At 37.0% G+C, this 72089-nt stretch overlaps 1 protein-coding gene and 2 pseudogenes across 1 annotated transcript; 1 reads left to right on the top strand and 2 right to left on the bottom strand.

Annotated features, from left to right (window-relative positions):
* Positions 1–30597: 30597 nt before the first annotated feature.
* Positions 30598–69423, bottom strand: TMEM144 (transmembrane protein 144). Its single transcript, XM_032863100.1, has 12 exons — positions 69372–69423; positions 65359–65530; positions 63035–63157; positions 60782–60881; positions 59109–59189; positions 50471–50552; positions 48500–48576; positions 46305–46423; positions 43786–43905; positions 42434–42531; positions 38178–38231; positions 30598–31771 (listed from the first exon to the last, which is right to left on the bottom strand). Exons 2-12 carry the CDS (start codon positions 65465–65467, stop codon positions 31688–31690), a joined length of 1047 nt encoding a protein of 348 aa, XP_032718991.1. The 5' UTR covers positions 65468–65530; positions 69372–69423; the 3' UTR covers positions 30598–31687.
* On the top strand, positions 41021–41777 carry LOC116870920 (annotated as a pseudogene).
* LOC116870901 lies at positions 54393–55814 on the bottom strand (annotated as a pseudogene).
* Positions 69424–72089: the final 2666 nt, after the last annotated feature.

The following is a 72089-nucleotide window of genomic DNA, read 5'->3' as shown; positions in this document are numbered from 1 at the left end:
AGCAGGCAGAGAGAGAGAGAGAGAGAGGAAGGGAAGCAGGCTCCCTGCTGAGCAGAGAGCCTGATGTGGGGCTCAATCCCAGGACACCAGGATCATGACCTGAGCCGAAGGCAGAGGCTTTAACCCACTGAGCCACCCAGGTGCCCCTAATATGCCTTTCTTTATGTACTGTATCAATCAAAAGGGAAACTGATTAGTAATGGAATCTTAGGGGGGTGTCTTTGGTTCAAATGAGGATCCCAGGGTCCTGGGATCCAGGTGCATTGCGTTCTCTGCTGAGTAGGGAGCCTACTTCTCCCTCTCTTGCTTGTGCACACACATGGTCTCTGTCAAATAAATAAAAACCTTGAAAAACAAAAAAATGTGATGGAGACTTGGAGGAAAAACAAAAAGTGGAGGCCAATTTTGAGAACGCCCATCTATGAATGAATCAGGAGCCCTCTGAACTGGAATAGTATGACAACATGACAAATACAGCTGTAGGGGAGAAAAGACTTTTCCTAGACCCTCTTGGGTTCTATGTTTAATACTATCATTAAACTGACAAATGACAGACTAGTAGGAGAAAAGCATACCCATTTTATTTGATGTTAATATTTGTACATGTACACAGAGCTTTCATAGGTAAGAAATGAGGACTCAAAGAAGCAGATGGGCCTGAGAGCTTATATACCATTTTAACAGAGAGCAATATCTTGGGGAGATGTGGCAAGACAAAGAGAAAAGGTGTGTGCACTAGGGTGGTACTGTGGGAAAGTGCCTGGCAGGTATAGGGGAAGACTAAAGGAAGGTAAGTGTTACTTTAGTAGGCTTGTTCGTATAGATGTTCATCTTGGTGTTAACTCCTCCTCTCTGGTGATGAGAATTGATAAGAATATTCTCTTCTGGGAGAGGAAATACTTTCCACAGGAAATTTATGTCCCACTTTTTAGGTAGAAAGGAGAGATCAGAGAGCCTTTTCTACATCTGCTTTTCTTCAACTGCCTTAGGCTCAAAATAATATACCCAAGTGGCATTTTGGGGGTGGTATGTTGATCATAGACATATGGTGGAGAAAGATACGCAAGCTATGTTGTATGCCTAAATCAAACAATCCACTTTCCTCATTCTGATTCCTCATTCAGCAAGACCCTTTCTGTTCAGTTGGCTTTCCATGTAGCGTACTTCCAGGGATGGAATGCACCAGAGGGTTCACGTGGCAGAGGCTCTCATTAAAACTAAAGTACAACAATGTATACTTGTCTCTTCTGTGTAGGGAGGTTGACTCAGAATTGCTGAGGCCAGTCTGTCTAAGGTTCCTACGACTTTTAGTTTCTGTGCTTTCAGGACTGAAATCCAGACTCCAACTGTTATAGAATCGCTGAGACCAATGCCATTTGTGGACACCTACAAAGTGGGGCAACTCGCTAGCATTGACCCAATGACACCCTCTTTCTACTATTTCATTCATTCTTTGAACTTCTGTAGGGACGATATTCTCCATTTTACAAATGAAGAAGAAATTGAAACTTAAAAGCCATAGTATGATAAGATTTACCTAGGTGATAAGTGGTAAGACTGGGGTTTAACCCAGGTGTATAAAGTGTCAGAGCCTATTCTTATCAGCCATTATATCATGTACCCTTAAAAGCAGTCCTGAGTTATCTAGAAGTAATAAGCAACTAATTCATTACAAATTATTATTCCGTGTTCAACTTTGTCATACATGATTGTTGACCTTTCATATAGTAAAAAGAAAGCTCAGTTGCTATGTATTATGAAACAAACAAGTAAAAGTAAATATCCATCAGAGACATAAAAATCCTAAACAATATAAACACATGTGCATGATTTCATGTCTACTCCTGTTTCACATATGCAGCAAAGATACTCAGAATAACTATTAATTTGACTACTATTACATTTATATTTTCTAGGATAATGATGTACGCAAAGCCTGTCTCTTAAGTATAGTTGATTAGAACAGTATAGAACATAGTAGTATAGAACAGTATAGAACATAAAAATGAGCACTTACTGTTACAGTACATTAGTTTACACGAGAATGCTTCCCTTTGCTTTACTTCCCTTGTTCCTCCAAATAACCATGTGCTGGACAGGGCTGACTTTTATTAAAATTTTTATTTTATATTACAAAAACAACTCTAAGTTGTGAAATAAAAGGTTTATCTCTTGTTAGAGGCATTTCAGGCAATAGCATACTTGGTTTCATTCAGTATAATACATACTATGTTCCCCTGGTGATTATATACCCACAGGCAATATAAGGGAGTGGATGGATTAAAAGCAAGGATTTCAGAGCTAGACAAGCTGGGCTTGAATCCTGGCCCTGGCACTTAGTAGCTCTATGTTCCTAGGCCTGCTGACCTCTTTGTGACTCAGCTGTTTAACCTGTAAAATGGAGGAAAAATTGATAGTAGCTCTATTATAGGCTTATTTTGGGGATACGTGTTATTATATAAAAGCATTTGGCACACAGACTGGTACATGGGAAATATGCAAGGGTAACATGACCACTTGAATTGAAAAACCCAAGGCACATGCACCCCCATGTTTATAGCAGCATTATCAACAATGGAAATTGTGGAAAGAGCCCAAATGTCCATTGACTGATGAATGGATAAAGAAAAGGTGAGATTTTATATATATATATATATATACACACACACACACACACACATACATATACATATATTTATTTATTTATTTCTCAGCCATCAGAAAGAATGAAATCATGCCACCTGCAACAACATGGATGGAAACAGAAGTATAGTGAGTGCTAAGTGAAATAAGGTAGTCGGAAAGACAAATATCATACCACTTCACTCGCAAGTGGAATTTTAAAAGCAAAACTGATGAACATAGGGGAAGGGAAGGAAAAATAAAATAGGATAGAAACAGGATGGGAGACAAACCATAACAGACTTAACTATAGAGAATAAACTGAGAGCTCCTGGAGGGGAGGGGGTTGGGAGCCTTGGGCTAAATGGGTGATGGGCATTAAGGAGAGCACTTGATAAGACAGACATTGGGTGTTTTGTGTGGGTGATGAATCACTGGATTCTACTCTTGAAACCCATGCTGCACTATATATCAGCCAACTTGAATTTAAATAATTAAAAAAGAAAACACTGCAGAAATGTATTGAGCATATATACTGAGCTTGCCTCACACTATGCACTTTTCCCCTTGATCTTGCTTTTGTCCTATGTGCTTATGGATTTAGTAGGTCAAGTACGAACCCTAGGCTGACCCATTCCCTGAGATGAGTAAGTTGTTTAGACCTGTGATGTCAAATATGATCATCATCAGCCCCATATGGCTGTTAAAATTAAAATTTACATTAATTGAAATAAAATAAAATTGAAAAATTCTGTTCCTTAGTCACACTAAACCACATTTCAAAGGCTCTATATTCACATGTGGCTAGTGGTTACCATACTGGATGATGCAGATACAGAACATTTCTAACTTTGCAGAAAGTTCTATTGCATAGCACTGAGGGAGAGTTTGGTAGTGTGCTACCTTTCTTGTAGCTAATATAAATAGCTTCTAACTTACAAATGAGATACATTCCGAAAGTTCATTTGCAAATTGGTGGGGACTTTATATAAAACTCCCTGTGGACCAATTACATTAAGATTACAGAAACAGAAATCATATGAAGAGACAAATGGCTAAAAAACACAAGACAATGTTCAAGCATATTTGAAATGGAAATTGCAACAATGAGCTTAGTTTTGATTATCTGACTGGAAAGATTAAAATAAGGGTCAAGTACAATGCTGGTCAGTGTGCAGTAAGGCAAATGCACATATATATATATATATATATATTTTTTTTTTTTTAATTTAATTTTTTTTCAGCATAACAGTATTCCTTGTTTTTGAAACACACCCAGTGCTCCATGCAATCCGTGCCCTCTCTAATACCCACCACCTGGTTCCCCCAACCTCCCACCCCCCGCTGCTTCAAACCCCTCAGATTGTTTTTCAGAGTCCATAGTCTCTCATGGTTCACTTCCCCTTCCAATTTCCCCCAACTCCCTTCTCCTCTCTAACTCCCCTTGTCCTCTATGATATTTGTTAGGCTCCACAAATAAGTGAAACCATATGATAATTGACTCTCTCTGCTTGACTTATTTCACTCAGCATAATCTCTTCCAGTCCTGTCCATGTTGCTACAAAAGTTGGGTATTCATCCTTTCTGATGGAGGCATAATACTCCATAGTGTATATGGACCACATCTTCCTTATCCATTCGTCCATTGAAGGGCATCTTGGTTCTTTCCACAGTTTGGTGACTGTGGCCATTGCTGCTATAAACATTGGGGCACAGATGGCCCTTCTTTTCACTACATCTGTATCTTTGGGGTAAATACCCAGTAGTGCAATGGCAGGGTCATAGGGAAGCTCTATTTTTAATTTCTTGAGGAATCTCCACACTGTTCTCCAAAGTGGCTGCACCAACTTGCATTCCCACCAACAGTGTAAGAGGGTTCCCCTTTCTCCATATCCCCTCCAACACATGTTGTTTCATCTTGCTAATTTTGGCCATTCTAACTGGTGTAAGGTGGTATCTCAATGTGGTTTTAATTTGAATCTCCCTGATGGCTAGTGATGATGAACATTTTTTCATGTGTCTGATAGCCATTTGTATGTCTTCATTGGGGAAGTGTCTGTTCATATCTTCTGCCCATTTTTTGATATGATTGTCTGTTTTGTGTGTGTTGAGTTTGAGGGGTTCTTTATAGATCCTGGATATCAACCTTTTTTCTGTACTGTCATTTGCAAATATCTTCACCCATTCCAAGGGTTGCCTCTTTGTTTTGTTGACTGTTTCCTTTGCTGTGCAGAAGCTTTTGATTTTGATGAAGTCCCAAAAGTTTATTTTTGCTTTTGTTTCCTTTGCCTTTGGAGACATATCTTGAAAGAAGTTGCTGTGGCTGATATTGAAGAGATTACTGCCTATGTTCTCTTCTAGGATTCTGATGGATTCTTGTCTCACATTGAGGTCTTTTATCCATTTTGAGTTTATTTTTGTGTACGGTGTAAGAGAATGGTCGAGTTTCATTCTTCTACATATAGCTGTCCAGTTTTCCCACCACTGTTTATTGAAGAGACTGTCTTTTTTCCACTGTATATTTTTTCCTGCTTTGTCGAAGATTATTTGACCATAGAGTTGAGGGTCCATATCTGGGCTCTCTACTCTTTTCCACTGGTCTATGTGTCTGTTTTTATGCCAGTACCATACTGTCTTGGTGATCACAGCTTTGTAGTAAGGCTTGAAATCAGGTAACGTGATGCCCCCAGTTTTATTTTTGTTTTTCAACATTTCCTTAGCGATTCAGGGTCTCCTCTGGTTCCATACAAATTTCTGGATTATTTGCTCCAGCTCTTTGAAAAATACCGGTGGAATTTTGATCAGAATGGCATTAAAAGTATAGATGGCTCTAGGCAGTATAGACATTTTAACAATGTTTATTCTTCCGATCCAAGAGCATGGAATGGTCTTCCATCTTGTTGTGTCTTCTTCAATTTCTTTCATGAGTGTTCTGTAGTTCCTTGAGTACAGATCCTTTACCTCTTTGGTTAGGTTTATTCCCAGGTATCTTATGGTTCTTGGTGCTATAGTAAATGGAATCAATTCTCTAATTTCCCTTTCTGTATTTTCATTGTTAGTGTATAAGAAAGCCACTGATTTCTGTACATTGACTTTGTATCCTGCCACGTTACTGAATTGCTGTATGAGTTCTAATAGTTTGGGGGTGGAGTCTTTTGGATTTTCCATATAAAGAATCATGTCATATGTGAAGAGAGAGAGTTTGACTTCTTCATTGCCAATTTGGATACCTTTTATTTCTCTTTGTTGTCTGATTGCTATTGCGAGGACTTCTAATACTATGTTAAACAAGAGTGGTGAGGGTGGGCATCCTTGTCGTGTTCCTGATCTCAGCAGGAAGGCTGCGAGCTTTTTCCCATTGAGGATCATAAAATTATGAATGAAAAGGGAGAGATCACAACTAACACCAAGGAAGTAGAAACAATCATCAGAAGTTATTATCAACAGTTATATGCCAATAAGCTAAGCAACCTAGATGAAATGGATGCATTCCTGGAAAACTATAAAATCCCCAAATTGAACCAGGAAGAAATTGACAACCTGAATAGACCGATATCTAGTAACGAGATTGAAGCAGTGATCAAAAACCTCCCAAAAAACAAGAGCCCAGGACCTGACAGATTCCCTGGGGAATTCTACCAAACTTTCAAAGAAGAAATAACACCTATTCTCCTGAAGCTGTTTCAAAAAATTGAAGCAGAAGGAAAACTTCCAGACTCTTTCTATGAAGCCAGCATTACCTTGATCCCCAAACCAGGCAAAGACCCTACCAAAAAGGAGAATTTCAGACAAATATCACTGATGAATATGGATGCTAAGATTCTCAACAAGATCCTAGCAAACAGGATCCAACAGCATATTAAAAAGATTATCCACCATGACCAGGTGGGATTCATTCCTAGGTTACAAGTATGGTTCAACATTTGCAAATCAATCAATGTGATAGAACAAATTAATAAGAGAAGAGAGAAGAACCACATGGTCCTCTCAATTGATGCAGAAAAAGCATTTGACAAAATCCAGCATCCATTCTTGATTAAAACACTTCAAAGTATAGGGATAGAGGGAACATTCCTAAACCTCATAAAATCTATCTATGAAAGACCCACATAGGTATATTTTTGGTAAAACTTCTCTTTAAAACAATTTGGCAATACATATTAAAAGTCTTAAAATTGTTTATACTCTTTGGCTCTGTAATTTGTCTTCCAACACTTTAATACAAGAAAATAGAGATGCTTATATGATTCAGTACAAAGGTGCTAGTAACAGTATTAATTATAGTAATAAATGGAAACAACCAATTGGGAGAGTGTCAGCTCAGTTATGACTTTGACATGTTGGAACACTGTATATTAATTAAAATGTTTTTATGGCATATTTGACAATAAAGGAAATATTCTTGTAGAAATAAATGAGAAAATGATATTTAATATTGTATAGTATGATCAAATAATTAATATATCTTTGGGAAGCACTTGAAAATTAACTAAAATATTAACAGTAGTTAATCTAAGTTTTATGGGATGGTGTGTGAATTTTTATACTCTCTATTTTTGAGTTGTCTACAGCGTACATGTGTTCCTTCTTTTAGAAAAAACTGCAAGAGTACCTCAAAACTATTTAGGGTGAATTATTGGTAGTGAATCTAATAGTTCTATAAATACAACAATCAATTAAAATAGTCAATAATAACTGGACACATCATCTGTACTTTGTCCTGTGTAAGATGCTTAGGTTAAAAAACAGAACTGAGCAATGAATAAAATTAATGGAGCATGAATAATTAATCTGATTAGGGTTTTCAAGTGAGATGCAGACACATCCTCCTAGGTTATGCTGTGGAAACAAATGTACCCCAAATCATAGTTACTTACAACAAAGATTTATTTCTGTTCATGCTACACTTTCCTTTTAGGCTGGCTGTAGCTGTGATCCATGTCCTCTTCCCTTGAGGACTAAGGCTGAAGAAGGAGTCCCCATATGGAACATTGCTGATCTTCCTGGCATAGGGAAAAAAAGAGAAGGTGGAAGGACTAATGGCCTTGAAGCTTCTGCTCTGACAAGAGCTTCACTCCAATTACATTTCATTGGCCAATGCAGGTCACATGGTTAAACTACCTGTCAGTGGAGTAGGAAGTATAATGTTTCTACAGGAGGCACCAGAAGTGGAAATTATTGGATACTTTGATATTATCACATTCAGCCAGACTCACTCAGATATGGGGATTTAAATTCTATAGATAAGGCTCAGGAAGCTTTACTTTTAACAGTGCTCTTTAAAATTTTGATAAGTCCAGTGAGGGGACCCATGTGTGGGAATAAATAAATTAGAATATACAAAAATTATTTATTACAATCAATGGAAATCATGGGATAAAAGTAGAGTGATTATAAGTCCTGACTTGCTAAGGCTTATGAGTTGGTCCAATATACTTATCAAAAATTCCCCCTCTATACTCCAAAGTATCCCACTTTATGTGATACAACAATACGGCCATCCAAAGAATAGGCCATTCTTTCCTGAAATAGGGAAGACATATGTATAGCTTCTCCTTCTTCCTTTCACATTTGCCTAGCTCAGTATATTCACTGTTTCGCTAGACCAAGCACATAAGCAATATCTCTTTGGGTCCAATGGGTGGTATTTCAGAGAAACTCTCGCTATGATATCCCTTACAATTTACTGACACATGATTCCTAGGAGTCTTCAGAGATAGCTTATATCTCCTCAAAAAAACAGTTCTCTTGGTCCTTCTAATATTGTGGTCAATTGTATTACTGAGAAAATAATTTGCTGGCTTTCTCTACTGAACCACTTTCTATCTGGCTACTCTACCAGAGACTCAGCTGTCTCTGCTGAGTGAATATACTTTTTACCCTGTTGATACCGGGGTTGGCCAGGACACTGGCATTGGCCAGGGAAAGGTGAGTGTGAGTCGAAGTAATGGTGACACTTCAGAAGTTTTAGGTACCATCATGTCGTTCTGCTTTCTCCCTTTTCTCTCTTCCGGGAGAATGGAAGGCTCCAGATGGAAGTTGCTTCTTCAGCCTTGGTCCTGGAATGAAGACGATGTGTATCTCCACAGCTCAAAGCAAGACAGAAACCCTGCTGTATGAGCCACTGTAGTTCTGGGATTGTTTGGAAATGCAGCATGACTTAGTCTAAACTGAATGATACAGTTCTTGGAGCTTCCCACTTCCTTTTCTGTTCCGGCTCTCTCTCAGGGTCAGTTTCTGATGCCGTGAAGCCACATATGCTTCTGAAGAGCCATTGATATGTTGGATTAGTGGATGCTGCAACATTGGACATAGTGATCACAATACCAAAATATTTGCCTCATATCTTCTGGGCCAGAGGTACCGCTGTTATAAAAGCTGAGCTGTAGTGGATACATGCTATTTTTTTTGATGTGCCTCTTCCCTCCTGGTCTTTTTCTCTCTTCATTTATGTTCTATTAGGGGTGCCACTCACAGATTCCTTCCTCCTCACTTGGGAATAAACAGTCCACCCACTCATGGTAGTCCATGCCCCGAGTCTAGTGACTGCTCTAAGGGTAAGCATGTGCCTGATGTTCTCTTTTGGGACTCTCCATTTTCTAGCTGACATGGAAGGTGCTTTTCTTAAGAGATGTTAGAGCAAGAATGGCAGGTAGCTGGAGCTGCTTGTGAAGTCTCACTACTATGTAGGGATAGTCTATATAAGAATAAAGTAAGCAGAAGCAAGCAAGGATATGTGGGGCTGAATGAGAGTCCTAGAAAACGTAGGGGAGCAGAGGGACACAAGAACAAGATGGGATGAGGGACAGAGACTGAGCACCCTCCAATTCTCAAGTCATGCTTGAATATCATTAAACTTAGTCTCTATTTATATAAATGGATAAATTTCTATTTATCTCAAGCTGGTTTATGTTGGTTTTTTTCCCCCTTGAAATAAAAAGACTTAACACATGAGCTGTGCTAGATGAAGCCATGCAGAAGTTATCTTGTGGCTTCTGCTAAAATCCTTTATTAGAAAGACCAAGAAAATGAGAGTGAGGGTAGCCACAGGAAAAGTTGGAAATGCCTCTGTTAGGGCTTCTTCTTTGATGCAGAAGAGCAAGGAAAAGTGCAGAGGTGTCCTCTCTACTCTGTCAGATCTAGACTCTTAGCCCAGAGAAATAGGCTGCTGAACAACGTTGGTGGAATACAGATTAATAACCAAATGAACAGCTATGAGCTACATGCTTTCTCTTTGAGCCATGCCCAGCTGTTGCCAGGGGCATCTTCTTCTTCTGAACAGGAAGTAACAAAAGGTAAAAGGAGGTAACTCACTGGGACAGGAATACAGTAGACCTGAAAAATTCTGAAAGGAATTGCTGAAATTAAAGCTATAATTTTCTAGGTCCAGCCCCTTCCCCACAATATTCTTGAGCAAACTGCATATCTAAATATAACAGCCTCATTAAAACCATGATATTTAGAAAGGTCTAACACATGGCCTTTCCTTGGATAGTACAAAACAGCAGAAAAGTGTGGGAAGTAAATGACAAATGAAAAATACAGATAAGTAAAATGATTTCTCCAGTATGCAAGAGAATTAGACCATTCTTGGTTTCTAAATGTCATTTCCCAGTAAAAGGAACTAATATCATTGAAGAAAGGATTGATAATGGTTTGGGTGGGAGAAGTGCAGGGTGAATTAATGTACCAGAAAGCTAAGAAGTACACAAAGATTGATGGAGGGGGCACTGAGGGACCCTCCCTGCTGGCTGAACTGAACTATTAAAAACAATGACATTTACAATAGATTTTGACCCATTGAACAACATCAACAAGTTTTCAAGCCCATAGAAAAAGAGAGAAGGGAGGGAGAAGGAAAAGTTTATTTTCACAGATGAATACTGGGTAGAAAATGCACAATTAATGATAGAATTACAAAATCACCTTTTTGCAGTCACTGATATAATTTATTCAGGCAGGGATCATCACTGGGTGCTATAGCCAATGTGTGAAAGTTAGGCGGGGAACAGGATATTTACAAACTCTCAAAGTATTTTTTTAATAATGTGTAAGACTGATAGGAAACACTTTAATCAAATTATCAAACTCAGCACCTCTCTTGATATGATATAATGGGAAGTCTACCACATTAACTATTGTAGTCTGACAAAAATATCTACACTACAGCTATTCACAAGGAAATGATCAGACAAATCAAGATTATAGACTATTTTATAAGACAACAGGCTGAGATTCTTTAATAAAAAAGTCAGTATCATTAAAGATAAAAACAGCTAGAACAGGGAATTGGTATAAATAAAAAGGCAGTAAAGAAACATGATAACTAAATTCAGTATGTAAGTCTTGAATGGTTCTGGATCAAAAAAGTGATAAGAAGCTATAAGGGACATTATTTTAACAATCAGGGTAATTTAAATATAGACGAAGTGTCAAATAGCTATTGCTGTGTAACAAATTCAAATTCAGTGGCTTAAATAATTACTGTTTCTCAGGGATCTGTGGATGGCTTGGGAGGTTCTTCTGCTGATATTGTTAGCACTCAATCATGCAGTTGGAGGAACGACTGGATGTTTGGGATCCTCTCTTCACAGGCTCTCTTACTTTCGAAGAGGGCCAGACCAGTGTCCTCAGTGGCACTAGCAGCCTTCCATGAGGACAGGCCCTGGTCAGCGTATGCTTATCTAGTCTCTGCTTGCAATGGGTTCTTTTGTTAATGTCTCAGAGGTTCACAGTGCCCATCAACGTAACAATCAACCACATATTGATCATATTAGATAATCATATTAGATAATGGATTTGGATCAATAAAAAGCTTTTTGGCTGTGTCAATAATATTGTGATCATGAAGCACAATATTCTAGTCTTCAGTAATAAAGGCTGAAGTTGTTAAAAATAATGTGACATGATTTGTTACACGATTGGTGGAATCTATCTTTCGGAACTGAGGGAGGGCTGGAGAGAGGGAGGAGAGACAGAGCGACAGAGAGAGAGAGCACAAGTTAAGGGAGCAAAATGTTAACAATTATTAAAGTTGGATGAGGAGGATACAGGTATTTCCATTAGTATTCTTTCAAATTTTCAAACCTGAGTTTGTCACACAAATTTTCAGTATGTTTGATATGTTTGATATTTTGCAAAATAAGACTGGGTTGAGTTAAAAGAACCACAGTAAGCTTGTGAAGAGCACACAACTTTTCTCATCTCAGGAGCCCTGGGATCTGCCTGTGTGACAAGAACCGAGCTGACTCTGTTAGTCTCTGGTTCACGCTTTTAGAGACAGTACACCACACCAGAAAAGTGAAGAGGGGCCCACACACTTTGTAATTACAAGGACAGAGGGTCAGAAAATACAGATTAAACAGAAAAAGAAGGGGAAAGGGAAGTTACAAAAAATGAAAAAATAACATAAAATAAGATGGAAGAAAGGAAACCAGACAGGATTTGTAGGGATAATGATAAAGCATAAACTCTCTGGTCAGATAAAAAGACTCATATTGGGTCAAAAAGCAAAGCTCAGTTATATGCTGTTCACAAGCGGCTCATCTAAAGGTAGGTCAAAAAGTGCATTCAAAAGACACAGTGGAACTTTATAAAGATAAATTTTACCTTCTGTGATGAAGATCTAACTGGAATAAATTTTTCTGAACTAAATGGTATAACATCAGAATTCAAGAAGCAAACCTATAAGAAATAGAAAAGGAAATGAATAGGAAAACAATCCTTTTAGGAAACATCAATGGACAGATTAGATTTTAAAAATAATTATTTGGTTTAAAGGGTGCAAAAAAGACAATAAATGAGGTTGATTTGATTTGTTTATGCAGAATTTAAATGCTTGAGAACAGTCATGGCATCTTATTTTCAAGCTTCCATTAAGCATTTATAGAAATTGATCCTATCTTAGTGCACAAAAACTGCTTCAATGAATTTTATTAACTAGAAAGAATATGGATTACATTAACTTTATGAAGAATAAAAATTACAAAAATAAAAATTTAAAAACTTTAGCCACTTGGAAATTCTAAGGATTTATTTGTTTGCGGGAAAGAGAGAGAGAAAGAGGGGAAGAGCAGATAGATGGTGGGGAGTGAGAGAAAGAATCTTAAGCACACTCCCCACTGAGTGCAGAGCCGGGCACAAGGCTCCATCTCACCTGAGACCATGACCTGAACTGCAATCACGAGTCGGACACTTAATGGACTGAGCCACCCAGGTGCCCAACCATCTGGAAATTTTAAAATGCGATCTTAATTATTCTTGTGAAGAACAATATTTTAACTGATTGTACAGAATGTCTAGAAAATGAAGATAAAAATTAGATATATCACAATTTAGGTGAAATGTCGAAAGCTATATTCAGAGAAAAATTAATAGATGTAAATACTTATACTTTACTATAGGAGATAGAATAAAATATTGAATTAAAAACTTATCTCAGGGGCACCTGGGTGGCTCAGTGGGTTAAACCTCTGCCTTTGGCTTGGGTCATGATCTCAGGGTCCTGGGATGGAGCCCACATAGGCTCTCTGCTCAGTGGGGAGCCTGCTTCCCTCTCTCTCTCTGCCTGCCTCTCTGCCTACTTGTGATTTCTGTCTGTCAAATAAATAAATAAAACCTTAAAAAAAACCCAACTCAGATTAAAAAAAGAGGACTAAAATGATTACAACAGAAATATAAAAGACAAGTCATAGGACTGATAAATAAAATCAAGAACTGTTTTTCTTCCCCAAACTGGCATTTTAAACCAATAATATAAAATATAAAACCATGCGGTAGCACAACCAAAACACTAAAAAATTTGAAAGCTGTAAATCACCCCAGAATTAAATTTACAGATTTAGATGGTATCCAATCAAAATACCAATAGATGGGGGCCCATGGGTAGCTCAGTTGGTTAAGTGGCCAACTCTTGGGTTTGGCTCAGGTCGTGATCTCAAGGTTGTGAGATCAAGCACCACGCCCAGCTGGGCATGGAGCCTATTAAGATTCTCTTCCTCTCTGCTCCCTCCCTCCTCTAAAAAAACCTCCCAAACCACAAACAAACAAACAAACAAACAAACAGATGTATTGTTGCTGCTATTTGTTTGCTTAGAACAAGACAGACATATTCTAAATTTAGCTTGAAATGTAAACATATAAGAATAACCAGAAAATAACCTGAAAGGGAAGAGGAGTCCCAGTGAATAAGCTAACCAGCTTTAAGATGTACTATTAAGACACAGTAAGTACAACTCTTTGTCTAGCACAGAAAATGATTACATGATCTAGAGATTGACTCAAGTTCCTATAGGACTTAGCATACATTAAAAACATTTCAGAACATCGAAGAAAAGCATAATTATTAAACAAATGGTGCTGGGAAAACTTAAGGGTTTTTGGAAAAATTACTTAGGTAAATCTTCACCCTTAGCTCTAATATTAACTCCATATGAACTAACAATTTAAATATAAGACATGTAAATAAAAATGTTAGGAAAAAATTACAGAGATTGATAAAAATTATTTTGAGAGTGTGACCATAATCTGTTAAAAGGGAACACTTGATATGTTTTACCTTGTAAGAATTAAACGTAAGGGTGGTAATCAACAACAAAAGCAAAATGAAAAATAAGCTAAGAAAAGTATTTACCAAAAAGTACACCACAAGCAAAGAGTTTAATTCCCTTAATATACAAAAGAATCCTATGAATTATTTTAAGTCCCCAAACTTCCTAGAAAAAATTGTCAAGAGATAGGAACAAGAAGAAATTTCCAGAGAAATGTAATACAAGGAGTTAGTAATACATAGAAAGAAATGATCAATTCTGCTCACAAACTAATACACACCTAGACACACTTAGATGTTTAGATGCCATTTTTAATCAAATCATATTGGTAAATAATTGAGAAACTGATAAAAATCAGTTTGTGTATACAGAGAAATCTGTTAGCAGGGTTAAAATACAATTACAACTTTTGCAGAGTATTATGGCAATATCTATCAAAATTTAAAATGTGTATCTATCTTATGATATCATAATTCTACTAGGAATATGACTTATAAACATATATACAGAAATACACAAAATATACATGCAAGTATATTAATAACAGCATTTTGTTTTTTAGTAACAGATGTAAGAAATAGTCTCTAAGACCGAGTGTGTGCCTGTGTGTGTGCCTGTGTGTGTTTGTGTGTGTGTGTGTGAAAGATAGAAACTGAGAGATTGGGAAAGAATGATAGAATGAATCAAGATGCTATTTAATTTTGTTTTATACTTTTGTTTTTTTCATTGTTTTAAAATAAACTCCTTTTATTGGTAAACCAATTTAAAAAAAACCTATGTCCATTTCAGTGAGAATGTAGATGGGCATCATAAGTTATGATAAAAAAAAACCAAACAAGTTCTTGTTCTTTAAAGAAATTTTTTTTAGTGTAGTTTAAACTCCAGCTAATGTGAATAACAATTTATATTGATGTGCTTCTCTACCTCTTTCTCTTCCTTTCTCTTTCTCTCTCTCTCTTCCACAATTGAACTGCCTAAGGAAGGGCCATAAGAAAGCCCTGTTGGATTCTGTGAGACTTTTCTGAAAAGTTCGCCTGACTGAATAGTTAAGTCAAACAGCTGGGGCTACAGAACCTAGTAAAACCACACAAAAGCTGGGGGAAATTACGTTGTCTTCCTTTGATTTATAATTTTGAAACATCTTTTCAGGAGGAGAAATCAATTCCACAAAGCATTGAAGTTCAGAAATAATTAAGCATTTTGAATTTTTGCAACAGCCACAGAAAAGAGACCCGCATTTACATAAAATGGCGCAGCACGTAGAGAAAGCCCGGTTTCTGCAGAAAATCCCTCCTACAAGAAAACATTCAATTCCAAGTTGCCTTCCAGTTGGCTCCCCAGCCCCCACATAAAATGCACAAAAAAATCTCTTGGAATATGTTGTGAGATTTAGATTTTTATATATTTTCTTACCACTTATTTAAGAAATCTGTAACACTCCCATATTAAAATTGATGGCTTTATTACCAGGACAACACATATATGTGATTTTGAATTTCAGACCTGAGGTGTTCAATAAGAAGCATCACAATTAAGATGATACCAGTGAAGAGACAGTATTTGAAATGACTTTTGTTGTGTAAATGAAGAGAAGTGAAGAAGGTTCTGGAAAATATCTCAGCTCATGATTTGAGTATTTTAGACATGTCCAACTTTCCTATCTCCATGGAATTTGCTTCTTGGTAATTTTCCACTAGGCATTTCAGAGCTGAAACAAACAGGACCATTAGGTACCTGACTTCACCTCAGACGTTTACCTTAGTAAAACATCATTTTGTACCCAGGAAATGGGAACTGAGGACACCCCTTCCTCAAGCCACTCCACCCAGTGGTGGTAAGAAGCTGTAAGAATCCATATTCAGAATCCATCCAATTACAGCAAATGATTACTTAATAGCCTACTGGGAAAACATTTCCGCCTCTGGGTTGCAAAAAGGTCTTCAAAAATAGCAGGGCAAATAGTCCCAGGTCTTTGTGACCTAAAATGTCTAATGAAGCTGAAGAAGAGTTATTAGAGCATCATAGAGAAACCTGAAGCTATTCAGCCTAATGATTTAGTAATGATGTCTCTCTGTCATTAGGTCAGAGAATAATGTGACTGCTAGCTCAGTATTTAATCAGCCACATTCACCACTGCGGGTAGCACTGGCTTTGAGAATTTTCCTATGTCCTGAATGTTCTCAGGCAACACACTCTCCTGTTTACATAACTCTAAAAATGGATTTATTTTGTGATGTGTTCCACTGCTAGGAAATTAAATGATAAAGACTAAAGTCAAAAAGTAATAAAAACCCAAGACTGAAAATCAGATGTCATATTGACAATTCAACTGAATGTATGGTATGAGATAGAAAGTAGGGTTTCTCAGTTCAGATTTTAAAAAAATCCATAAATGACAAAATATAGGCATTTCAGAGGAGAGATGCAGGGGGAAAAAAAGAGAAAGAAGTCCAAACTTTTTTTTAAAAACATAAAGACTATCACAATTAAACCTACACTGTCCTCTGGTGGTCAAAATTGAAAATGTATTTTTACAGAGAAATTAAATGAATGATTATTTAATACACATTAATAACTAAAGGTGAGGCAACCAGATGCTTCATTGAGTGAATATTTCATTAACCAACTCACTTGACTACAACATTTCTCCTAATTATTAAAGTTGAATGGCTCCTCTTCAGAGAGGTCATAATTATTCTAAACTTTCCCCTGTAATGCAGGGGCTATAAGTAGTAAGTTGTATTAGATGACACAGCCTATATACTTGGAATTTAGGTATTCATGTACATTACAATTTATGTAGAAATAAATAGGAATGTTTTTCTAGATTTCTTAGGCTACTTCATTTTAGGGAAGCAGGCTGTGACTTATTTAATGGCTTATTTTATCATGAACATTAAAATGAAAATTTTTGGAACACAGATACATCCATGATTGTCAAAGAATATCAGGATATAGAATCTCACCCAGCAACCAAACCTAGTGCTTTTTGGCTACTGTATACAAACCTTAGACATATCTTAGAGTATGGATCCTTAAGCAAAATAGATAAATAGATACATTATTTGGAATATTAATTTTTCTACCTAGAGAAAATTAAAGCCTGCATTTTCTTGACTGTTTAGTTTTAACATCATCTTGTATAATTTCATATGAGAGCCAACAAAATTTTTTACTGCTGTATTACTTGAGCCTCAAAAAAATCCCCCCCATCCCTAAAATGTATAAATAATTTTATTTGGTTCCTCTTTTTATTCTAATCATAAGACATGTTTTTAACTAAGGAAGATAGGACAGAATCTATGTTTTACTTTTGTTCTTTCAGATAATTAGAGGATTTAAAATGGTTTCCTGTTAACTTTGTATATTTTATCTACTGTATTAACTGGATGTGAGCTCTTATTAAAAAAGTCACACAGTGAAATTATAAATGGTCTTGAACTTTAGATCTCAAACTTTCTCTTTCTCAAATAAACGTCTTTATTTTTTTTCTTTTTTTGGGGGGGGTTCTTTTTTATAAATTTAATTTTTTTCCAGTGTTCCAAGATTCATTGTTTATGCACCACACCCAGTGCTCCATGCAATACTTGCACTCCTTAATACCCACCACCAGGCTCACCCAACATCTTTCAATATAAAGCCTAAATATGTGATAGAAGATAATTTTAGCACCAAACAAGGCCTTTGGGATTTGGCTTATTTTAATTCATTCAATAAATATTCATGGTGTACCTTTTTAAAAAAAATATTGTGTTGGCTACCTAATTCAGTGAGGGAGAACTACAAAGATAAATCAGAAACCTATCTTGAGATTAAGATGCCTGGAGCTTTGCGAAGAGGCACGAAGGGTCTAAGGAAAGTGAGACTGTAAAGAGAAGGTGAAGACATGCACTTGTATCACAGAAATGACCAGGAGTGTGCTTAAGCTGAAATAAAACTCCTTGAGGAGATGGGCAGATGGTAAACTAGAAGGAGGAGCATTTTTTTCTTTTTAATGTGGAAAGCATGCAAATCCAGAAGAAAACATTAGTATTTTAATAGATCAAAGGATTGCGGCACAAAATGTCAATTCATCGAAGAGAAAACTTTGACAGAAAAATGTTAAAACAAGTAATGAAAGGCAAATTAAGTAAATGACAGGCTATTTTTAGTCTACTGGATATTAACTTTAAAAAATGTTTTTAACTTTTTAATAGGGAAAATTTCAAACATACACAAATGTGCAAAACGATAACCTAACACCACCCCAAGAACCCATCAACCACTTTCTGCGAATTTCAGTGAACATCCAGCTTTGTTATTAAAAGACCAACCCACTTAACCCCAGCCCTGTAGTCTTTTGTTAACAAATCCCAGACCTCATTTGCTTTCACTCAGAAGTAATTCTCTTTGAATTTCTAAAAAAAGACACTTTTAAAAAGTAACCAAAATACCATTATCAAACCTAAACGTACTTCAAGGTAATTTAGACAGTTTTCAAATTTTCAATTGCTTTATTCTTGAAATAAGGATTGAAATAAAGTCCACATACTTTTTGATTCACATGTCTATGAAGTTGTTTTAAATCTATAGATCCTTTTCTCTTTCTCTCTCTGAATGTACACCTCCACACACATGCATACATATAAAGAGCTGAATATATATTATATAGATGTACAGAAATACGAATGTACACACACATGCGTATTTGTTGAAGGAATCAAGTCATCATCTGTCCCGTACAGTTTCCCACACTTGGTATTTCGCTGCTTTGATTCCTGTGGTGTCTTTAACTTCTTCCTTCTTTCCCTATTTTGTGTATATTGGTAATTACAATTAGGGTTGAGACTCTGTTAGGTGGTTTTGGAGAGGGTTTAATAAAGTGGATCTTTGCTCTGGATTGGATGTTGTCAGGAAGTGGATAATTCTATGACTGGTTGTCTTTATAAATCTTGTCTAGGATGGGGGAAGACTAGAGAGAGGCCAAAGCTGTCCATTGGTAAAGCAGCCAGACACTCATCTCAACCAGAAGGGGTGTTTTGTGGCTTGGACAATATTTATGTTTTGTCTGTGTTCAGACATGATTGTGAGTTTTTTTTCTTGATCCATTTGGTTACAGAGAGGCCTTGACTGATACTGTTCTGTGAAGTTGCTTCCGTTCAACAGAAACCGAAGGCCTGAGAGTACTGGACCCAGTTCCTGGCTATCAGGGCCGTTTTTCTCAGCGTTCACTCACCTCCACCCAGCAGCTTGTCTCCTCAGTACCTGTCTAAAGGAAATGCCTGCATATATCCATAGAAAGTCTAGTGCAGGAGTGTTCGTAGTCTATGAACGGAAGAGTGGATAAACAAACTGTGGCATGTTCATAAAATACGATGGGTTACTACTCATTAACAAAGACAAACAACAAAATATCTGAGCCTCAAAAACATTATGCAGAGGGAAAATAACCAAACACTAAGGATACATTTTATGGTTTCACTATATATATTATACGGACAAGCAAAATTTATAGTGGTGGAAGAACAGCTATTGTATAGAATGATGTGTGTGGGGAGGGTAGAAGGCCTAGGCCTGGGGAATTGACCACAAAGTGTCATGAGGGAAATTTCTTGGGTGATAGAAGCAAGACTATAACTTGATTTGTGTCATGGCAGGTCAAATGTTTAACTTTTTAAAAAGTGATCAGGGTGAGCATTTATTGTATATAAATTGTGCCTCAATCAAGTAAATGTCATATTCAATTACAATTTTTCTATTTGTTGGACTATTATTGTCTCTTCAACTCTTCTTATCCATGTTCTATCAACATGCAAGTTTCATAAATTGCCTCACTGAAACTAATTCTCAAAGTTCCCCCAAAACCTCTTTGTCTTACTATATCATATTTTGAACCAAATATAGACATTGTTTTTGAAAATAGTCTTAACAGGTTTTTAACCTCAAAATTTATAGAATTTTATATATAATAAAACATTTTAGGTATTTTTAAAACTTATCATGAATGAATTGACCACCAAACTCATAATGCTGTGTCCAGTCAAGTAAATGACAACTTACTTTACTTTGTCTTTCAAGAGCAATATGTCATGTTTCAATTGAGAAATACATTATGTATGTGGAGAGGCTATATCGTTTCCTTCTTCAGACTGTGTGTAATTTTTTAAAAAGTTCTCACCATATTTTTTATTAGGTTCCTTACTTTCCTGCTTCCAACACCTTTGATTAATTTGATTTCAATATAAGCAAGTAAAATTCTAATTACTGTCAGATCAGGTATAACCCAGAGGAGAACTTCCCAAGAATTCCATGTTCTTCTCTGTGTTTATAATAAACATGTTTTTATAGTCTCAGACACATTATAAAACAATCTTCACAGAATAGTAATACCAAGCAGTGTACTTAAGGTTTAAACTTAAATTCTTATTATGGTTAAAGAGCTAATTACCACAAAATGTGTTACCACACTTGTGATAGTTAACTGTATGTGTCAACTTGACTGGGCCGCAGGGTGTCCAGGTGTTTGGTTAAACATTATTGCTGGTGTGTGTATGAGTGTGTTTCTGGAAGAGATTAACATTTGAATTGGTGTACCAAGTGGAACAGATTGCCCTTCCCATGTCAGAGGCCTCATCCAATTCATTAAAGGCTGGATAAGAGTGAATTCACTGCCAGCCTGAATGTCTTTAAGCTGGAATGTGGGTTTTCTCATACCTTTGGAGGACCTGGGCTCAAGAGTAGAATTTAGAGCATTGGCTACCCTGGTTCTTAGGCCTTCAAATGTAGACAGCAGTTTCCACCATCAATGCTTTTCTTTCTCAGGTTTTTGACTTGGACTGTAACTATAGGAGCTCTCCCAGGTCTCCAGATTGCCAACTGCAGATCTTAAGATTTCTCAACCTCCATAATCATGTGAGTCAAGTATATAAAGATTACAGTAGCATCACTGTAAACAAGTGATAAGTTACAACACATATTAAAATCCTCTGTTCAATTTTATTTTTCATTTTCCTCAGGATGCTTAAAAAGATAGGAGTTTAACTGTTGTTTTCAACAAAAAGTGAGATACATTCCCTCATGAAGACTTCAGTAGCTAAAAAACAACAGAGTTAGCTTTGGTGTCCTTTGTCTGCAAGAAGAATCTTCCTGTCAGTATCAAGAAACTTAAAAAAAAGTTCCTATTCCTTTTATCTAATTCTTGTCACAGCTTTTTCGATACCGAGATGTGTGCCAAAAACACTTTATGCAATATTCCAGGTCATTTGGTTCTTTTCTTTCTTAAAAATAAACAAACAAAAATCATCTGACATATTCTTTTTTTTTTTAAATTAAATTTTTAAATTTTTTTATAAACATATAATGTATTTTTATCCCCAGGGGTACAGGTCTGTGAATTGCCAGGTTTACACACTTCACAGCACTGACCATAGCACATACCCTCCCCAATGTCCATAACCACACCCCCCTCTCCTGGTCCCTCTCCCCTCAGCAACCTCAGTTTGTTTTGTGAGATTAAAAGTCACTTATGGTTTGTCTCCCTCCCAATCCCATCTTGTTTCATTTATTCTTTCCCTACCCCCCAAACCCCCCACATTGCATCTCCACTTCCTCATATCAGGGAGATCATATGATAGTTGTCTTTCTCCAATTGACTTATTTCGCTAAGCATAATACCCTCTAGTTCCATCCACGTTGTCGCAAGTGGCAAGATTTCATTTCTTTTGATGGCTGCATAGTATTCCATTGTGTATATATACCACTTCTTCTTTATCCATTCATCTGTTGATGGACATCTAGGTTCTTTCCATAGTTTGGCTATGTGGACATTGCTGTTATAAACATTCGGGTGCACGTGCCCCTTCGGACCACTACGTTTGTATCTTTAGGGTAAATACCCAGTAGTGCAATTGCTGGGTCATAGGGTAGCTCTATTTTCAACTTTTGGAGGAACCTCCATGCTGTTTTCCAGAGTGGTTGCACCAGCTTGCATTCCCACCAACAGCGTAGGAGGGTTCCCCTTTCTCTGCATCCTCGCCAGCATCTGTCATTTCCTGACATGTTAATTTTAGCCATTCTGACTGGTGTGAGGTGGTATCTCATTGTGGTTTTGATTTGTATTTCCCTGATGCTGAGTGATGTGGAGCACTTTTTCATGTGTCTGTTGGCCATCTGGATGTCTTCTTTGCAGAAATGTCTGTTCATGTCCTCTGCGCATTTCTTGATTGGATTCTTTGTTCTTTGGGTGTTGAGTTTGCTAAGCTCTTTATAGATTTTGGATACTAGCCCTTTATCTGATATGTCATTTGCAAATATCTTCTCCCATTCTGTCAGTTGTCTTTTGGTTTTGTTAACTATTTCCTTTGCTGTGCAAAAGTTTTGATCTTGATGAAATCCCAATAATTCATTTTTGCCCTTGCTTCCCTTGCCTTTGGCGATGTTCCCAGGAAGTTGCTGTGGCTGAGGTCAAACACATTGCTGCCTGTGTTCTCCTCAAGGATTTTGATGGATTCCTTTCTCACATTGAGGTCCTTCATCCATTTTGAGTCTATTTTCGTGTGTTGTGTAAGGAAATGGTCCAATTTCATTTTTCTGCATGTGGCTGTCCAATTTTCCCAACACCATTTGTTGAAGAGGCTGTCTTTTTTCCATTGGACATTCTTTCCTTTGTCGAAGATGAGTTGACCGTAGAGTTGAGGGTCTATTTCTGGGCTCTCTATTCTGTTCCATTGATCTATGTGTCTGTTTTTGTGCCAGTACCATGCTGGCTTGATGATGACAGCTTTGTAATAGAGCTTGAAGTCCGGAATTGTGATGCCACCGACTTTGGCTATCTTTTTCAATATTCCTTTGGCTATTCAAGGTCTTTTCTGGTTCCATATAAACTTTAGGATTATTTGTTCCATTTCTTTAAAAAAAATGGATGGTACTTTGATAGAATTGCATCAAATGTGTAGATTGCTTTAGGTAGCATAGACATTTTCACAATATTTGTTCTTCCAATCCAGAAGCAGGGAACATTTTTCCATTTCTTTGTGTCTTCCTCAACTTCTTTCATGAGTACTTTATAGTTTTCTGTGTATAGATTCTTAGTCTCTTTGGTTAGGTTTATTCCTAGGTATCTTATAGTTTTGGGTGCAATTGTAAATGGGATTGACTCCTTAATTTCTCTTCTGTCTTGTTGTTGGTGTAGAGAAATGCAACTGATTTCTGTGCATTGATTTTATATCCTGACACTTTACTGAATTCCTGTACAAGTTCTAGCAGTTTTGGAGTGGAGTCTTTTGGGTTTTCCACATATAGTATCATATCATCTGTGAAGAGTGATAGTTTGACTTCTTCTTTGCCAATTTGGATGCCTTTAATTTCCTTTTGTTGTCTGATTGCTGAGGCTAGGACTTCTAATACTATGTTGAATAGCAGTGGTGATAATGGACATCCCTGCCATGTTCCTGACCTTAGCAGAAAAGCTTTCAGTTTTTCTCCATTGAGAATGATGTTTGCTGTGGGTTTTTCATAGATGGCTTTGATAATATTGAGGTATGTGCCCTCTATCCCTACACTTTGAAGAGTTTTGATCAGGAAGGGATGCTGTACTTTGTCAAATGCTTTTCAGCATCTATGGAGAGTATCATATGGTTCTTGTTCTTTCTTTTATTAATGTGTTGTATCACATTGATTGATTTGCGGATGTTGAACCAACCTTGCAGCCCTGGAATAAATCCCACTTGGTCGTGGTGAATAATCCTTTTAATGTACTGTTGAATCCTATTGGCTAGTATTTTGGTGAGAATTTTCGCATCTGTGTTCATCAAAGATATTCGTTTTTAGTTCTCTTTTTTGATGGGATCCTTGTCCGGTTTTGGGATCAAGGTGATCCTGGCCTCATAAAATGAGTTTGGAAGTTTTCCTTCGATTTCTATTTTTTGGAACAGTTTCAGGAGAATAGGAATTAGTTCTTCTTTAAATGTTTGGTAGAATTCCCCCGGGAAGACGTCTGGCCCTGGGCTTTTGTTTGTTTGGAGATTTTTGATGACTGTTTCAATCTCCTTACTGGTTATGGGTCTGTTCAGGCTTTCTATTTCTTGCTGGTTCAGTTGTGGTAGTTTATATGTCTCCAGGAATGCATCCATTTCTTCCAGATTGTCAAATTTGTTGGCGTAGAGTTGCTCATAGTATGTTCTTATAATTATCTGTATTTCTTTGGTGTTAGTTGTGATCTCTCCTCTTTCACTCATGATTTTGTTTATTTGGGTCCTTTCTCTTTTCTTTTTGATAAGTCTGGCCAGGGGTTTATCAGTCTTGTTAATTCTTTCAAAGAACCAGGTCCTAGCTTCGTTGATTTGTTCTATTGTTTTTTTGGTTTCTATTTCATTGATTTCTGCTCTGATCTTTATGATTTCTCTTCTCCTGCTGGGTTTAGGGTTTCTTTCTTGTTCTTTCTCCAGCTCCTTTAGGTGTAGGATTAGATTGTGTACCTGAGACCTTTCTTGTTTCTTGAGAAAGGCTTGTACCACTATATATTTTCCTCTCAGGTCTGCCTTTGTTGTGTCCCACAGGTTTTGAACCGTTGTGTTTTCATTATCATTTGTTTCCATGAATTTTTTCAATTCTTCTTTAATTTCCTGGTTGAATCATTAATTCTTTAGAAGGATGCTGTTTAGTCTCCATATATTTGGGTTCTTTCCAAATTTCCTCTTGTGATTGAGTTCTAGCTTCAGAGCATTGTGGTCTGAAAATATGCAGGGAATGATCCCAATCTTTTGATACTGGTTGAGACCTGATTTAGGACCGAGGATGTGATCTATTCTGGAGAATGTTCCATGTGCGCTAGAGAAGAATGTGTATTCTGTTTCTTTGGTGTAAAATGTTCTGAATATATCTGTGATTTCCATCTGGTCCAGTGTGTCATTTAAGGCCTTTATTTCCTTGTTGATCTTTTGCTTGGATGATCTGTCCATTTCAGTGAGGGGAGTGTTAAAGTCCCCTACTATTATTGTATTCTTGTTGATGTGTTTCTTTGATTTTGTTATTAATTGGTTTATACAGTTGGCCGCTCCCACATTAGGGGCATAGATATTTAAAATTGTTAGATCTTCTTGTTGGACAGATCCTTTGAGTCTGATATAGTGTCCTTCCTCATCTCTTATTATAGTCTTTGGCTTAAAATCGAATTGATCTGATATAAGGATTGCTGCTCCTTCTTTCTTCTGTTGTCCATTAGCATGGTAAATTATTTTCCACCCCCTCACTTTAAATCTGGAGGTGTCTTCAGGTTTAAAATGAGTCTCTTGTAGGCAACATATAGATGGGTTTTGTTTTTTTATCCATTCTGATACCCTGTGTCTTTTGATTGGGGCATTTAGCCCATTAACATTCAGGGTAACTATTGAGAGATATGAATTTAGTGCCATTGTATTGCCTGTAAGGTGACTGTTATTGTATATTGTCTCTGTTCCTTTCTGATCTACTACTTTTAGGGTCTCTCTTTGCTTAGAGGACCCCTTTCAATATTTCCTGTAGAGCTGGTTTGGTGTTTTCAAATTCTTTCAGTTTTTGTTTGTCCTGGAAGCTTTTAATCTCTCCTTCTATTTTCAATGATAGCCTAGCTGGATTTAGTATTCTCGGGCACATTTTTTTCTTGTTTAGTGCCCTGAATATATCATGCCAGCTCTTTCTGGCCTGCCAGGTCTCTATGGATAAGTCTGCTGCCAATCTAATATTTTTACCATTGTATGTTACAGACTTCTTTTCCCAGGCTGCTTTCAGGATTTTCTCTTTGTCGCTAAGACTTGTAAATTTTACTATTAGGTGACGCAGTGTGGACCTATTCTTATTGATTTTGAGGGGGGTTCTCTGCACCTCCTGGATTTTGATGCTTATTCCCTTTGCCATATTAGGGAAATTCTCTCCAATAATTCTCTCCAATATACCTTCTGCTCCCCTCTCTCTTTCTTCTTCTGGAATCCCAATTTTCTAATGTTGTTTTGTCTTATGGTGTCACTTATCTCTCGAATTCTCCCCTCGTGGTCCAGTATTTGTTTGTCCCTCTTTTGCTCAGCTTCTTTATTCTCTGTCATTTGGTCTTCTATATCACTAATTCTTTCTTCTGCCTCATTTAACCTAGCAGTGAGAGCCTCCATTTTTGATTGCATCTCATTAATAGCTTTTTTGATTTCAACTTGGTTAGATTTTAGTTCTTTTATTTCTCCAGAAAGGGCTTTTATCTCTCCCGAGAGGGTTTCTCTAATATCTTCCATGGCTTTTTTGAGCCCGGCTAGAACTTTGAGAATCATCATTCTGAACCCTAGATCTGACATATTACCAATGTCCGTATTGATTAGGTCCCTAGCCTTTGGTATTGCCTCTTGTTATTTTTTTTGGGGTGAGTTTTTCTGCATCTGACATATTCTATTGCATTTTATAGAGGAAGAGAGGTATGCCCCATCCTGTATTATCCAAAGATAAATTACTTAACTCTGTTAAGACAAAAAGCCACTTTTCGAGATCTTTACAACATGTAATTTTCCTACTTATTCTGTGTTTGCTTTGCAGCTTGGCCAACATCTTTATCTGGATAGTAGTATTGCCAGTATTAAAGGTTATAGGTTGCATTTGTGTGTCTTATTTTGTAAGATCATTGGATTAGTTTCCTAGGGATGAGACAATAAATTATCACAAACTTGAATGCTTAAAACAACAGAAATTTATTTTCTCACAGTTAGTGGCTAAAAGTCTGGGACGGTTGGTTCCTTCAGGAGATCTGAAGGAGAACCACTTTCCAAGCCTGCCTCCTAGCTCAGTGTCTTCCCACAATCCTTCACCTTCCTTGGGTTGTAGTTACATCACTCCAATCTCTGCCTCCATCTTCATGTGGCTTTCTTCTCATGTTCTGTATCAAATAATCTCTTTCTTTTCTCTTATAAGGATACTAGTCATTGGATTTTGAGTCCATCTTAAATCCAAGATGATCACATCTTGAGATCCTTAATTTAATTACATCTGCAAAGACCCTATTTCCAAATAAGGTCATACTCACAACTATTAGAAATTAGGACTTAGACATATTTTGGGGGGAGACATATCCAACCAACTAGAATGCCTAATTATTCTTTGATGTTGCTATTCATGAAAATGTGATGGAGGAGAAGTTGAAATTAAAATATAACAAAATGCTAATCAGAGAATTTCTAATTCTTGTAAAGATGGAGTAATAGGAACCATGTTAATCTTTATACACTGAAGAAACAGCAAAATGGGCAAAACGTATGAAACATTGGACCAAACGCTGGACATGACCATGATCCTTGTCAGAAGGGGAATTGAATAAGCTGAGCACTGTAATTTTTCAATTTTACTGCCTACATAGAGTTTACAGGCTGCAGTGTTGTAAGGAGGAACACAGAGCCCAAAAGGCTTCCCGAGTTAAGTAGATAGAAATTAGAATTTGGGAAGATCAAGGAAGGTAGAATATATGTATGTATAATTGGAGATACAGAAAAAGAGGAGGGGGGGTGGAGAATAAGAGCAAGTTAAAAACTTACAAGAAACAGAATAAATAATAGAGAACACAAATCAATGAAATTGAAGAGAAAAAAAGGGTAGAGAAAACTCAAGTAAATCTACAGCTAATTTATTGAATGGATGAATAAAATTCATAAACTTTCAGCTAGAATGTTCATAGAAAGAGAAGGAACAAATTATCAATATCAAGAATGAGAAAGTAGACAATTGGGGCACCTGGGTGGCTCAGTGGGTTAAAGCCTCTGCCTTCGGCTCAGGTCATGATCCCAGGGTCCTGGGATCGAGCCCCACATTGGGCTCTCTGCTCAGCAGGGAGCCTGCTTCCTCCTCTCTCTCTCTGCCTGCCTCTCTGCCTACTTGTGATCTCTGTCTGTCAAGTAAATAAATAAAATCTTAAAAAAAAAAGAAAGTGGATATTACTACAGATCCTATAGATATGAAAAGGAGAATGAAGAAGTATTATAAACAATACTATACTAATAATCTTAATGTATATGAAATGAGTAAATTCCTTGAAAGAAAAAAATTAAGAAAATTCAATCAAGAAATAGATGATGTGAATCAACCTATATATGAAGAAAATGAGCCTTAGATAGATTTACTTTTGAATTCTACCAGACATTTAAGGAAGAATAGTACCAATCCTTTGCAAACTTTTTAAAGCCATTACCCTGATATTACAGAACAATATCCATCATGAACAGAAAAGCAAATTAAATCCAGCAATATATAGAAAGGCCTAAAACACATCATGACTAAGTAGTGTTTACAAGAGGAATCCAAAATTGGTTTAATATTTGAAAAGTAATAAATGTAATTTGCTATATTGACAGAGTAAAAAGAAAAAACATGATTATCTCAAAAGAGGCAAAAATTTTTTTCATAAAATATAGTATCCTTTCTTGCAGTAGGATGTATTGTTCCTGATTATGTAGCCTCCAACATCAATTCCATGGTCCTGCTGGATATTCTGTGACCTACCTAAAACACTTGTTTCAGAAATTTGGCCTCATTAAAACACACACACACACACACACACACACACACACACACACACAAAGATAGCCTATTTTAATAAACTTTTAATCAACTTTAATGAGGTATATTTTGCATCCAATAAAATTCTCCCACTCAGGTGGAGACTATTATGAGCAAATATACACACTCATGTAGTCACCACTAGAATCTAGATACAGGACACTTCCAGCAACCCGTAAGTTTCCCTTATACTCTTCGTAGTTAACCCTCATGTCCCAGGCTACCATAATTTGTTTTCTGTCATTCTAGATTACTTTGTCTATTTGGAGGCTATATAATCATGAATGACACATCCTACTGTAAGGGAGGCTAGGAAAGTGAGTTTCTAGATTCTATCCTTAGAAGGTGGGACTTTTAAGTTGGAAAATTTCCCAACTTTGCCTTGATCTCTTTTATTTGTCTGTGCATGTGCATGCTTGCTTTGAAATTAAAAAGTACTAAAAAAAATGAGGAAAAAAACATACACCCATATTTTCCTTACTTAGTGTTAATTACTTCAACATTTAGACATGTGTTTGGAGTTCTTTTGCTATTGACTCTTTAACAGATATTAAAGAAAAAAATATGAATTCATTGCCATAAAAATTAGAGTATTACAGATAATGCTCAAGTTCACATTGACCCCAGTGTTGCCATTATCTCTTTTATCCTCATAGAGGCAAACATTATTATGACCTTTGTATATGTATTTTTCTGATTTTCTATTTATAGAAATCATATTTATAGAATCATATTTATAGAAAAATATAAACTATTTTGATTCTTAAAATTTTACCTAAATGGTATCATATTTGCACATGGTTCTACAATTTGCCTTTTTAACTCAAATATGTTTTTCAGCTCACAAATACTGATACATATACGTAGTACAAATAAATGAATACAAGAGGAATGGAGATTTGTTAACTCTGGGGAAATGTTGTACTATTAATTCCATAAAACCCATTAGGAATTTTGAGAAGTTAGGAGTTTTTATTCTGATAATAAACAATTCCCATAATCTGGATGCTGGCCTCATTGGCCTGCCACTCCCCTACTTAAGGTAGTGCCTTCTCTGTACACAGAGACAGAAAGCGAAGCAAGAAAAAGTTAAAACACAAGAATCTGACCATACTAGACAAGGAAAAACAAAGCCTCAAAAGTTCTGGAGAGATAGGTGTTAATTTCTTAAATTTAGCAAAGAAAGTAGAAATTTGGTAATCACTTATTTAGACTAATCTCTACATAGCAAGTTTTCTACATGGTAACCATTTTGAAAAGCTTGTCCCTGCCCCCAACCTCACTACCCTTACCTCTTAACACTCTTAACACTAACAGCATTTTGTGGTAGCAGAAACTGTATAGTGGTAATAAGATTTTTTCCTCATTTTTCTTCTGTAATTGTTTTACTTCACATTTAAAATTTTGTGTATAAATTGGCATTCTCAACTACAGAATAATTAAATGCTTAATTAAATAATTAAATTAAATCAATATGAAATTTGAAAATATATTCAAGTAAGCAAAATAGCTTTTCTGTCATGTCAATTTATTTAAAGTTATCAACATAATTTAGTGGTACCTCCGGTTAAAATTCAAATGAGTTTTGGTAAGGTGTTACAATCAAAGAATTCAATAATGAAATAGAGATTCCAGTATCATTATTTAAATTGTACTCATATAGAGGAATGAATAATAATTAGTTGTTTGGATGGGTTGGTGGTGAGACCAGTAGCTCTTACAAAATATCTTCCAATCCATAGACACATCTTCTTTCTTAAACAATAGATAATAATTATAGCTAAGACTTATACAATGTTTGCCAAGTGCCAGATACTCATGAACATGTTATGGATTTTAACTAATTTCAGCCTTACAATAACCATTATTATTATCATTATTATTTATAGATGAGGAATCTGATACACGGGGCTCAGGAACTTCTTCAAAGTCATACAATGAAGATGAAACCCACCTGGGTTAGTACCAGAGTACAAACACATAAGCAGAATGCTATTCTGTCTCTTTTGATATATATATAAAAATAACATGTCCATTAATTTTTTTTCCCTAATGGAAACCACCAGTTAAAACAGGAAGAAAACTTCCAGTTTAAAAAGAGATTTTAGAAAGGTATAGTTCAGAAAAATAATAATAAATTTTACATTCAAAGTGTTTGACCCCTGCAAATTCTTACTCTAATAAGCTGGACCCTCACTATAGCAACTCTAGAATTCCCCCCAAGTTTAGAATCATACAGACATATACATGTGTGTATTTACGTGTGTCTACCTGCATATGTCTGTATGTGTATTAGACACATATTCTCAATGGTTGGAAATTTTTGTGCTCTGAAGATGGATTTTATCTGGAGATAATCAAAAGCATTTTGAGCTAAGATGAGGGGATGACGTAGAGTTGAGCAATATTAACTTGAAGTAAAATTAAGTTTGGGCAAAAAATGAAATGGCCTTTTTCATATTCAATTACTAACACTGACATTTACTTTTTCTGGCAAAGGATATAGATAGCTTTGGAGTCTAATTCTATTTTAAGGTAGGTATTCTCCCCATTTCTCTCCCCAACATTTTTCTGCCTCTTCATTAACGAGGGTAATACGTTGGAAACTTGGACATGTATAAAATTCTTTGTGTATATGAACTTCACCCTGTTTTGCTGATTATGCAACACCGAGTGTGTATTGTGGTAAAAGGAGCACTCTTGGCTATAATGCTGTAAAAGGCCGACATTTTAGTCACCCAGTAAAGTCCTACCATCATAAATAGTTCATTAGAAGAATTTTCCATTTTTTTACTAGATTGAAACTTAGTTCTCCTTTATTCTCACGTTTGTGGAAAAAAAAAAAAATCATTTACCCAGTCCAAGACGGGTTGAGATCCCTTTGCTGGAAGAAAATGAACTCTCTTCTCAGCATAATCACTCAAGTCCTGTAGCAGGGTTCTCTTACTCACTGCTGCCATCTGCTGGTCTTGTGATTGTTAGATTTTGGAGAAAGCGGTGCATAATGCTCCAGTCAAGATGATGAAAAATGCAAATATCATCAATAGGTAGTTTTGTAGACCCTGAATAATAAAAAAAAGTAAGTGTAATTAAGGAAACATGAATAAAACATGCAGAAAACACAGAATGTCAAGATTTCTAGGGACCTTACTAACCATCTGCTCTATCCACCAGTATGCCTTTTGCTATCCCGCCAAATAATCATCCAGCGTCTCTCTCAAAAACCCATTAGAACCTTCCTAATTCATCCACTCAGTAAATACATGTGGGCACCCACTTTGCAGCAACATATGCAGGGGTTAAAATGCTGAGGAAATGTGCCCTGATGGGAGATAGAAGTTAATCATCACAGAAAGAATGCTACGAAGCGAGAGGGGTGTTAATAAGTAAATGACCATGATTGTTTCTGAGGGGGGCTACAAAGAAACCTTGGTGAGGCTGGTCTGGAGGGTGAGGAATTAAGCTTCTAACCATAAGTACCAATTAATCGGGCAGGGAAACAAGTAGGGGTTCCAGGTAGAAGGAATTTTATGTGCAAATCTCTGTTGTAAGATTAAGTGTGATACTTGCCAGGGATTGAAAGGAAGGCAGTGTGCCCACAGATTATGAGAGTCAAACAGCAAAACCAGGTTGGAAAGCTATGGTCAGAGCTTCTGGGGATCTCACAGTCCACGTACACTTTGGGGTTTTATTTTTCCAAGTAATGGGAAGACATTAAAGAAACAGGCAGCTGGATGTGGTGAAAAGATGGGATTCACATTTCATAAAGTCCACCCTTTTTTTGCAGATGGTGAACAGATTGGAGGGGTCCAGAATAGGTGTAAGGAGATGATGAAGGAGGCAACGACAACCTTCCTGGGCAAAGGTGCTGAGGTGCAGATGGAGAGACAGAGATGGATCTGAAGGGTGAGGAAGAAACAGAGACTAAGTTTGCTTTGCCCAGCTAGGGGTACGTGCACTGGTATTAAAGACAGGAAACACTGACAACTACTTCCCAATGTAGCCAGTCCACCTTTTATTAACAAAGAAGTATCTAAATTTTTAAAAACAATTTATTTATTTATTTATTTTAGAGAGAGGGAAGGGGCAGAGGGAGAGAGAGAATCTCAAAAAGATTCCCCACTGAGTTCAGTGTTTGACCACCAGGCTCTATCTCATTGTCCTGAGACCATGACCTGAGCTGAAATCAAGATTTGGATGCTTAACTGACAGTCCACTCCAGTGTCCCTAACAAAGAAGTATCTTTCTGTGTTAAGTAGAGATATTTTATTTACTTTAAGTTCTCCTTTTCAAAAATTTATTTTTTTATTTGAGAAAGAGGGAGGGAGCATGAACGTTGTAGAGAGGCGGGGGGAGAGGGAAAAGCAGGCTCCCCGCTGAAAGCCCAACATGGAACTCCAACCCAGAGCCCTGAGATCATGACCTGAGCCAAAGGCAGATGCTTAACCAACTGAGACACCCAGGTGTTCCTATTCACTGTAAGTTCTATCTATCTCCAGAGGTACAGATAGACCAATTTTAATCTCTATCCCAAAAGATAAACCCTCAAATATTAAAAAAAATAACTGTCTTATGCTCTTAAAGCTTATATTTTCTGGATCATTATTTTAGCTTCTTTGACCATGTTTCATATGAAATAGTTTCAGGCTCCTTGGCTGTTTCCATCTTAATGGTTGTCACACTATGTCCCTCTTTAATTGTAAGTCCTGATGCTCTAAAGCAAGGTTTGAACATTACAAAGTAAAACAGGACCAGTACCTCCCTAACTTCAGATAAAATTCTAAAACAGCACCGAGATCTCTTGACTGTCAAATCATATAATATTATTTTTATCTCTTACTAACATTAATATCAATTAATACATAGCCAAAATTCCAAAAGCTCATATCTTTTTTCTTCAACTTCATAAAGAATTGGGAAAATGGATGAAATGATCTGTATTTGATGACAGGGAGAGGTCTTTTAAGTTGGGCTGGGGCCAACTGAAGTTTCTGATTCACTGTGAGTATGAGTACTACCAGAAGTCACTCTAATGCAAGTTCCACAAATGAAAGCACCACAAAGCCTTGCCAAGTACAGAGCAGCTTATTTACGTGCTTGGGCGTGCTCGTGTGTGCACGCGCACGTGCGCACACGCACACACATGCACACACACACTCTCAAACTCTCTCTCTCTCTCTTTCTGAGCTTTAAGTTTCCCTGACATCTTGTCAGTTTTAAAGACTGCAACTTTACCTAGATATCAGCACTGATGGAGAGTAGGCACTCAAATATATGCTGAGAGAAGGAATACAATCAGGCGATTCCCAAATCTCCTTTGTGAATTAGACAATTGATACAATGACTTAAATAAGAAAAATAGGGGTGCCTGGGTGGCTCAGTCATTAAGCATCTGCCTTTGGCTCAGGTCATGATCCCAGGGTCCTGGGATCAAGCTCTGCACTGGGCTCCCTGCTCAGCAGGAGGCCTGCTTCTCCCTCTCCCACTTCCCTTGCTTGTGTTCCCTCTCTTGCTGTCTCTCTCTCTGTCAAATAAATAAAACCTTTAAAAAAATAAGAAAAACAATTATCAGCACTTTATACAACCTAATTATGTGAATACTTTGTTGGGCTCTCTCCTTTATTGTCTACGTAGTCAGAAGAATGATGTTCTCAGAGATTAAAATATTTTTCCCTTTTAAGGTTAAGAATCTATCTAAACTGCCCAGTCTCCTAAAGACAAAGACCGATTATATTTGGGCGATAGCAATATTTTCCCTTTGTGAAAAGTGAATCTTAACACTTAGAAAGATCATGCTAACATTCTCCCCAAAGCAAAAAGTTTTAAACTTGGATCTCTGAAACAGCTACTAAGATAACAGATAATCCCATTCTTTATCTGGGAGTAGCTATTGACCTATAAACTGTTGTGGTAGTAATTCCCCGCATTGTTACTTCTGTAGACATTGTGTCTGAAGTTTGTTTCTAAAGATAATAATGTACATCTAGCTTAAAATAGCTAAAAGTAAAATTCTAAAACAAACTTCTCAAAGATGAACAAATACCAGATATAAAAGAGCATTGTGGAAAGTGGAAAAGCCTCCAGCTGGTGCCTGGATGGCATTAAGACTAACTAAAATCATTAAAACTCTTTAGCACAAAAAGTGCTTGGATCTCAGATTAAGTTCTTACTGCTGTAGGTTGTAGACTTTCAAATATGTGTCTTCAAGTACTGCTTCAAGACATAACTAATAGGACCTAAAAGGAAAGATACATGTTTTGCTTTTGTTTTCCTCTAGGGTCTTATCTTGTTTCTAAGAAAAATAATTCAAAAAATTCTGATAGGGGGCGCCTGGGTGGCTCAGTTGGTTAAATGTCTGCCTTCAGCTCAGGTCATGATCCCAGGGTTCTGGGTTGGAGTTCCATATTGGGCTTTCAGTGGCGAGCCTACTTCTCCCTCTGCCTGCTGCTCCCCCTGCTCCTGCCTTCTCTCTCACTCTCTCAAATAAGTAAAATCTTAAAAAAAAATTCCAATAGGATTTTGGTTTCAGTGTTTAGTTCCTAGCTCTTTCTTAAAGGAGTTGGCAGGTAGAGTATTTAAAACTTGGCTTTAAACTACCTGTTAAAAGGCAATTAGGTACCTTCACTTTATTACAAGTCTCACTGGATATTTCTTAAATTTTGAATTTTGTTTGTAGACAGATTTATAAGTAGGTTTTTTTTTTCTTTTTTTTTCTTTTTCTTTTTTTTTTTTAAATCCAGAAGTCAATAAAAGTCATTCTTTGCTTCCAGCTTGGTCTTCTTTCTCTTTACATTTACATCCAAACTTGGCCAAAGTTTAGAACACACTTTCAAAATTCCAGATAGAACTCCGTTGGAATTTTGTTGGAATCACACGGAATGTAATTGGAAACAACTGCCTACTAACAATTGTGAGTTGCTCCGTCAGGAATGTGGTAAGCTTCCCCATTTGTTCTGATATTTTCTTATGTTCTATAGGAAACTTCTGTGGTGAAGTGATTGATTTTCTAAATCTAACAATTCCTTGTTGATTATTTTCTTATATTTTTATAATTTTTGTAATTTTTAATAGCATTTATTTTCATTTTCTAAGAAAATATTTATTTACTTATTTGAGAGAGAAAGAGAGAACTAGTGGGGGAAAGTACAGAGGGAGAGGGAGACAGAGAATCCTCAAGCAGACCCCCTGCCACTAAGCGCAGAGCCCTACGTGGAGCCCAATCCCAGGACCACCGAGATCATGACCTGAGCTGAAGTCAAGAGCCAGACGCTTAACCTACTTAACCATCCAGTTTCCCTTATTTTCCTTTTTAAAATTGGTTATTGGTGGCATATTAAAAAGTTTTTGATTTTATATTTATCCTATTTCAGAACTTACCAAATGATCTTAATAGATCTCGAGATTTTCAGCTGATTCACTTAGCTTTCTAAAGCAGATAATGTTACATGCAAATGACAGTTTTCTCATTTTTCTTTCCTACATCTATTTCTCTTCTTTTTCAATTTTATTTTTTTAATTTTATTTTACCATACTGGCTAGGATCTCCAGAAAATACTGAATAATATGGATAAATCTTTGACTTTCAACTTACAGCGAACTTTTTTCCTCAGCTTTACTGAGGTATAATTGGGAGAGAACTTTTAGGTGTTATCTAACTATGTTGTTTTTGATAGACAGATTTCTCCTATTTGTAGCACTTCTAAGAGGTTTTCTCTTAATTAAAAACTGGTTTTTAATTTCAGCCTATGTCTTTTGAATATATATTATCACATAGTTTTTCTGTTTACCTAATATTATAATACTCTGATTAATTTGCATATTATAAACTTTCCTGGCACTCCTGAATTAAGCCCTACTTGGTCATGGCTTATCATTTTAAGAAAATTCTTCTCTATTCGATCTGAGCTGTCTTTTTATAGGTGTCTTTAAAAAAAACTTTTTTTAAAATGACTTTTAGCATCATTTTAGAGGAGTCAGGAATTACCATTAGGCTGAATGGCTAGAGGTTCTTTCTCTCTCTCAAGTTCTTATAACTACGGAAGTGGGTTTTTTAAGTTTGTATAATTAATACAGTAGTAGGGACTAGAAGAATTTTCAAATACTTTATATTAAATCTATTCTTTGTTTGTGCTTCTTTCTATCTGTAACTGCAAATAAGCTATGCTCACTTGTGGTTTTCTAAGGCTTCAGGATGTTATACTGGTTAATAAAAACCCAATTCTTAAATAGCAGTAATTATCCTTTGGGAGGCAGAAGAAATATTTGCAAAGAGATTATGTTTTGGACATAAAATTATTTTTTGTGGAAAACAACCCTAACTAAAACAAATGAGAAATGTGGATGGAAGCAATTTATGGATCTATAAATGTTTTAAGTTGTCTTTTGTATTTTAAAAAGTACAAAAATTAAGATCTTGGTGCATATATCCTAAGCAAATTTATTATTTTTTAAGTCTGAGAATCCTGTGCTATCAAATTATGGCTTTCTAAATCAAAACATTTCACTTGGGATAAATGAAATGATATTTTAAATCTAAAATTGAATAATCATTTTAAGAATTATCCAGGTACACAGGTTGCTTTTTGGTTCCCAGAGATTAGAAACATCAGATCTTTTTAGAAGCAGGAATTATTTGTTATTACAGCTGCATATGAAGACAGAAAATATATCTATGCTACCTTGACAGACTGTCTTTGATTTATATATATTTATAATAAAAACTATTTCAAAATACTATTCACATATATTCCTCAAATAAAGGCTAATGGGAAAAATTCTAAAACAATTAAAAATATTTAAAAAATATTTTGTTTTTAAGCAATCTCTACACCCAATCTACAACCTGAAGATCAAGAGTCCTATGCTCCACTAGCTGAGCCAGCCAAGCGTCCCTAACAACAATTTTTAGTGAAAATACACACACACATCCTAGAGCTATTTAATAAATGAATTTTTAAATCATTATCATTTGCACTTGAAAGAGAAGGGGTAGTAGTCACCTGCTACCATACTATTTTCCTATAAAATTGCTGGTTTAATATGGAGGCCTTTGGGAGGCATGAGAACCAACAGAAGAATTTATTCCAAATTCCATTTACCTCAAGGATATTTTAATCTTTAGGATTAAAAAAAACTTTCATTTTGTTTATCGATCATAGTTTACATTAAATAAAATTTCCCTTTATCATATTTATTGGATTATGTAACCAAAATCTCTTATGGGAAATAAAAAGTAACTAAATCATTTTCTCACTGGCTACAGGAGTGGAGAGAAACATGTTTCATAATACTTATCATATCTTTAGTATTTTCTTTCCTTGTTAGGGATGATAACATTTTGAACATCTGAGGCAGAAGTGCTTAGGGGTCACATACAGTTTTCAGAAAATGACACAAACATGGTATGAAATACCTTTCTTACCTGGCTCTACACCTGTTTTCTTAATCTGTCCCCTTTCTTATACATACCTGTATTTCCTTAAACATGAAGACACCCCACATTGCAGCTATAAATCCTGGACCCTTGAATAAAAAGAAAAACTGTAATTTAATTGGTTACTTTTTCTGTGACCTGTACTCTACATAAATATAGTATATTGTAGAGCTGACCTAATACTTCCATTGAATAACTTTCTACTGTAAAAACAGTATAACAGTATTGTCAGGAAAAACTATTCATAATCTCAACACTAACTCAACATTAAACTAAGGTAGCAGTCAGTAAAAAAAAAAAGATTTTTCTTGTTTCTTTATAGTTTTCATATTTATTACATTGATGATGTCATATTATTATTTGATTTACATAAATAAATGTGATCTATTTATAGTAAATTTTAATAAGCAAATGATTTATTTTTTTTTCTAGTGAGCTTAGGACACTAGAAATGGGATTAATAGGAGAAAGTGTAGGAATAATTTATCTTAAAGATTTTATTTATTTTTATTTGAGAGAGAGAGACAGGGAGAGAGAGAGAGAGCATGGAGAGGGAGAAGCAGACTCCCTACCAAACAGGGAACCTGGAGTGGGACTCGATCCCAGGACCCTGGGATCATGACCTGAACTGAAGGCAGACATTTAACCGACTGAGCCACCTAGGTGCCCCCAAAGTGTGGGAATAATTTATAACTTTATTTGCCATATAGCAATCTCATAACTGAAGAAACTGTAGTATGTTCTTTTGGACCTGTCAAATACTGCACTTTTAAAAAAATTCTTAAACTGGTACTATTGCATTGTGGTGAACTATGTCTGACATTAAACTCCAATGGATGCTAAAGACAGTATTATAGGATGATAGAAAAGCCATGTAAGGAAAAATAAACAAAAGATTTATTCAGACAGGAATGAAATAATCTAGGAAAGGTAAGTGAGAAGAAACGAGGTGGAAAGAAAGAATGATTCTGCAGTTTGAAACTTAAAGCTATTCAAGTTTATTAACTGTTTTTAGCTGAGAAGGAAAAAAAAATGGTATTTGGATTAATCATGGTCTTTGTGGAGAAAGTGTATCGTATCAGCATTTTTATGATTCCTTTTCCAGCCCTGCACAAACTCTGGAAGGGTTTCTCATAAACAATTCCAACAGATTTTTTTGCCCTCCACTACTCCAATTGTCTACATGACTGGGTCAACAAAGTTTGACTCCACTCCAGGGATGTAAGTGAAGCAATAAAAATACATTACTCTCTGTTTATCAGTGTCTGGAAAATTCAACATCAAAAGCGCCAGAGAAATAGGTCAAAGGAACTGTCTTTTATCAATGATGTAAGATGTTAAGCCTCAAAATCCAAACCAAACAAGAAGCATCTGTGTCCTTTAGGCAATTCCATACTGACTTTGGACAGGATGGAAGGAAACAATAGAAAAGGAAATATAATACTAATGTTATCAGGCCAATCGCTCAAGAATTTTATCCTCTCTAATCTGGAAATTTATTTCTCTTCAGAGAACATGATAGAAGACAATGCCAAAAGGTATCACTGACCTTTGAGGCTTTTTGGCTGATCACTTCCTAAATATTACTTTAGACATGGTCTAAGGGTTATTGCGAGGAGTAATGTGGTTATAAAAAGTGGTGCTTTGCTAAAAGTAAAACAAGCACAGGTCAAAGTATGTACATACTCTTTGATTCGGGCAAAAGAGAGCCAAATAGGAAGCACATCTTAGATAAGAGACATAGCTGTTTTGGCAATTAGGATTGCATATTTTCCTTTCGTAAAATGAATATAAATTACATATTTGTAAATGAGCCTTTGAAAACAAGGTGAGCTTGAGCTACCTTGAGAAGCTGAACTTCTGGATAAACTGAGACAGCTTTCAGATTTGTCAGCAAAGACTTGGAGCAGAGATATCAAGCCCTTGTTGCTGCTACATCGTTTCTTCTGTTTTCTTTCTTTCTTTTCCCTCCCCACCTCTTCCCTCTTCCCCTCCCATTTCCCTCCCATTCCATTTCCTCCTCTCCTTCCTTCCTCCCTCCCTCCCTTTCCCGCCCTTCCTTCCTTCCTTTCTCTCTCTCCTTTTTAATTAAATGTTATTTGTAATAAACTATAGATGCTACCTTCAAGAAATTCACAATCTAGCTACCAATGGCTATATAACAGTGGAAATACATGTACCTGGGAAGAACAGTGCTGCTAGAATAACAAAAAATGTGCTCTTTTGATAAAATAAAGTTGATCATATTTATCATTGTTGAAGCTGGATGATGGGCATGTTTAATATTTTCCACTAAAAAAAAATGATGTTAAAAAAAATCCAGTTCTCTCAAGAAATAAAGAAGAATATAAGTTCCTTAAAGAAAAGACTGGATCTTTTCTGTATGTGGAAAATATTGTTCTTGACTAGAATAACAAAAATGAAACCAAGCAAGAACCTAATAGCAATTTTTCCCAATTCCCTCAAGTCCCAGAAACACCTGTTATTCACAGGTAATAATCCCCAAGCACCAAAAGAAGCTAAACCTGGTGGGTGAGAAGACTGTTTATATCACAGTGGCTGGAGAATAGTTCCTCTGACAGGCAAGTCTCCAAGAGCCACGGTGATTACTCCCATCAACTCTCTGCCCATACTGCACCTACCTCAGCAATTTATTTCCACGGAATTAGGCATTAATGTTTTATCCTAAATCTTTACCATAATTTAATACAAGAAACAGTGACAGAAAAACCAAATCTTGTCCATTATAAGTTTTTTTTTTTTTAAAGAAATAGTATTTATTGTTATTTAGTGTCCCCTGTAAAAGGCCCTATATGGTACATTCTATTAAGAATTTAGTGCTAGATGATTCCGGAAGAAACAACAGCACGACGTGAAGATGGGGAAGCAAAAGAAAGCAAGGAAGTATGTGATTATGAAGCGAATGCTTAGTCTCCGAGATCAGAGGCTTAAAGAAAAGGATAGATTAAAACCTAAAAAAAAAAGAAAAGAAAGATCCCAGTGCACTCAAGGAAAGAGAAGTCCCCCAACATCCTTCCTGCTTATTCTTCCAATATAACACACGACTGGGCCCACCTTACCACATCCTGGTTGATACCAACTTTATCAACTTTTCCATTAAAGCCAAATTTGACTTAGTGCAGTCAATGATGGACTGTCTTTATGCCAAGTGTATCCCTTGTATAACTGACTGTGTAATGGCTGAAATTGAGAAACTGGGACAGAAGTATAGAGTGGCTCTAAGGATTGCCAAGGATCCAAGATTTGAACGATTACCATGCACACACAAAGGAACCTATGCAGATGACTGCTTAGTGCAGAGAGTAACTCAGCACAAGTGTTACATCGTGGCCACAGTTGACCGAGACCTTAAATGAAGGATCCGGAAGATTCCTGGAGTTCCCATCATGTACATTTCTAACCATAGGTACAACATTGAGCGGATGCCAGATGATTACGGGGCCCCTCGGTTCTAATTCTTAAAAGATAGAGTTCCTCTGCCTTCCTTTACCAACTTTTTCTATTGCCGGTTCATATTAGCAACATGCTATAGCATGAATTATTCTTCTTACCCTTTTCCTGTTATGAGCTGAGTATGGTTAAATACACTCACTTTTTGGTATTGTTTTGAAATTGATAATTTGTATCATTTTAAATATTGTTGCATTTTTTTTATAAATCAGATGATTGCTCATATTAAAAAAAAAGAATTTAGTGCTAGAAAATAAATAATATCTTCTGAAGAAATAATGTTACCAGTTAAGAATTACTATCCCATTGTATTTACTCCTTGTTGTAAACACAAAGCAAAACTTAATGTTTAATCACATGACTCATCCAAAGACAATAGTTTGCTTTAGAACTTTCTGAAAGCCTTTTAAAATACCGAAGGACCATATGAGGAGTCTGAAGTCCTTTCTGTCTCACAAGGTTGTCAGGAGATTTAGAATATACACAAAAGCATTTTTAATTTGTAAATATTACATAGAGATAAGTATTGTTATTAATAGAAAATTACAATGTATCCAAAATGACAGTAAGTAAAATGACCAGACAAAAACTGCAAGGATATCAAGGATGAACAAACCTGCTAAAATGAGGTTAGCGATGTTTCCTGAGCAATTAGGGACATGAGATGAGAGGGTGTTGGTGAATCTACATGAATCTGTCATACAAACTGTACTCCTAAAAAATTGAACTCCATGATAGTCCCTAGTGATTCACTAAGAATGCTTCAGAGAAATCAGATTTACATTTGAAAAACAACTTGGAAAAACATTCAGCTACTTACAGCAGTGATTATCGGAAAACTGACCACAGCACTGAGAGCATGGTTAGCTATGAACCAACAGCAGGTGGCTATTGCCCAAAGAACTCCTGACAGGAATCCTGAAACACACGTAAACAGTGCACACTTACAAGCCATGTTCCTCTCCTGAAAAGTCCACACTCTAGATACAGTGGGAATATTAAAGTGCTCCTATCAACGCATTCTTTTTTTTTTTTTTTAAAGATTTATTTATTTGACAGAGAGAGAGAGATCACAAGTAGGCAGAGAGGCAGGCAGAGAGAGGGGGTAAGCAGGCTCCCCTCTAAGCAGAGAGCCCGATGTGGGGCTCCATCCCAGGACCTTCAGATCATGACATGAGCTGAAGGCAGAGGCTTAACCCACTGAGCCACCCAGGCACCCCCTATCAAAGCATTCTTATCGACATATTTGGCCAACATGGTTTTAGGATCCATTTGGAAACTGAGTCATTTTTTTTTCTTCTTGATGGCTGTGGGTATAATTATCAACCTTTTCAGTTTATTGACATTAAATAAAATACCCAAAGTTGTAGTTGAGATAAAGATTTGGTAGTGGAGAGGGATCTAGGGAAGATAATGGATCTGGGCATGCTCTGAGAACACCATTTAAGGGGGAAAAAAAAAGCTCCTAGAATTCGAATGGAAATACCAGATAAAATTTTCAGGTTACTTATCTAGGTGTTCAATAAATACTCTATCACTTTTTATAATGGTATACGGGCATACTTTGACCTAAACAAATCAGGTATTCAAAATGAATCTCTGACATATGCTTTATTTTGTTCTTAAAATTTTTTCCTTGTGGACTTATATTCCATATTGCTTTATGGCAAACTCCTAAAAAATAAGAAACTATATATATATATTTTTTTACCACCAGTGCCAAATGGATTAAGTCCAAAGCATGTGCATTTATCATATATCCTTTTCAAACTCTAAAACGGATTTCTCCTTCCTTTTCAGAGAAAATGTTTGTTTACCTAAGTGACTACAAAGTTCTATTGACTCTGACTTTTAATAAACATCCTTAGATAATGAAGAAGAAATAATAGAGTCTGATTGTCAATACACAAGGTATTTTGGCATAGGAAATCACCTTAGATTCATTTTTCAAGTTTCAGGTTCTATAATAACTGGCATTTCATATCAAGTTTCATGGTTTTTAAATCTTTTCCATTTACTGGTGAGTTGGGCCAGAGCAACTAGGTAATGAACATATATACACAGACAAAGACACACAGGGTGGCTTGGTTTCCAGGAGATGATTATTCAAGCTAAGTGAGTAGAGAATACTTTCACAGAGTAAGAAGATTTTGTTGTAGTAAATATTATTACCTGGCAAGACTGCTTCAGGATATAGCTTAAGGTTATTTTTCATGGCTATACAGTAGGCCAGAAAGTAGACTGTGCTTGTAAAAAAGATGCCACTGAAGTGTGCAAAAACGTAGTCTAAATCTGAAAATACAGACCATAAGACTCTCAAATGTATCCTTTTATTCATTTCAAATATACTTAGGGTTCCAAAAATAAAACAAACTCACCAAAATTAACCTTAAAAGTAAGGGAACTATTAATTATATTTTATGATCTTAGGTTTCTACATGCTGTTTATAAAGAATTTTAATTAACATATCTAAAACTTAGAAATATTAAGTAGTAAATTAGTTACTATAATCAGATCTAGAAGGCTAATTTTTATGGTTATCTTGGAAAGATAAATAAGAAACTATAAATATTATGTGAAAACCATCTTCTTTTTAAAAATAGATTGCAGGCTTAATTTTACTAATGCCAATGTAGCAAATCTCCAAGTAGACAGTAGTGGGGGTGATGTGAAAAATACGGGAGAGTGCTAATTTTATATGGTGACCAATCTGGAGACGAGCATCTCTGTTGCAGATGACAACTATATGAGAGGATATTCAGGAAGTTATCTCAAAAAGGGTTTTATTTAGTTGTTTACTATAGGCCTCATTACATGGGGGAGTTAATGACACATGATGGTGGTATAATATCTGAGAAACCCCAACTGCACCGACTGTTTGAGCAGACTGTCCTTTAGTCATACAGATGTGTATATGATAGGTTCTTGGCTGGGAAGGTCATACTAGACTCAATGTTTCTCTCAAAGGAAATTCTGGCAAAGGCGAGGGGTCATGCTTAAGGAGAAAAGCTTGAAGGTCAATCAGTGTGTCTGTTCTTCTAAAATCTTAAACCCTACTTCTGGATCATATAAGAACAACATGTGTATGAACTACCACAAGGGACAGCATAACATCGTTAATAAAAGCACATACCACATGAGTGGGATCTGCAATCTACTACTTGCTAATTTTGAGAATTGGGCAAATTACCTAATCTCTCACAGTCTAAATTTTCTCAACTGTAAAACAAGGATAATAATGGTACCTAACTAATAAGGTTGTTATGAGGGTCAACTGAGTTATTATTGTAATGTGCTTAGAAGAGTGCTAGCACAGTGCATATAATACTTATGTTTGTTAAATAAATGAAATAAAAAATTGCACCTCCCTAGAATTATGTTTTAATAAAGTGGAATAAAGTGTGTTCCTATTAGATGGCATTAAAGTTGTCGTAAGAAAGGTCCCTAAGGATTGATTGTACTATTTATGTAAAGAGATTGTTGAAATTATTTATTATGGCCCAGGACCAAGAACAACCGTACTCCTGGATGATTAGTTCTTTTTATCTTGTGTTCACTGAATTGTGGGACAGATTTGATTTCCTTTGTGTCTATAAGAAATCTTAGAGCCAAATTTATGGCTCATTTCTAGCAAGTGTAAAAATATGTTACAGTTTTTAGACTCATTCCTGATTCTGTTTTACTTTTTTCACTCTTGTTTTTCCTTCTCTTTTAATTTATCTTATGTTATTCTATTTTTATTGGTTCTTATCCTTTACAGATGAAAATACTAAAAACCCAAAAAGTATTTGTAGAATACCTTAAAAAAAAGACAAGTTCATAAAAGATTTGAATGTTATTTGGACTGAATATAAACAAGAACGAAGAAACAATGGTGTCTACACAGTCTAGCCCCTCAGTTAAAGTCTTTCAAATCCCAGTTTTGTCATCAGTCTCTCCTTCATGACTTTTGCCTGCCAAATTTCTCCCTTATCTGAATGTAGATCACATTAATTTTCTGTTCCATCCAATTTAGAACTTTATTACCTATGATCTCATTCCTTTATGAGTTCATGGGTGGAAGCCATGTTTCAACAAAATGATAGGACCCCTGAAGTAGACCTTCTTTCATCTCCTGATGAGCCTGTACAAGGGCTATTGCACGTGGTGTTGAGTTTATATCTGACAGACTCAATCTATCCCTAGAAACTGAGATAATCTGGGGGCATTATGTTGGGCTTTTCAATATACTACTCTATGCTTTAAAAACAATATCCTCTGACTAGGCTATACTTTGACCTTTAGGCAGGTTATACTTTGGCCTTTACTTGATTTTAAAGTGGTATGTACTGCACTTTAGCTTTTTTTAAAAGAGCAGAAGAATACATATTTTCTCAGAGATTACCTAACTGGAAAATAATCTCCAAATTTTACTGTAAATCCAGGAACTGTGTGTTAAGATCTAAGTAGCCTATATCAACCCTGACTAGAATAAAGTTGATTATATTTGTATTTTGACGATCATATGAAAAGACTCAAACAGTCCTTTATTACTTTTAGTCTTCAGTGGTTTTATAATCTACCACTTACAATGAAAAAGCAAGTCGAATCTATGTACCAGGATTTACTATGATCACGTTCTTTTTATATGCTTAAGTAGCAAAAAAGGTATTGAGTTCATTTATAAAGGAAAATAATGTTTTACTCTTACCATACTGGCTTGCCCCTGCGTATATACTGTCATTTCTTTTGCTGTGGTCCTTGATATAAATGATGGGCACAAATGTAGACCCATAGAGTATTCCAGATATCACTGCAAGAGTGCAGCCCCTTAAAAAACAAACACATCACTGTTAATCTTGGCCCACAGCAATATTTCTGACAAACACACAAATGGAATCATAACTAAAGCATGCTTCTAAGTGTAAATCACAGGCAGTTATGCAGAATCACACATCTATTTCAAGCTCTATGACTGTCAAAAAGTCAATGCAATATCCTCTAGGGTCAGAGCAGCATCAGGACTGAAAGTGCAGTTTCTGTCCCCCACTTCCTAGTTTTAGAAGTATATGATTTACAGAAATTATAATGGGTTATCATTATAAATTGTTCTAACATAGACGTAACCATTGCTATCATATGCATATCATTATGCTATGCATAATGAACTTGGCTCTCTAAATATGAACTATTTGTGGACTGACTATATGCCTTACGCTTCTTTTTTGAACACTCAATATCTAGTACAGGGCTAGGATAGACAAAATACTAAATGCATGCTCATTCAAGAACTGTTGATATCCCTGGACTTGCCCATGCCTTCGTTGACTAGGGTATGGTCAGGAGGCGCTGATTTAATCAAATAATTTGGCAATTTTGGGTAAAACATTTCCTATTGTAAAAAGAAAATATTTCATCTTAAGCAATGGAACCATGTGGACTCCTGAGACTTGTGCTCCGTTTGCATGAGGCAAGTTTCCCAATAATTTTGGGGAGAGATGATTAATATTTTGGAACACTCCCTTTAACTTAATATAAAGGGCAATGGCATGAAACAGGAAAGAATTTTAGGCAAAAACAAACAAAAAAACATTCCTTTTCAACGTAAAAAAATTCTTCTTTTTTTTTTTTTTAAAAAGATTTTATTTATTTATTTGACACAGAGAGAGAGAGAGACAGCGAGAGAGGGAATACAAGCTTGAGGAGCGGGAGTGGGAGAAGCAGGCTTCCTGCAGAGCAGGGAGCCCCACAGGGGTCTTAATCCCAGGACCCAGAGATCAGGACCCAAACTGAAGGCAGATGCTTAATGATTAAGCCATCCAGGCACCCTGTAAAAACAAATTCTTAAATTCTATTTCAATAGGAACTCACAGGACCAACCTGACAATCAGTTCCATCCACACTGGAAATCCCTGTGTCATGGGGAAGCCTAGACTCCATCGTCCTGAAAGGGGTGTCCCAGACACAGACCAGAGTAACACACCAGGTCATGAGACAATCAAAAATGTTTTTCTTAACAAATATTCCCTTAAAAGGGAGAAACTTTGTGAAAAAATGTTCTTGTTTTTGTTGTTGCCTTTTATTGAGAGCTGTTTTACTCTAAGCAAAAACAGCAATGCATTTATCTTCTGAAGCTTGTTTGTGAGCTCATTCTTTCACTCAATTGATTCAAATATTTATTGAGCATTTCTTAGGCACCAGGCACAGCCTCTTCCCCACTCTGAGGTTAGTGTGGATACTAACAGAGGAAATGCTTTATATTCTTGAAGCGCTTATGTGTGTCACCACATAAAGTTCAAAATAGTCACCGATTGTAAAATGCAAGGTACCACTTACATATTTCCATATTTCTCTGCTAATCCAAAAATATACCACAAGAAACTCTAAAATACAGGGTTCCTGGTGAGCCAAACTCAGTCTTTATGACAGTGAGGGGTATAACTATTATGGACCCAAAATATTCTACTACTATATTTGAAAATGAATATCTTGATATTATAAAATCATCCAATATGAGTGTAGGGATTTCCATTGGAGGCCAAGCAGTATTAGAGAAGTGTATTGCCTAATTTGACTAGAATTGCTGAGAGCCTGTTGATTAATACATGCTGTGGCCTGTATTACCTCTTTCACTTCAGGCACAAAAGTGCTGCAAAAGGAGGTTGGTTTTGTCAGCTACTTATTGGCTAGAGATACTGCAGTGGCTTAGGAATTTCTTGAAACACTGAGATCACGGACCTCCCTACCTAAAAATTCAGCAGGAAACAAGAAAGTCTGTCCACCATGGAACTATGAGGGTCAAAACCTATGTTACCATTTGCTTCTTGAACTTAGAGGACTACCACTTCACCCCGGGAATCCTTACTTTATCCAAATAAGAAAGAGGGTAACAGAACCTCTTCTTACACTGTGCGCTGTTGTGCTGTAGAAAGTCTATCCACCCAGGAACAGTCAGGGCAGGAATCTTGAGTGCTGTTGATCACCTATGGAAAATAGTGGCACAAACCAAAACAAAAACAGCATTCAACTGATAATCACCCTGGTGTCAAGAAGATTTTCAATGTTTTTAATCTTTCTTTCTCAAACAGACTTTAAAATAGGAGCACGTGACACTATGCATTCTGATCCTGGGCCTATCTTCAGATTGGAACATTTGTGATTCTGTTACTCTTTCATTCAGAAAAGGTTGGGCAGTTGGCAACTTCTCTGTTTACATTTTTTCAGTCTAACCTATGGCTATTTTGATACATCTATCAAAAGTAACGTAAGTTAACAATGTTTATGTTTCATCTGCACGTTTTAATAATCTATAAAAAAATTAGAACCAACGAAAACTCATATTCTTCTATGGGATACTTAAAATGGACAGGTACTTTTTAAATTCAGTTTTCTTTAACTGAATTAGTTAATAAAACATTTCCAGCCATGTTTCTTGATGAGGTTAAGATTCATTTTTAGGTTAATATTCTAAGTCAAGAAAAATTATAGGCCAATGTATAATAGTTCTAATGTCAAATGTAATCATCTTTGCATTTTAGCTGAAATTACTTTAATGTGATACTCCTGATGCCTTTGTAAGAGCTAAGAGACTGGATTTGAATTACTGGTCATGTGTTCACGCAAGTTTGGTAACAATGCTTTTTTTCAGTGATGAGGAGCTCATAATGTATGGCTGCCTATTACGCAATCATGCAGTTTATGCATCTTTACACTTGGTTTGCTTATACCCTTCCACCGTGCCTAGAAAAATCTAAGGCAGTTAACCTATTATGTATCTTTTTCAGAGTTGCATTTTTCTTTTTCTCTCCCTAGGTGTGAAGAGTGGTTGGACAGCAAGTATGTGAATCCCTAGGGGAGGTAAGGAATATTGGACATTTCACTCTGTCTCAATTCCTCCATTCTCTCTCTGCAACATTTTCCAGATTAGAGATGTCTATAGGTTAATAAATCTCTTTCCTTTTATCCTGAAGCTAATTATTAGTTAACTTTAGTGTTAACTTAACTAACATTTCAGTCACGTTATTCGATAAGCGTTTTGAAAGGGGAAGAAGGAAGGGAGAAGAAAATGTTAATTTTGAAGTAGGGAGTAGAGCCTGCACCTTCCAGGGAGACAGTGTGGCTGTGGGGGTGTAGGGCTCTGGCTTTTCTGAGGGCATTCGGATAGCACTGGACCCAGAGCAGACAGAAGAGAGACTTGAAACAGGAAGGACTGGAGTCTGGCTCATGGCCATGGGGGTTTGCCCTGCAATCACTTTTGCGTATGTAGCCACTGGCCCTTGTGCTTTATCAGATCTCTTATAGGTTGTTCCTGTTTAATATAGATTTGCTACTCCAGACTAATTCAGGTTCTTCAAGGTCAAACAGCAACTTCTTACATATTTCTTGTCATTACCTTTGAGTGGAACAGGATGTGATGAAAGAGAAAAAGGAAGAAAATCAAGTACTACTCCTCCTTTCATACAACTTGATTTTTTCTTTCACTGGTTGCCTCTGAGCTATTCCTCACTGCTCTCCCCTGGCTACTTTAAGACCTCCTTCCTCCCTCTTTCTTAAGTAACTTTCATATTACTCTTTTGTACTTAGGGTCCTCCCACCGCAGAAATCCTTAAGCCATTCCAAAATATGGGCTTGTATATACACCTTCTAGTTGGGATCTACCATTAACAGATATAAATAGACCTCTGAGTTTGCTGAGAAGCTTTCCTGTGGCAATCACGATTGGTTGCCACATAGACCTAACTATAATAAATACGCAAACATAGTGTAAATGGCCTTGAATGAAAAAAAAAAAAAAACACTACCTTCTCATCTGTTTCAAATCTTCCTTTTATCCAAATTTTATGTTTCAAATCATATTGTTTCTCACACTGTACTCACATGATCTGTCATTAATGGTGTGGTGTCCACAGAACACATGTTATTTGGTATTTCACTTTTGATGAACAAAAATATGAAAGCACTGTAAAGAAAATAAATTTTAGTGATGTTTATCATAACCCTGGTTCATAACAAGCTGCCTGCATTTTATGAGAAAACACAGCTTAAATCCAGTCCTAATGCTCGGATGATTACTGCCATGCTGCTTCTCCAGGGGTCCTGCCGTTTCTCTAGGATGTCATTCTCTTTGACATCTCCTGTGTCCTGAAATGCAATGAGTTAGAAGCCTAACTCATGAAATTTCCCCTCAAATCAGATCTTTCTCTTGATTTTCTTGTTTCAGTCTATAGCTGCATCTTTCTTTTATTCTTGCTTATCTCTGGAATCACATGATTAAAAAAAAATACAAGTGAAAACCACCTGTTATACTGACAAAACCCTAGACGTTTAACAACATCCTTGATGGACAAACTTCAGCAGACAGGCGCCACGGGTGTGAGCAGAGAACTGCACAGCCCCCATGGAAGAGATGCCGTGGCCACTACACCCACACTCAGATGAGGCAGTCTTCACGGTCACACAACAGAATGCTTCATAGATATAAAAAAAGAAATGAGGACACCCTCTGTGCTCTGATACGGAAAGATCTCCAGAGTATATTTTAAGAGATGAAAACACATGCATAAGCCTAATGACTTCCCCGCTTTGACATTCTTGCATACTGCATTTTCTATTCATGTCCAGTATCTTTGTAACAAATGCTTCGCTTACCATTATTGACTTTTGAACCATGCAAATAGGTTAAAATGTGTTAAAATATTAAATTAACTTAAGGAAATTAACAACTCTGGTATACTTTTGACATTCCTTTTTAAAAATATGTTTGCATGGGGACACCTGGGTGGCTCAGTGGGTTAAAGCCTCTGCCTTCAGCTCAGGTCATGATCACAGTGTCCTGGGATCGAGCCCCGCATCGGGCTCTCTGCTTAGCAGGGAGCCTGCTTCCTCCTCTTTCTCTGCCTACTTGTGATCCCTGTCAAATAAATAAATAAAATCTTAAAAAATATGTTTGCATGGTTCAAAAGTTAAAGATATAAGAGCAGTTTTCAAAGTACAGAGGAGGCTGAAATAGTGTAGGTAGCAAAGGACAGACAAGTGCTGATAATGTGTGATTTTTTTTAATACGAATTTAAAATTTCTTAGTTAAATTTCTTAGGTCAGCCTCTTACTTGCTTTCAAAAGTTGAATGGTTCCATATTCCCTTCTATAGCAAATGTAACTGTCCTTTTTGAGTTTTATTACTCTCTGCATTATGTTCCCCATAACCTACTCCACATAATTCTCCACAGTGACTTTCGTCTCTGACCTGTCCCTGCTCCAGCCTCTCTGCCACCCCCATCTTCCACAACCACCTGCTCTTGCTTGTTTCTCTTTCTTAGTTGAACACAGCACACACTCTCCTCTTATCCACACTAAAGAAGAACTGAAGGCTGAATGTGACAAGAATCCTCCCCGTTCCCAGGTTGGTCCTCACTGACTCTTCCTCTTCTCTGAATTCCCACAATACTAAGAATAGTCATCGCATAATCCAGACCATTTACCACAAGTCCTTGTGAACTTTTTTCTCTACAGATTCAATGGAAGATAAGATCTCCTTCAAGATCCTCAAAGCGCTTGACACTCACTAAGAATGAATGCATGAAACCTAATTAAACGTGTGTATCTTAGTTAAATGTGTGCTTACATATCTGCTAATTTGCAAAGCTATTATTAGACATCTCAATTGCATTTTCTTCTCAAAATTATCATGAAAACCCTCAACTTTGTATAGATGAGTATGTTTTCCTAATGACAATATAAGATGGTATATTAGAAATACTTGAACGGTACCAAGGAGAAAGTCTTTAAGTGTTTCTTCAAACAACTGTATGACCTCCCACAAATCACTTAGGCTCTCTAAGTCTCAACTTTTTCCATCTAAAGAAATGGGGATGGGCCAATTTTACTGAAATGTGATGAGAACTAAGTAACAATGCATGCAAAATGCTTAGCGTACTTTTGGGAACATGGTAAAATCTCAAAATATGTTAGGAAATAAAGAGAATATTGGATGGGAGGGGGGTTTTGAGCATGAGAAAAAAAAATCAGGACCAAGAATTCAGTGGTTTTGAGCTCGTGTGACCAGTGTTTGTCACAAAATAGGTAAGTCAGATCAGTTAGGTCAAGAGCGGGTGCAGGGCACTAAGTTAGGACAAGGTAATGAAATTTATCTTATGCATACGAACATAAAACCAAATAGATCACAAGGCCTTTTGGACTACAGACTTACAGAACTTGGTACAGTGTCTAAGACACAAAGATATATGATAAAGTTTGTGAATATTGTCAAAAGCATGGAAAATTAAAAAAAATCAATGTTATACATAGGAGTGCTTCTCTACATTTTTGATCTTTCCAGTTTCCCTAGATTTGTACCTCTATACATCTTGCTATTAATAGAACTTGTTTTTATGTGTTTACCCTGACAATTTAACAAGCCTTTATTGGGCATCTTTTAAGTTTCAAGCACTGTGTGGCAAAGTCTAATGGTGATGGTGGGAGAGATGGTATTTCAAGAAAATAACAGACTTCATCCTTCAAAGGATCTCACAGTTCAAGGATAAAGGAATTGTAAGAATAATACAAAACAGATCCTTCAAAAATAAGAGTTCAAGATGCAATGGAAGTTTAGGAGCAACTCACTCTAATTAGGAAGAAGGGAAATAAAGAAAATAACACAAGAAAACAACCCAAGAAATCTCAACTGATATTTACAGGAGGCCAAGGAAGCTGAGGAAAGTGTCTTTGGGCTGGGGGAAGTGTCTGGGGTATGGTGTGATAAATAATCTGGGTCAATGAATTGATAATACAGGGAGAAGGCTAATCTAGGAAGGGTTGAATCTGTGATGGTGGAGGACATACCAGACTAAGGAGACAGATTTATTCTGAATACAATGGGAGTCTTCCAAGGTTCTTAATTAGAAGAGTGATGATTGATACAAGATACAAGAAAGTTACACTGGCAATAGAAAAAAAATGGAACTAGGTAAAGTAGATGTGAGTTTGTTTTTAATTACCTCATTTCTATAAACTTTTGAAGGTTTACAGTACTTAAAGTATTTTTGATTCTATGTATGTAGGTTAAAAAAATAATTTTCTTTCATAAAATAGAGGAACAACCAATTTTACCACCAAGTAAAAGTTACAACTGGAATTCTTTTCTAAATTAGTCCAAAGTGGCATTTTAGGAACTTAGTTCTAGGCTGCTGCAGTGACACCATGACAAACCAAAGTGCAGGGTTGGGTCTGGTTTTGTTTCGGTTTTCTTCTCAATATCCAATGCTCATGGATTAAGTTCTGGAACTGTTCGAGTTGTCAGGCAGAGATCTGCATCCCTGCGACCCAGGAATAAACCCCATTTGATTGTGGTGAATAATTTAATAATTATTAATTAATAAATAAAAATAAAAATAAATTAATAATTTAATGTACTCTTGAATTCAATTTGCTAATATTTTATTAAGAGTGTTGCATCTATGTTCATTAGATATATTGGCCTTTTGTTCTCCTTTTCAGTGGGGTCTTTGCCTGGTTTTGGAATTAAGGTAATGCTGGCTTTGTAGAATGAGTTTGTAAGTTTTCTTTCCATTTCTATTTTTTGGAACAGTTTGAGAAGAATAGGTATTAACTCTTCTTTAAATGTATGGTAGAATTCTCCAGGGAAGCCATCTGGCCCAAGGCTTTTATTTGTTGGGAGATTTTTGATTACTGATTCAATTTCTTTGCAGGTTATGAGTCTGTTCAAATTTTCTGTTTCTATCTGTTTCAGTTTTGGCAGTTTGTAGATTTCTAGGAATTTGTCCATTTCTTCCAGGTTGCCCAGTTTGTTGCTGTATACATTTTCATAATATTCTCTTATATAATTGAACTGTTTGGATTCCACCACAGGTATGCTCCTTGGGTTGGATGCTGGAGGGTGAGGCACGTTTTGCCAGACCCATGTCGACTACCTAGTAGTCAGCAAGGTCAAAAAATTCATCATCTCCTCCTTGGTATTCCATTCTCTGGAAATCTACTTGGTACTGCAAGATAACCTCCAATTCTACCAAATCCTTTCACAAACTGAGATCCTTCTTGTGACTCTGTGACAATCCAACACAGCACCAAATTTTTTATAGTTGTTAGCAAACCATTCCAGCAGGGGTGTGCTCTCAATCAGCTCATGTTCTTGTCCTGTCTCTTTGTCTGTGAAACGAGATTTATCCTTCTCTTGTTCTGGAGTTAGATAATTTTTTCCTCTTTGTGTTTTGGCAATGAAGACTGTATCTCATTATATCCAGACTTTCACAGACTTTTAGAATCTCTACAACTTCCATTTCTAAAGCCTTTAGTGTATCTTGAACTCCAAAACAGTACTTGCCTGTGTCCTGGCTGATTTCATCAAAATCTTCTCTTTGAATGAATTTCACATTGGAGAGGGCTTCAGTAGATAATAGCTTGGTTGAATCTATTTTCACAACCATAGGAAATATCAACTAATTTTAAAACTTTTGATTGCAACCTCTGATCAAACATATCAGATTGATTTAGTTCAGTTTTAAAGTCAGCTGATTCGGCTAAAACCAGACCAGCCACATTCACTTTGTCCCCAGAAATAAGCAGCTGAATAGCAGTCTCAGCTACTTTCCGAACATAGCTACGTCACTTTTCCACTCTTAAAAGAGCAAAACACAAGGCTGATTGACTTCCTTTACCATGTTTCTTTGGGAGATCCACAGTGAATTTGTGCACAACTTCTCTTGTGTTTCCTTGGAGTGTGCCAAAAAGTGCACCATTACCATCTATTACTACCATCTATCTATGAAGCCAAATTTGCTGTCATCCAAAAGGAGCACTGTGAGAACCTCTGTATGGAATTTGTTGTCACACAAATACAATGATGTGTTAATTGGTTTGAGAGGTTCAAAGTCAATGTTGACTTTCTTTTCTTCTCCTTCTTCTGTTACAATTGTACCACAGTAAACAACCAGGCCATTTGGAGGTACTTTGTTTAAAGCTTGTGTCTCTATTGTACAGATGTAATGGCTCTCAGAACTAAAGGGCATTTTACTTGGGACTTAATGTTAGATGCAGTTCCAAACTCATCTGCTAACATTTTTGCAGCTGGTGGAATCTGGTCTTTGGGAGGAATGATCAATGATATCATGCTTGTGCCATTGCTGTGGGCCGCCTCCAAGCTCCTGATGAGCTTCTTGATCTTCTAGGCCTCCATGTTCCTGTTGGCAGCACTGAGGTCATCTGTCATCTCTCCTCCCTAAGGGCCTAAGCCTAGGCAGCAGGGGCTGCTACTCCCTGGCCGTGGCTCTGAGATTTTTTTTTTTAAGATTTTTATTTATTTATTTGAGAGAAAGAGAACAAGCAAGCAGGGTGAGAGGTAGAGAGGGAGGGAGAGAGAGAACCCCAAGCAGACTCCAAGCTGAGTATAGAGCCTGACTAGGGGCTTCATCTCATGACCCTGAGATCATGACCCTGATATCATGATCTGAGCCAGAACCAAGAGTCAGACGCTTAACCAACTGAGCCCCTTAAGGGACCCTAGATGTGAGATTTTTACAATCATATACAAGTGAATTTATATTAAGGAACTGGGGGAAAGGAGAGAAAGAACCTGTGAAACATTAGGAAAAAAATGTTTACAGGATTAGATATAGGATGGGATATGAAAGGGGAAAAAACTCGAGATGACTAGAGTTTTTAATTTGAATAACTATGGCTATTACATTCTATGAGACTGGGAACACAGGAAGAAGAACCAGTTGACAGGGAAGGGGAGAACAAGAAAAGTAATTCTGACTGGGAAATAATGAAGGTAGAGAGAAAAGAACTAACGGCTAGTGTCTATAGACTGCTGACCATGTCCTGACCCAGCAGGGTTCTCTCTTCCACTGGTTATCTCACCTCAGGCTGGGGAGGAGGTGCTGGGGGCATCTCGGTAGAGATGTGGAGTTTGACCCTAGTTAGATATAAGGACTGTGGCTCTGAAGAAAGGTAAGGGCTGGAAACAAAAACCGGTTTCCTTACACACAACTCTCCAGGAACAGCAAGTTGAGAAAGAAATAGGGAGCAGACTCAAGTATAATCCAAAGCACTTTTTTTTTTTAATTGGAAAAGAAATTGGCTTTTTAATGAACTCTGACTCCTGGATCTTCATTTAGGTTTGTTTTAGAGAACACTGTTCTTGGTGTCTGCTTCACATCCACTCTTATATATTCTCTCCTGAACCGTGGTGCCTAGAAAGCTGAAAACCGTGTCTTCCCAAACTCTATTAGCAGCTAAGTTTTGCCAACAAGAGGCATAAGAATAGGCTTAAAAGTTGGGAGAGGCTGTTTTGTTTTGATGGTGGCTCCAGTAGTTTCAGCAGTGGTGGTAACTCAGGGCAGAGGCAGCTGGGCTGGCTGGCGCGTGGGCTCCAGGGCTTTGGGCAGAGCGCCCTTCCTCCTTTTGCACCACTGGGCCTTATTGAAATTTTGTGAAAATTTTCCTGTGTGAAATGCTTTGCTGTTTAAAATACCTGGAGTTGGGGTGCCTGGGTGGTTCAGTCGGTTAAGTATCCGACTCTTGATTATGGCTCAGGTCATGATCTCAGGGTCATGAGACTGAGCCCCTCATGGGGCTCCATGCTAGGCGTAGAGCCTGCTTAAGATTCTCTCTCCCTCTGCCAACCCCCTTCCCGAATAAAATAAAATAAAATAAAATAAAATAAAATAAAATAAAATAGTAAAATACCTAGAGTGATTTTAGTTGTAGAAACCGAGTGATACCACATATAGGAAAAATGTAAGGCTAGAAACAATCTATCTCACCTATCCTTTTAAAAAGAAAAGCAACAGGAGGTGATTAAACAAATGTGACCATATTCTAAGTTTCCTTATACAGGCCATGAAACTCCAAGCTAATTCAATGAATGCCTTTTGAACTAACTGATTTAATAGAGTTAAAATAATGAAACAAAAGCTTCCAGAGGTCCTCTTGGTAAAGAAACCCAGAAGGGAGTTGGAATGCCCTACAGGAAGAGATAATCACATTTCTGTGGCACAGACTAAGCTCCAAACCAAACCGCATGATCTCCAAGTGCACCGACAGCTTACTACAGAGCTGAATAACACACACCCCCAGGGGAAACCAGTAATTGAACATGAACTAGCTCTTGATACAAATAATGATTATTATAGTACAAATTACCCAAATTTTAGAGCATTAGTCATCTACCTAGCAATATACAAAGCACTTAGCATATTTCTTTTCATTTCATCTTCAAAATATTTTATAAGGCTGACACAATTATTTCCCTCACTTTAGCCCCAGATGAAGAAACCAAGACTTGGAGAAATTAAGTGATTTGCCCAAGGGCATACAGATAGAAGCGGGTAGAACATGGATAATTTGCCATTTTAGAGAATGGACACTTTCTAAAGAAAGAAGAAATATGGAGAAGAACAATGCCTGACAGACTGAATAAATTGGCCTTAAATTACTATTAAGTCAAAACTAAGGCATGCTACATTACAATTTTGGGGTGTAAAGAAATTGTTTTTGGGAGAGCTATTCAAAGCTAGGATGCTATGTGAATTGTACAAAATACATAAAATTGCCTCTAACCAAAAATGTCAGGAATCTGCTTTTTTAGAATAATCTATGTTATTTCTTCTCCAATTGGCCTGGAACCACTCTCTTAGGCAACATTTCAATGACAAAGAGATTGTTCCTGAATGTGGCAGGGGAAAAGCCATCATTGCAGGAGGAAGAGAAATAGAGTGTTCTTTCCCTGAAGAATAAAAAAGTACTAAAATCTTTCCAGGCATGGCTATCCATTATGTGAAGCACTGATGGGGAATATAAATGGAGACTAGAAAGGAAAGGGGACTGAATTTAAGGTGACCTAATTCCTGCTGGAGTTTTATTGATTGAACACTGACCTATAGAGATTTAAAGTCATTTTCATCTTCATTCACATAGTGCATATGACTAGACACAGATACATCCCAAAACACATATTTAAATGAATACATGTTTTCATATGTGAGAGAGTAGTTATCTGACTGGGATGAGCAGAGATGAAGTGACAGCAGGTGGGGGTGGGGCGGGGGGGGTGAGGGGTGGGCAAAGAGGAAGTGAGTAATGAGAGAAGATAAGAGGAGAGAATCAAGGACTACTCCAGGGGCACTGGGGAGCCAGCATAACATTTATTTATAGAGTATAGTTGAGTTTGCAAAATAATGTGCCTTTTGATTCTAATTTAGGAGCTATGTACTAAGATTTTTCTAAAGATCACAGATAATGAAAATGAGCTTCAAAGCAGCTCAGTGATTTTCCAGGGATCTCAGAGCTTTTGAGACCTAAAGCTGGGGCTTGGGGCTTGGGACCCCAGAGCTGACACTTTTGTCCTCGAAAGCCAAATCTGTGAATATAAATGAAGAATCAGAGGGCAAATCATGGCACTTTAATGAAATGCAGGTTTAAAAAAATGTAAACACATTGGGATCTCTGAAAGGCATTCTAAACTTTTAGAAGAAGAGTTAAGTCCGAAACGACTGTGTACCTCACTACTGATAATCCAGCTCCGACGTAATTTAGCACCGGTTTTGGTACTTCTTCTGCATCCATTCCAAACCAGCCAAACCTGGAATTGAGAAAGCTGCATCAGCGTAGCTATTTTTGAAAATGTGTTCATCACAGTGTTCAAGAGCATGGACTCAGGGTCAGATCCCTGGATTCAAATCCTACATCCCTCTCTTACTAACTGTGACTTGAACAACTCTTTGCGTGCCTCAATTCCTCATGTTTAAAATGGGATACCTATAAGGTAGATATAATTGTCATATATATCCCTTCCTTCTTATAAAGATATCTAAAATGAGTTAGTATACATAAAAGTTCTTGTGAGTGTCCTTTCTTATTAAGATTAAGGAAGAAGGAAAACAAAATACATTAGTGGCTCAGTGAATCCTAATTAATTGGCTGCAATTTTGTACAGTGTTTATTGAGACAGACGTTTAAGTAACTGCTTGGTTAAAGATCACAACGTTTTGGCATCACCTTTTTTTTTTTCATGCCTTGACATCAACTGTAGCATTTGTTACTAACAATTACTGTTAGTACTGTTGCCCATTCAGGGCAAGAATGAAAGAGGCAAGTAGAAGAAGCAAAAGAAAATACACCTGTGAGAAGCTGGTAAAAGAACGGGGAAAGGCCAGGAAAGAACAGATTGGAAGTTCATTTGTTTTATTATTACTGAGGTTGTTATAATGCTTTGAGAGGGAAGAGGAGCCCCAAAATTAAGGTAAGAGTGACACCCTCCTTTGTATTCATTTTCCCAAAGTCCACTTGAGTGTTAATTTGAATACCGAACAAGGGCAGCACAATCAAATAGAAGTTTCTATGATAATGGGAGGGGGGGTCTTCTACAGGTGCACAGTTTAACAGGGTAGTTTCTGGCCATCTGTGGCTATTGAACACTTGATCTATGAGCAGTGCAGCATGGAACTGAATATTTAATTTTATCAAATTTTAATTTAGCCATGTGGCTTATGGTGACCCTGCTGGACTCCTCCAGAGCTGGGGCTGGCAGGGGCCAGAGAGTAGATATTATAGGCTTTATGGGCCAGATAATCTCTTGCAATTACTCAGCTCTGCCACTATAGCATAAAAGCAGCCAGAGACAATATGAAATGGATGGGTTTGGTTGTGTTCCAGAAAACTTTATTTACAAAAGTGGCTGGGAAGGTGGGCCATGGTTTTTTGACCATGGCCCAGGATCCAGAAGGAATATGTGCTTTAGAACTAGAAGACCTGGGTTTGAAGCCTAGCTTATTCATTCCGTGACATTCAGCAAGTTACTCAGTCTCCTTGTCTCTCAGCTCTCTTATAAGGCAGTGCTTACCTCATGCTTCTGAAAATGAGAGGAGAATGATGCATATAACATGTCCAAGAAATTGTCACACAATAAAAAAGGGAAATGCACATCAGTTTCCCTCCTTTCTTCCTTCTTCTGGTCTGAGGAATTAATTTTTTACTGTATCTTAACCAAATATTTAGATGGGATATTAGAATTTCAGGCAAATAATAATTAAAAGTAGCATATTTCATGTGTATGTCTTACCAGCTATAATCTCTGTGAGGGTAAAAACCAGGTTATTCCTCTCAGCTAGCCCAATCCCTAGGACTTGCCTTACATCAGTGTAGAGAATCTTAGTTGAAATTGCTTTGTGTTACCTTGAGCTTGCCCAGCCAGTTAAGGTATTAAATGATCCCCAGATTAAGATTCCAAGGCCTAAACCAATGGTTTTGATAATTGGGACAACAGCAATGTTCCCTGGAGATATAACATACAGAAAAAAATATGTTATTTCTAATACAAAAATAAATTTATAAATTGAATTAATTTTTTAAAAAAGATTTATTTATTTATTTAACAGAGGGAGAGATCACAAGTAGGCAGAGAGGCAGGCAGCGGGAGAGGGGGAAGCAAGCTCCCTGCTGAGCAGAGAGGTTATATCCCAGAACCCAGAGAACATGACCTGAGCCGAAGGCACTGAGCCACCCAGGTGCCCCAAATTGAATTAATTTTTAACTTCAGATGAAGTTTATGGGATTTGGACAAATTTAGGAAAGCACAAGTACAATTCCTCAGTTTTTAAATAAAATAACTATGCTTTTGGGCATTAAACTCAGGTTGATGATTGCTAAAAGAACTAGGCATAAAACAAAATCCTACAAAGAAGTATGATGAATTAGCTCTTTGCCTAATTGCACCAACACTCTTTATCCTTAACGTAGGTCTCTATTCTATAACTTCTTGTAGAAACTGTCAATGATAAAATCAGTGGTGACTGTCCTCTTAGACTTGAACCAGAGCCAAAGACCAGAAGTCTTTGGCCCAATATGGCCCCAGACTATGCTCTCCCATGCTCACTGACATACCTTCTAGAACCCTGTATTCAGTGCTTTGTGCTCTGGAAGGTCACTCAAGGCCAAATGCATGATTTTTTTTTTTTTTTTAATAGTTCTTAACCACTCAGCAGTCTGGCCTCAGTCCTGCAATCTTCTCTTGAAAGATTTCCTCTGGTGGCTTCCAAGATGCCTTCATTTCCTGATTCCTTCTTGTCTCTCTCTGTCACAGGCTACTCTTTCTTGTCAAGTGTCTGGATTTAGGTGCCCCCTAAATATTTCCCCTTGAACACATTCTTCCTCTTGCTATATAGCCTTCTTTGGGCACTTGCCCTTTCAAGATTTCAGCTATCAATTAGAGACACATACTCCCAGTGCTATTGCTCTAGCCTGGACCTTCTCCACAGTTTTAGTGCCTCTTCCCAACAAGAGATCTCCAACCAGATGTCCCCCAATGTGGGAACAACAGGAACTTCAGTCTCAAAAGGTCCCAAACTGAACTCATCATTTTTCTTTTTGGACACATACTTCTATTTTCATCACCTGTATCAGTGATACCACCACCCTCCTAATCACCTATGATAAAATCCCTACATCATCATTGGCTGCTCCCTTTCCTCTACTCCCCATCTCCATTCTGTTACTATGACCTATAGCATCCACATCTGCAACATTTCTCAAATTACAACCCTCCCCACTGAATCCCAATAGAGCCTGCTGGGTAATTATAAATATTATAGTTGTTATAAAGAGCTGTAGGATACAGTGAGCTTTCTGTTTCCCTCTCCCCATTAGATGTGATAAACATAATTGTACCAAGGTATAAATGAGGTATAATAATTTAAATTCCAGTGGAAATTTAAAAGTGAACTCTTTTGTCCTCCAACTCAGGAACTTCACTAAATCATTTAATTCTGCAGAGATTCAAATTTAGTGGGTACCCAATAAGTTTTTAATATTTTAAAATTTATTTGCTTTTAATCAAATTAACCTCCAAAAATCCTTGATACTTGGAAATCTTTTTGCTAAATAGAATAGAATTCTCCTGGGATATACTTATATTAATAGAAGAAAAACTGTCCTGACGGGCCAAAGGTATAAATTCCAGTTACATAATTTCAGATATTGTTAAAGCAACAGAGGGAAGATTTTTGTTTGCCTTTTTTTTTTTTTTGCCAATGCTTTTGAAACGAAGATGTGTCTGCCAACTTTTAAGAACAAGTCTTAAATACTATATTAGTAGAGACTACTATTTAAAACAAATATTTCCCAATTAACATAGAGAAAAGAAAGCCTGGAGCACTTAATCTAATATATGAGTTATGCTTGAACAGAAAGAGAGCAACTGAAACATTTTTGCTATAATTTTTATCAGGAACTAAGAAAGAAATCATTAAGAGGAAAAAGTCAGAAAATGTACCCAAAATATTTATTGAGCATCGGAATGAAATGAATTTCTAGTATCTATGTCTAAGGATTATTCAGAATTGCTGTTTGTGCTATCTCTTTTTATTATGAACCAGAGTTATTGTGGTCATAGTATTAAGTGATTACCAAATAAATTAAATCATTCATTACCTGTTGCCCAAATGCAGCCGCCAACCATTGCAAAAGGCCAAAATTTAGGGCAATGTAATATCAGATTGACCACCACGGCAATCAACCATATGGCAGCACAAAGTACCCACTGGAGAAACATTCCTGGAAATAAAAGAAATTGGTTTCAGTGGTTCAAACTGATTTGAGTAAATTAACCCTTAGGGGTATCAAAGCAATATTATTAGAGGAATGGTCACCACTTACTGAATGCCTATGTGTAGATACTTTGCACACTTAATGTAATTTTTACAACTACTATGCATGATAGTTAACCCTAGTTTAAAGACGGAGAAAATGAATGTGAGATGAAGCAATGTGTCTCAACAGCTAATGTAGAGCTGAAATTTAAACCTACTGTTTACTCCAGAGCTTGCCAAGGACAGTGCATTCCTGCTTAACATTCTTTTGTTTGTTTCACCTGTTAGACAAATCAAGAATTTTCTACCAAAGAGTATTGGTAAGCCCAAATCTATATATTTTTATTCGAATGCCACACCTAGTGCCATCTTTCACCAAAACACAGCATTAAGAACTTCAGAATAGCACAATGGTAATTTAGACCATTCGGGATCATTTATACCACCATTGGGATAAACACAAAGCCACTTATGGCCACAGGTAGACCCCTCACAGCTAGAGGTTGAATGCCTGTGATGAGCCTGACAGTCCAAACCTAAGAATTCGCATTCTGGGTTGGGGCACTCTCCTTTCTGTGCTCTGGGTTGCCATCTGCCAGTTAGCTGAAGATGACATGGTGAAATGAAGTCTAGCTGTACCAGGCTTCTGTTCCTTCAAGGGTTTAGGGATTCATAGGTTAAAGAAATAGTCGATATAGGAAGAAATACTAGGGCAGGATAACTCACTGTAGCACTTCTGACTCTACCTGTGGAAGATTTTTGCCTATTTCAATTCAATCTCATGGTGGAGGAGAGAAAGAGAGGAAAAAAAAAAAAAGTGGCTGTTAGCCCCTAGGGCAAAAAAGGAAGATCACAGAGATGAAAGCGAACTTCATCTTACAAGTTCTCCATTTTACAATTGAGAACTGAGAACAGAAGAGATGGTGAGACTTGTCCAGGATCACAGTAGTTGGGAGACACCTGAAAACCAGTTCCTCTACCCCTCAGTATAGATTTTGTTCTTCTTTTAGTAGTTTCCATTTCCATCCTAATTCCAAAGAAAAAGAGGAGAAAAGCTCTGGGGGAAAAGATTTGTAATTCTATTAAGTAGTAGCAAGACAAAAGGAACAGAGGTGATAAAGTTAAGGGCTTCCTACCAGGTGTTCAGCATAACATCTGAACGTCTTCTTCTCTTGGCTATATATAGGCAGGTGGATTAAAAAACAAAAAACAAACAATAAACCTCCTGCTTCTCTTTCCCGAAGTTCACATTACAGTCAGGTCAACTTTAACATGCCACGTGCATTCCTAAAAACACCGCACTATGCAAAATCACATAATAAAAACCACAGTTTTTATGGGGAAAAGGGAACAACACTCAAAAAACATTTCATCAACAATGTATTTAAAGAAAAAGACAGGAACCTAGTTAAAAAAAAAAAAAAAAGACAGGAGCCCAATTAAAAAAAAGTACAGTTTTACACTGGCTAAGTGGTTAAATTCACAAGTATTACAATAAATATGGCACCTCAACTTGAAAAAGACTTGAAGGTTGCTTATGGGAGTGGGCATCAGAAGTGAGGCAGTTTGGAGCTATTGTGAAGCTGGTGGATGGGGGATCCTAACACCAAATGTGAACAGGTGTGGTACTGAGGAAGCCTTGGAATGTTGAGGGGTGTGTGAGCAAGCGCATCTCATGCTTTCCTATGTACCTTTATTCATCTGGGTGCCATTTTCTGTGCTCACCTAGTGTTGTATCAGAGTCAAAATGGCACATAAGCACAAAATCCATGTTGTGCTCAAACTGTTCTCTATTATATGAAGTGTGTTTGCAATTTGCGTTTTCAAAACAAGTGTATATTGGTAGAACTAACTTTCTTCTTCTGTAAACATAACAGATAAGGCTAAAAATCTTTCCTGATAGTCACTCTCCCAGCTTTACCATGAAACACAACCTTAAGACCAATCTATACTGACTAAATCTCAGAAAAAATGGAATGAGAATTATCGAAGGATTTATTCATAAGTTCTGTTCATGTGGTGCCAGGTAGAAGAAAATTTGTAGCCATCGTTAAAAACAAACAAACAAACAAACAACAACAACAAAACTACAAAAAAAACCACCAAAAAAAGAGAACTTCACATTTATACATAATTTAAAGTTAACTATGAAGGAAGAATAATTACCATCACCAGTATCGTATTTTTTAAGTGGTACAAAGTTTGAGCCAAACAAAAGGACAGCTATAGAAGAGGACACAAAACCAATGGTCAGGTCTGTTGCATTACTGCTCATGGTTCCAGTACTGCCTGGGAGTGAGCTGGTTCACTTTGCACTTGATGTCCTTTTCAAGAGCTTCTGAAATAAAATAAAAATAAAACCAGTAAGAAGTTGTGAGACTATGAATAAATTGTGATTACTATGTGATATTTATTGAGCTTTTCAAAAAGTAATGCTAAAATTCCTTCTTCCAGATAAAAAGTTAGGACACTATGAAATTATGTATTATGTTCATACTCCATGTTCATTTGGTTTTTTCTTTTATTTTACCAACATATAGTTTTTGATCATTAATCTACAATTAAAAAAAAAAACTTTGTCTTCAGAGCTTGAAAATCTAACTTCTTCCAAAATCTGGAGACAATTTTTTTTTTTTTTTTAAGATTCATTCACTGATTTGAGAAAGAGAGAGAGAGTGGGAATGAGGGGGAGAGGAGAGAGAGAATCCTTAAGCAGCCTCCCCACTGAGCTCAGAGCCCAACTCAGGGCTCCATCCCAGGACCCCAAGATCACAAACTGAGCTGAAACCAATAGCTGGATGCTTAACAAACTGAGCCACCCAGGAACTTCTGCAGATAATTCTTATTATATTATAAAAAAATTCTCTTCTGTACGTGGACTGGCATAATGAAAAGATTTGTGGTGGACCAGGACTCAATTTACTTCAAACGGTTGTTGTGACAATTAAAAATGAAATGACAATTAATGACAATTAAAAATGTGAAGACTTTCAGAACTTACAGTCTGGGGAGCCTGGGCTGCTCAGTTGTTTAAGCATCTGACTTTTGATTTCAGCTTAGGTCATGATCTCAGGGTTATGAGATCGAGTCCCATTTGGGGCTCTGCCTTAGGCATGGATCCTGTTTGAAATTCTTTCTCCCTCTGCCCCTGCCCCTCTTTTTTATATAAATATATAAAAAAAGAACTATCAGTGATTCAAAAGCAAAAGCTTTTTAAAAATTTCAGATAGGAGCTTAAGGGCACATGTAGATTGTGTTGCTGCTATAGATTCAGGGATTATGTAGAGACAAAGGCACTATCCTCATCAGTAGTACCCTCATGGTGTGTATTAGTTGAAGTAGTTCATGAAACCTTATATCTTTATGACTTAAAAAGAAAAAATAACTAAACAGATAAAAGAATCCTTTAAAGATCTCTTCAAGAATTTCTTAAATCTCTTCAAGGTTTAGGTCCTTGAGGTATCCCTTCAGGAACCTCCTAAACTCTTTTTTTTTTTCTTTTTAACATTTTTTCTTTAAAGATTTTATTTGTCAGAGAGAGAGAGAGAGAGCACAAGCAGGGGGAGTGGCAGGCAGAGGGAAAAACAGGCTCCCTGCTGAGCAAGGAGCCTGATGCCGGACTTGATCCCAGGCCACCCTGAGCCACCTAGGGATCCCTATCCTAGGCTCCTAAGGATAGAGAATAAACTGAGGGTTGATGGAGGGAGGTGGGTGGGGGGTGGGCTAAACGGGCGATGGTTAAGGAGGATACTTGTTGTGATGAGCACTGGGTGTTATATGTAAGTGATGAATTACTAAATTCTACTCCTGAAGTCAATATTACAATATATGTCAATTAACTAGAATTTAAATAAAAAATTGGAAGGAAAAAAAAAGGAATCTCCTAAAATACAAGAATGACAGTGGTATGGGCACAATACTATCACCTGGTCAGTAGAACAATGTGAGGCAGTTAACCATCTGTGGAATCTAGTAGCCACTAGCCACATATGGCTAACTAAATTTTCATTAAAATTAGGTAAAAAAAAATCAGTTCCTTAGCCAAGGTAATTAATATGAAATGCTTGATAGTCACATATAGCCAGTAGTTATCTGAACAATGCAGATGATAGAATATTTCCACCATTAGAGGAAGTTCTATTGGAGAGCCCTGCTAAGCTTATCAAAAAGTTCTGGTTCCCTTTGAAGAAAAGGATCCAAACCACAAAGAGCCAAGAATCAGACATTCTTCATAACATTAGAAAAGGCTATTGAATATAATTTACTCTTTTAGTTGTATAATCTACCTGAGGAAAAAATAACACAAATGAGTCAGTTTATCATAGGAAGTAATCAGAATCTTCCCACAATATCATTTTGAAATTATATTTTGTGCACTGACTTTTTGGTTCACTTCATCTCCTTAAGCCCTCTGGAATGGAAGGTAATCAATCCAGTCTTTTTTTCCCTCCAAATTTAATGTTATGATGACTTCTTGGGGTATGTGTTGAATAAAGTACACCTGAAATCAGCTTTGCTGTTTTATTTTACAATGATATTTACCATAAAGGTATTTTAGGGCACCTGGGTGGCTCAGTCAGTTACACGTCTGACCTTGGTTTAAGTTCAGGTCATGATATCGGGATCCTGGGATTGAACCATGCATGGGGCTCTATGCTCAGTGGGGAGTCTGCTTGAGATGCTCTCTCTTCCTCTATCCCTCCCTGCATCCCCCTCCATGCTCCTGCTGGTGTACTCTCTCTATCTCTCAAATAAATAAATAAATCTTAAAAAAAATAAAGGTGTTTCATTTTTCCATGTATTGTTCCTTATGTGTTCTTGCAGAGAATATTAAATATAGAACTGCCTATGACATATATCCTTTGGCATTATTAAGAATAATTTAACTGAAAACAGGGATAACTTCAAAATTACTCAATAAATCTTAGTAAGAAAAACATCTATTTGAAATTGTATGTGCTTTCTTAAAACAAACCAAAACAAATGCTGGTAAGACAATATCCTCTTTGGGGATGTAATTGAGGAAGAGACGCTGAGACATACTGAAACACTGACATAATAACACTACTTCAATAAAAATAATAGTCTTATTGTTAGGCACAAGTAAAGTTTAGCCCTGCAATGGCTTACATGGAATATCGCTCAAGAATCAAGCAGGTGTACTGCTGCTAAAATATCAGGACCGTAATAGCTCTGAGGAACTGGAGTTACCTGGGAAGGATATCACGGGACTAAGAAGACACGTGATTTGGTGATAGCTCAGAAATTAGTTTTTTTCCATTTAAATTAAAATAAGCAAAGTGAAACAAAACCTCTATAAACACAAACTGATAAGAGAATGCCTAACTTTCAGAAGTGGCAAATTATTTAAGTGAAAAGATGGCTTTATTAAAAACCATTGACAGCCCTAAACCTCTTAGATTTCATTGCTATTGCAGTAATAATTTGAAGAGCTAATCCGAGGGTATGAACTGCATTTTGACTGCTGAGTAAACATTATCAATATTAAAGTTATATCCTGCAAATAAATGAAATTTATTGCATACAGCTCCAGTACATTTCAGAAATCAAGTGACCTAATTTCAATGTGGGCTGGCAAGTTGGCAATACGCACCATTGTTAAGGAAGAATCTACCTTCCTAAATCAATAAAATTTATATGCAAAAGTGAAGCAATATCACTTTTAGCACATAACTCCCAATTCTTTTTAGTGCAGACTTGTTAACAAGTCTCAAACCACTTAAATAAAATAGTTTTTAAGTGCTTGCGGTCAAGTGTCCTCTGATATTTTATTCACTCATTTTTATTTTTGTACTTTTATTTCATTTATTTGTAAATGTTTTTCCTCTCAATTTTTCCTGTCAATTTAAACTTCTTTGTAGACCTTTTTTTGTTAGGACTTGGCACGTTCTAATCAATAATGCTTCTTCTACTGCGACTAAGATTTCAGTTTTAGTTTCATGTTAATTTCCTCAACTCTCCTGGCAAGATCTGCCGACATCCTCGGTAAAATTCTCAGTGCTTGAACATACTTATTCTGAGCTTTGATCTTTCTTTTTTTCTTTTTTATTCTGAGCTTTGATTTTTTCTTTCTTTTTAATCATCAGAGCATTCTGAAAAATCAGGAGACGCTCCACTGAAAGCTACCGGGTTCCTTCGAGTTGGTTGCTTGTACTCACTGCGCTCGGGGCTGCGCTGAAACTCCCTCCAGCTCAGCACCCACTCGGTCCGGTCAGTCTCCCCAGCGCCAGCGGCGGAGCCCGCACCCGCCTATTGCCCAGCTGCTGGGACAGCCCCGCCGGCCTTTACTTCCGGCTGGGACAAATAACCTATGACTGGGCGGGAGAAGGGCGGGCTCTAGCACCTATGACCCAGAGGTCTGTTGCCTCCGCGCGACCCGGCTGCCCAGCCAGCCATTATTTTCCTGCGGGGACAATTAGGGCACAACGCCTGGAGAAGGAGGGAGCACTGCAATAAAGGAGACGTGGAGGCCGCCCAGGGCTGCCGGTTGAGAAACACCTTCTCCAACTGCTGCGCGGGGAGCACGGTCTTGTGACTCACGTGACCCTGAGGAGGCGTCTTTGGGCTGTGTGTGGATCAACCAGGAAACTAGAAAGGCTTTTGTGTATTTTAAGAGATGATCGTTTAGGGAGCTCTGTGCGAGTCACCCTCTAAAGGTGACAGAGTTAGGTGGTATTTGTACTAATTATGGATGAAACAAAAGGCCAAGGAATTTCATACAATCATAAAAGGCTACCTAAAGCTGAATTTGTTATCACATCAAGAAATTCTTCTGAATCACTAATGTCAGTAACATCTCTGTGGCATCATAAGATTTCACTTGTAATCACTGATCATTTCTAAATGCACACAGACCGGTTTTTTGTATTTATCTAATAGGTACTAAGTACCATGTGAGAACATATGTTCTAGGCCTCTGAAACTTGATTGTACATTATGATCACTGAAGAGGTTTTCTGCTTTATTTAGGCTTTTTTTTTTTTTAAGGTTTTATTTATTTATTTGACAGACAGAGATCACAAGTAGGCAGAGAGGCAGGCAGAGAGAGGAGGAAGCAGGCTCCCTGCTAAGCAGAGCCGGATGCGGGGCTTGATCCCAGGACCCTGGGATCATGACCTGAGCAGAAGGCAGAGGCTTTAACCAACTGAGCCACCCAGGAGCCCCTGCTTTATTTAGTTTCTTAAAATACTAATACCTGGACCCGACAGCAGACCAGCTGAAATAGAATCTTTGGGAATGTGGCTTAGGTATCATTTTCTCCTCCAGATGATTCTAATGTGTAGCCAGTTTTGCGAATCACATTCTAGATCAATAGTCAAATTTTATTGTTGGGAAGAATTACCTGGAGAAGGAGTTAAAATACTGATTCCTCACATTTCAATTTCAATTTTGAGAAACATTGCTCTAGTCCTCCACGGTCAGGGATGTAGCCATTAACTGCATATGGCTATTTGAATTCAAATTAGAGTAAACATTCAGTGGTTCATTTGTACTGGAAACTTTTTAAGTGCTCAATAGTCACATATGCAGATTACAGAACATTACTATCATTGCAAAAATTTCTGTTGGACAGCACTTTTCTGAACTTAAGAGCCCTGGGAGTACAGCAGTGACCTATAGGAGTCCTCCTTCGTATGGATTCCAGAAGAGCAAAAAACGTAGATATGAACAATTAAGCTCAGAAAAGGGGAAGTGGTGGGTTCTGTCCTAGTCTAAGAGATCAAGGAAGGCCTCTCTGAGGAAGTGACAGTTAACAGAGACAATTCAGTAGTTGGTAATGACTGTAGAGTTATAAGAGGAAGAAAGCATAAGGACTGCTCAAAGATGAGTTATCCTGGAAGGAAGTCCTGCTTTAAACAGTACTCACAGGGCACCTGGGTGGCTCAGTGGGTTAAAACCTCTGCCTTTGGCTCAGGTCATGGTCTCAGGGTCCTGGGATTGAGCCCCGCATCAGGCTCTCTGCTCAGCAGGGATCCTGCTTCCCTTCCTCTCTCTCTGCTTACCTTTCTGCCTACTTTTGATCTCTGTCAAATAAATAAATAAAAATAAAATCTTTAAACAGTATTCATATTCATAAACAATAATGAAAAAGCAGGGGCACCTGGATAGCTCAGTTGGTTAAGCAGCAGACTTGGGATTTTGGCTCAGGTTATGACCTCAGTGTTGTGAAACTGAGCCTTGCCTCAGGTTCCATACTGAGTGTGTAGCCTGCTTGGGATTCTCTCTCTCTCTCGCTCTTTCTCTCCCTCTGGCCCTCCCTGCTCATGCTCTCTCTCTCTCTCTCAAAATAAACAAACAAACAAACACACACACACACCCAATAGTGTAAGCACACACACCCAATAGTGTAAGCAGCAGATGGGAAGGAAAAGTATCACATCATATAAAGAATTAAGGAAGCTAAGGCTTTTCACCTAAGGGAAGAGATTAATTCAGAAATTCAGAGTTCAGAAAAATTTTGAGGAAACAAATTCTCCTTTCCTCACAAACCCTCTCTTCCCCCAAAATATGAGTGCTTAAGTCCAACCTCGAATTGTTTCACTTCATGATTTCAGGAGACCTCATTGATCATGTGGTTCATTCTTGCTTCAGATTCACATTGAAAAACTGAGACTCACATTGTTGTGAATTTCCTAAAATCTTAAAGTGAGTTGGGGGCTGAGTCAGGATTGAGGACATTTATTAAAGGATGTCTCAAGTCCAGTGCTTTTCACATCATGCCATAGACCTAATCCAAACCCGGATGGTCCTCTGCTTAAACTAAAATTCTTCTTTCAAGTTGTTTCATATGCATTAATGTCTAAACATAAAAGCCTATATCGGAAAAGTTTGGGGAGGCACTAGAAAATCCAGGTTAGCTGCATATATTAGCCATT

The sequence above is a fragment of the Lontra canadensis genome, unplaced genomic scaffold (genome assembly GCF_010015895.1).
Source record: "Lontra canadensis isolate GAN:19392208 unplaced genomic scaffold, GSC_riverotter_1.0 scaffold1, whole genome shotgun sequence".
NCBI lineage: Eukaryota > Metazoa > Chordata > Mammalia > Carnivora > Mustelidae > Lontra > Lontra canadensis.
The sequence above is the reverse complement of the archived record's forward strand: the minus strand, read 5'-3'. Positions and strand labels throughout refer to the sequence as shown.

What these genes read in the sequence shown, in the direction of transcription:
- TMEM144 (XM_032863100.1), bottom strand. Translation starts at nt 65,467, where the DNA reads ATGAGCAGTAATGCAACAGACCTGACCATTGGTTTTGTGTCCTCTTCT. An exon ending in ACTGGCTGGGCAAGCTCAAG is followed by an intron (nt 59,190 to 60,781) that starts GTAACACAAAGC and finishes TCTCAATTCCAG; the next exon opens with GTTTGGCTGGTTTGGAATGG. An exon ending in GCTGGATTATCAGTAGTGAG is followed by an intron (nt 50,553 to 59,108) that starts GTACACAGTCGT and finishes TTTTCTTTACAG; the next exon opens with TGCTTTCATATTTTTGTTCA.